Source organism: Nelumbo lutea, chromosome 1, assembly GCF_056320005.1.
Source record: "Nelumbo lutea isolate HS-2025 chromosome 1, American lotus-T2T, whole genome shotgun sequence".
NCBI classification, from domain to species: domain Eukaryota; kingdom Viridiplantae; phylum Streptophyta; class Magnoliopsida; order Proteales; family Nelumbonaceae; genus Nelumbo; species Nelumbo lutea.
In genome coordinates, this window is record NC_142684.1 from 90381377 (window position 1) to 90453465 (window position 72089).

General features: G+C 39.0%; 4 long non-coding RNA genes and 2 pseudogenes across 7 annotated transcripts in view; 4 read left to right on the top strand and 2 right to left on the bottom strand.

The window, feature by feature from the left end:
- The window catches only part of LOC148876069 (uncharacterized), a 15616-nt gene extending 7018 nt beyond the window's left edge, over window positions 1-8598 (top strand). The window contains exon 2 of the long non-coding RNA XR_016104982.1: window positions 8192-8598. This is a non-coding gene — a long non-coding RNA (uncharacterized LOC148876069). The remainder of the gene's footprint in view (window positions 1-8191) is intronic.
- Window positions 8599-11812: 3214 nt separating this feature from the next.
- Window positions 11813-12861, bottom strand: LOC148876070 (uncharacterized; annotated as a pseudogene).
- A 14869-nt stretch (window positions 12862-27730) lies between these two features.
- Window positions 27731-29467, top strand: LOC148876071 (uncharacterized). 2 transcript variants are annotated; one of them, XR_016098408.1, is made up of 3 exons: window positions 27731-27819; window positions 28025-28095; window positions 29063-29467. It is a non-coding gene; the product is annotated as an uncharacterized LOC148876071 (long non-coding RNA). The 2 variants fall into 2 exon arrangements; XR_016098409.1 differs by having other exon boundaries at window positions 27748-27819; window positions 29024-29467.
- Window positions 29468-30849: 1382 nt separating this feature from the next.
- On the top strand, window positions 30850-31950 carry LOC148876072 (uncharacterized). Its single transcript, XR_016098411.1, has 2 exons — window positions 30850-31015; window positions 31139-31950. It is a non-coding gene; the product is annotated as an uncharacterized LOC148876072 (long non-coding RNA).
- A 15407-nt stretch (window positions 31951-47357) lies between these two features.
- Window positions 47358-57243, top strand: LOC148876073 (uncharacterized). Of its 2 annotated transcripts, XR_016112935.1 has the most exons (6): window positions 47358-47920; window positions 50385-50494; window positions 53603-53673; window positions 53779-54070; window positions 55958-56364; window positions 56437-57243. It is a non-coding gene; the product is annotated as an uncharacterized LOC148876073 (long non-coding RNA). The 2 variants fall into 2 exon arrangements; XR_016112934.1 differs by lacking the exons at window positions 55958-56364; window positions 56437-57243 and having other exon boundaries at window positions 53779-54185.
- A 3657-nt stretch (window positions 57244-60900) lies between these two features.
- LOC148876074 (calcium-binding protein CP1 pseudogene) lies at window positions 60901-61686 on the bottom strand (annotated as a pseudogene). Its single transcript, XR_016105735.1, has one exon. The product of XR_016105735.1 is annotated as a calcium-binding protein CP1 pseudogene (transcript).
- Window positions 61687-72089: the final 10403 nt, after the last annotated feature.

The window sequence follows — 72089 nt, forward strand, 5'->3', positions numbered from 1 at the left end:
TCTACCAATGAGAGTATTGGTTCTACGTGGCCAGGGCCAACGCCACAGGAAATGTTCTTGCACTTCCTGAAGTGGTAGATGGGGAGGTGGTCGAGGGACTTACGATCGAGGAGAGGGCCGAGGCCAAGCACCAAGGAGTGACGCTGGGGTGTTATCCCCGCTATAACCTAGATAGCATTGTCGCCAAGAATCAAATTAAGGGTTTGGTTGAGAAGTACTACATTTTGGGGGATTATAGGGCTACAGTCCCCTGTGTTGGTGGCCAGTCGTGGCTCTTCCTCTCGAAGGGGAGCCTGAAAAGTGTGTGTCCACGAGCATTACCTTCACTTTGGGTTGCATTTTCCCCTACACCCCCTAATCCCCAAAATTCTGAACCACTAAATCTCACCCTTAGCCAACTCGCTCCAATGCCATTGGGATGATAGTGGTTATGTTGGTGATGGCCCATCTCCAAGATGTGTGTATGACTCTGAACATATTTCAGAGTTTGTTCGCATTGAGAAAGCATCCCGACTGGGAAGGTTTGTGGTATTTCCAAGGCAGACGGAGAAAGGAGGTGGAAAACTCGTTGTCCATCAGTAATTAGAAGAAGAAATTCTTCTTTGTTAGATTCCCCCAATGCTGGTCCTTTCGATTCGATTATGGGAACCCAAATATGATGGCTGAGAGGATTGCACCATGCAGCAGCGATGAGAAGAAGGCCATGATGAATCAATTTCAGCTAGGAAGGATGATTCAGACAAGATCCTTGATGAAGGAGGAAGCCTTGGTGATGGCCGGCCTTAGTCTTACCCCCCTTGGTATGGACACTTCCGCCGTTTGCAAATTGTGACATTACTTGAATTTCATTGCCACTTTTCTGACTTGCTTGTTTCTCTTTTTGGTAGAAATGGATGGCAGTAGAAAGGCAAAGTTGTTGGAGGCTACGACGTCCAAAAGAGCTATCCAGAAAGGAGCTACCAAGAACATGCCTCGACATCAGTAAGTGGAGGAGGCCGCCAAACAATGGGTCGAGGCAGAGGTGGCCCAGAAGAAGACGATAGCGCAGAAGAACCCTACAGAAGCGGCCTAAGACCCTCAAGCAAAGAAATTTCAGCTGCACAAGTAGAGCTAGTCCAAGGGGGCCTCGGGCGGGTCTCACCCAAGGGCACCTCAATCCTCCGATCCCCGGTAGGACGAGATGCTCATCAATCATCACATCTTTCGACTGTAGTGGAACGTGCGAGAAGGGGACTCCTTGTCAGTGGTTGGCTTTAGCCAACAACTAGTGATCGACATGGTCCTTCCCAATGACTGCCAATCTTGTACACAACACACTATGGATTCGGTCCAAGACACGCTTTTGGACAAGGCCACTGAGGTATGCACATACTTCCCTGAGTTCATTATGTCGTCGAGGTCATCTTGGTAGAATGTGACTGACAGGTTTTTCTTTCTTTGTGCAGATGGCCTCCTGCTCGGTCGGCCTCCACAACAAGGTGGAGTTGTTGATTCAACAAGTTCGATAGGTGCAAGAGGAGATTGAGCACCTAAAGCAGTAGTCGACCAAGGCCAAAAGGTGAGCCCGCGATGAGCACGAACATTGTAAGAAGGACGAGGCTGAGGTTGCCACCAAAAGGGAGCTCGTGAAGGAGCTTAAGTCTTCCCTAGTGTCGATGGAGTGACAGTTAGAGGAGATGGCTGCGAAGGCGGTAAAAAATTATAGGGCCTCGAAGGAACACGAGGCAGACCTAACTTCCTTTTCCTCCCAGGCTTACCTAGAGGGCTTCGGCGATTGCAAGGCCCAAGTGTTGAAGATTCTTCTGAGCTTCAACGTCGGCCAACCTGACCTGTTCCCTACTGAAGTTCAACAATTGGTGGATATATTGGGGACAGGCAAAAACCCAACCGCCGATGCCACTTCCCAGGCCACCGCTCAGACCAGAGGGGGCCAATAGATAGTTTTCTTTTGTTTGGGCTTGTGTGCCCCTAAAACTTGTATAATTTTTCTTCCTTCTCTTTTTTTTTTTTTTTTTTTTTTTGTAAGGGGCCAATGTCTCCTCCATAAGAGGCCTTTTTTGTAAAGACACTTGAGTTTCTTATCAAAAGATTATTTTCTTCTCTTCTTCTCTTTCTTCTTTTGTGCAAGGAGCCAATGCCTCCCCCCAAAGAGGCATTTTTGTAAAGAAACTTGCAATTCTTTAATAAAGTACCTCTTTTTTTGCAAAAGAGATCTTTACTTAGTCTTTTGTGAAGGCATTCCGTCTTAGAGTCTCTTAGGCCGAAGCCGATATCATAAGTCGCTTGATAACAGTTGCCGAGGTCTTGGAATTTTTTACCTTAGTGAAAAAATTCCCTTTGCTTAGTACGTCATTCCACGAGGGTTTTGCGGTCGAGGTTGCGAGCACTTGCCCTAGTGGAGAAGAGTTGTTTACTTAGTGTATTGTTCATCGTGTTTTTTATTAAGTAATTGGTCAACGTCGGCTCTTTGACCTTCATAAAGACTCACTTATTTAAGGGTCTTTGAGGCTGAGGTTGGGGTCATGGGCCACTTATCAACAATTGCCAAGGTCCTGGAAGCTCTTGCCTTAGTCAAAGAAGGTCAAAAGGCAACTAGGCGTATGACTCGCAAAGTGTCATTTTCCTTGGATCGGCATATGGTCCGAACATATAACCTTAAGGAATGTCATATGCTGTGATCGGTCAGCTGAGGGTGCTGACGTCTGGTTCGAGTGTATAACCTTAAGAAAGGTTGTATGTTATAGTCGGTCAGTCGAGGGGTCCTAGCGGTTGGTGGGGACAAGAACATTTACACAAAGAAAGATTTAAAGAGAGAGGAACTTGCACTTTTCATTTACAATTTTCCACTAAGGTATTTACAATTCTATTGGTAGTACATCCGGAGATTTTCAGAGTTCCAAGTACGAGGCATTGGTCTTCCACCCATATATTCTAGCCAAAAGGTGCCAGACCCTACTACTTGCTTGATTCTATAGGGCCTTTCTCAATTTGGGCCAAGGTTTTTGTCACCAGGCTCCAGAACCGTGACCTTTCTAAGGACGAGGTCACCTTCCTTGAAGTGATGCTCTCTAACTTGGGAGTTATAATATCTTGCAACTCTTTGATGGTAGGCCACAACCCTAATTTGAGCTTGCTCTCGGACCCTTTCCAATAGGTCAAGGTTGTTCCTTAACTCTTCATTGTTCTCAACATCCTAGTATGCCTCGGTTCAAAGTGTCGACTGGTCGATCTTTGTTGGGACGACAACCTCTGTCCTATATGTCAAATTGAAGGGAGTTTCACCCGTGGCAGTCCAAGGTGTCATTCGGTACACCCATAGAATGTTGTACAGCTCATCCACCCAAAGCCATTTGGCTCTGTTCAACCTTGCCTTCAATCCGTCTAGCATCGTCCTATTAGTGACCTTAGCTAGCCCATTAGTTTGAGGGTATCCGACTGAGGTGTATTGTTTCCTTATTCCTAAACTTCCACACCATTCTCTGAACTTGGAGTCGTCGAACTATCGACCGTTATCGGTGATGAGCATGTTTGGGATGCCAAATCAGCAAATGATATTCTTCTAGAAGAAGCTCTGAATCGTCTTGGCCGTAATGGTTGCTAGGGCCTCGACTTCAACCCATTTAGTGAAATAGTCTACTACCACGACGAGGTGTCTCCTGTTCCCCGTGGCTAGGGGGAAAGGTCCAAGGACGTTCATTCCCCACTGAGGGCCAAGAGGGTCGTCATAAGCCGATGGAGGATGTTGGAGTGCCTTTGGCATTTGTCTCACTTCTGTACCAACTCTATAGCATCATTCTAGATGGTTAGCCAGATATATCCTTACATTTGCAAAGTTTCGATACAAAGTTCATCTTCTTTCGTTGAATTGGACTATAGCTCAGGTTCACACTCAACCAATTCAGAAAGTGTGTCCTGGAAGGCTCGACACATGAGGTTGTTAGAGTATCCGTGTAGGAGCACGAGGGCTCAAAATCTTTCTAGGTGGTCCTTGAGGTCTATACTCCCATAATAGGTCTCTAGCGTTGAGGCCTTGAAACTCGACAGAAGGGGCTTGGAGATGATGGAATCCATGAAGGCCTCCATCTGGCTGAATGAGGCATGGAAATTGGTGAAGGTGTCACCTCAGCCATCCTTTACTTGCCAAAGCTTATCCTAAATGGCACCAATCTATGCATGAATATCTTCAAGGCACTGGTTTACGTATGGCATTGTTGCTTTGGCCTGGTCCTAGTTCTCTCTCGGGCAAGACGGGCTGGCCCTATTCCCCAAGTGCTCGAGCATCAACACGTCTTAAGCCATGTGGGCACGACAATTGTTGAGGAGGTCACAGAGGTCAGAAACTGGCAGGAGAGAGGCGTGGCATTGGTCTCCCACCCCTGGAGTGGGATTGTAGTGTCCCAAGCGCCCGCCGTCATCTCTACTGGTCACCGCGCGATGGTGTTGATGGTCGTGGTTCTTGCACTCAGCATGGGACCCCACAGGGTTGCCCCCTCAACTAGGGAGTCGAGGGGTCTTAGAACTGGGCTTGCTAGCCCGTCAGTTGCTGATATTGAATTCCAAGGGGTTGGCCTCCTTTGAGCTACCCAAGCTCTAGCTTAGTGGGGTATGGGCGGATTACTCATCGTGTTGTCTGTGACTTCTGACGGGGCAGCAACCTTGTGGTTGGCCTCCCGTCGGATGCCCTATATTGTCCAACCACTAGGCTAGGTTGTCTAGCCTATTCAAGACTAGCTCGAATTGGTATATCTTGACTAAGTTTTGAATGTTAGGAATGGTGTCTTGCTTGTCAGCCATTTCAGAAACACTAGTTGATTAGGTTATATTTGTTTTCTTAGGAGAAAGTCTTGAAGACGTTTCCCATAAATGGCGCCAATTGTTGTTGCCAAATATGGAGCCGAGGGCAACAACATAATTTCTGGTGTCCAAGGCCGATGAGTCCAACCTGCTGAGACAAAGAAGATGTTAGAGGCCTCGGGAGTTCTCCCAAGGGCGAAGTTAGCCAAGGGCTATGAGGGGTCGGACCAAGCAAGTGAGGAAACATAAAGCTTAAGTATGTGCTTTTACCTCAATGTGGGAGACCCTTTTATAGTCGGAGTTGACTTAGAAGAGGAGCAGTTGAGAGTAGTTGATAGTAGTTGATGATGCATGGACAACTAGGATGCATCCGACTAATGCCACGTATCAAGATCTGTAGGTCGACCAGATATTCCTACATTAAAAAGCAAGACCTTTTAATATTTTATTTTATACTAATGACTCAGGCCCACAGATCGTTCTCTTTTCTCAACCCATAAATGTGATAGAATCATGGGTCAAATGGTCCATTCAGTTTTGGTTGTTGCTTTCATGTACAACTAGAGTCTAAATAAGTTTCTTGAAAATAGAATGGTTATGGTTCATTTAGGTTGGGTTCGGATTGACCTGATTCTGATTTGTCTACTTTCGTTTCTACCAAATGTTCTTATTTCTAGAGTCGATGGTTGAGGCTAATTCAATTTTGGGATGAGTGGACTGCAATCCACCTCAGAAATCTGAAATTCCAGCCCCTCCTAGTCTACTAGTACTCCCCCCTTATAAACCGCATCCTGCCCATGGATTTGACATCAATCCGCGGTTAGGATTCAGTCCACCCCTAGAAATTTTAGCTCCACCCTAGGGGTGGACTGAACTATAAAATCCCCTTCAATTTTACCACTAAGGTCAATTCTTGTTTTTTAATAAGTTCTTATTTGTAGACTCTTTATATGGAGGAAAGATGGAGAACAGAAGTTCTCTAACCTCGATGCTTACACGGCCCAAGAAAAAACTCCTTTGGCCATATATAACGAAGCAGAGATGGACCTTGACTTGGACCTGAGTTGGATTGGTTTACTTGCTAGTTGGCCCAAGATAGCATTTTATGCTGTTTTGGGCTCTGGGCTCTGTCTGGCCTTCGGGTCGAGTTTGAGTTATTTTGACAAAAAGTCCAAACTGAGCTCGTCCAAGTTGCAGTACTCTAGACATAATTATCATGTTTTACAAATATTTTGCCTTTAAATTTAAAATTATTGTTTTTTATAATGCCCATAGACTAATCCATTCAATTATGCTCAGGAAAACTTTGGCTTTTTGCATAAAACAATCCAGGCTGTTTGTTTTCTCCCCAAGCATGACACGTAATTAATCCCAAACGTTCAATTAACCCAACGTTAAATTTTCAGTATACTTTTACATTTCGTCAATGAAAAACAAAATATTTTTTTTCAAAAAACCCATCACATCATAATAATTATTTTCAGTTTTTCACTCTCCAAAAACCATTCCCGCCCATCCCTCTTCTCTCCCTCTCAAGTCACATCCCCACCCATTCTATCACTGCAAACTGCACCGGTGAGAAGGATTTCTAAAGTGCAGATGCCTTCAACTGTGCATATTATCACACCTCTGAGAGCAATGTTGAAGATCTCCCAAACTGCCAACCAGAGAGAGGACTATTTCAATGGTATTAAACAATTGATCTAGTTCGGCACCTTCAACAGCATTAATTAAATGATTGCCCAAAGTAACTGAAGTGAAGAACCATTGTATTTGGCATTAGAAACAAACTCCACCAGCAGTTTGCAACGATGGAGTCAATCTCCGGCCATTGTTCTTGACCCTGACATGAACCCATGTCTTGGTTGCTTTGCTCTTGGTGAATTCCTGACTCGAAATGAGCATGGCCATCATGAGATTGCCAATCCAAAGAGATCAGTTCGTGGGGTCTTCGGATATATGGCACCGGACCATATAGAATCCAGTGAAGCAAATACCTCAGTCAATGTGTATAGCTTTGGGGTGTGGTGATGCTTGAGGTTGTGACTGGATGGATGGCAGTCTACTTCCGGTGGCCTGAGGTACACTATTGGTGAAGAAAGTTGCAAATATCAAACACGGGACAGATCATTAATGGAACTAGTAGATTGGAGGTTGGATGGAGAGTATGATCTCAGGGGGATGAGACTTGAGAGGGAGAGAAGAGGGATGGGCGGGAATGGTTTTTAGGGAGTGGAAAAACTGAAAATCGTTATTACATTTGATAGTTTTTTTTGAAAAAATAATTATATTATATCTTGGAAAATTGTCTAAAACTCACTATCACTTTTTATGAATTCTCTTAATTCACCATAACTTTTCAAAACGTCCAAAACTTTTCATATCATTAAGTTTTTATTTTGTAAAACTCACCTATTCTATCACTAAATGTTCATTGAAAAAGTTGTCCACATCAGCATAAATAACATTTTCATGACCAAACTAACCCGGACTGGCGAGTTAGGGAAAAGTATCATTTAGGGTTAGATTCTCCCGAAATTCTGTGTGTGTGTGTTGATCTCTCTCTCTCGCTCAAAGCTTTCAACCATTGCAAGTCTCTTTCACTTCAGGCCATTGCAAGTTTCTTTCTCTTCGTGCACAAATCTTCAAAAGGCAGATGCCACACCAACTAGCTCCCTCTCTCTTGGTTAACTCGCTTAGATCTACAATATGTGGATGCAGTACCATCCTCTCTTGCTTAGATCTCGATTACAAAAACCGCACCACCCTCTTGCTCAGATCTCAATTCCAGCCACCGCACCATCTTCTCTCACTCAGATCTCGATTCCGGTTGTCGCACCACCCTCTCTTGCTCAGATCTCTGTTCCAGCTGCTGCTCCACCCTCTTTGTCTCGCACTCAGATCTCAATTCTAGCTATCACACCATCTTTTCTCACTCAAATCTTGATTCCGATCGCCGCACCACCCTCTCTTGCTTAGATCTCGATTCCGGCCGTCGCCACACCACCACTATCCCTCCCTTACTCGTTCCTATATCCGGTTTGAAGTTATGAATGAATGAAGATTATGATCAGAAGTTCTAGAGATTTCTATTGTTTTGAAATAAATATGTATTATATATATTTTTTTGCAACTTGAATCTAGAATGTAAATCCCCATCGAGGGCTCTACCAATTTATGCAAAAATATTTTTGTAAATTTTTATCTAATTCTCTGAAATATTTTTTGAAAATTTCTTGCAATATTAGTTGGGTGCAATGGCTAATTTTTCTCTGATTCTTTTTTTTTTTAACCTTTTATCATTTTATTAGTTTTTCTGCAATGTTGGATGCAATGGTGACCATCGTATTTTTTTCTTACACTTGTTTTCGCTCTGACTGGTCTTGTTCTCAAATAGTGGGAGAAGCTGTGGCAATGTTTTCACATTCTGAGATAGTGGAAGAATCAGTAGCAATGGGTTTCACGTTCTCAGATGGCAAAAAAATCAATAGCAACGGTTTTCTATTTCTCAGATGGGGAAGAAGCAGTGTCAAATGGCAATGGTTTTCTCTTTCTCAAATGGTGGAAGAAGCAGCGGCAATGGCTCTCTTTTGTCCAAACTATTAGGATTTTGGATTGAAGAATGACGAGAGTAATTTTGGGTCATTGTTAAATGGGTCGAACATAAGAAAGGGTAAAATAATAAATTAGCAACATCTGTTAGCTAAGTTACTGTTATCTCATTAAAACGGGAGTTTTGGACGTTTTGAAAAGTTATGATGAATTTAAGAGAATTCATAAAAAGTGATGGTGAGTTTTAGACAATTTCTTTTATATTTTTTGTTTTTATTTATAAAATGAAAAAACAAACTGATGAACGTTTAGGATTGATTATGTATCATGCCAATACCTAGGGAGAAAACAAACAGCGTAGATGTTTTATGCAAACAGCCAAAGTCAAAAGCAGATAAAGTATCCCTTACACATAGATATCTGTATGGCCCAACCCAAAGTTAAACTGATTTATAATTTTCAACCTCAGCATGACTTTAACCCAGCCCAAGCCTAACTGGGTCCAAGTTGCAGCACTAAGGAAGTTTTGAGTCGGTTGATTAGTATATTTTCATATATTCATAATTTAATTATTTATTCATTAAACAAACATCAAATCATCCAATTCCGATCCAACCAGATGCGCAGGTGGACATGTAAAAAGTAAGAAGCAAAGAAAGAAAAGGCAATGAATAAATTACTTTATATTGACTATTTTTTTCTCACAAAAAGACCAGCCGATTGAGCCGGCAACCAAATTTTCAAACGTTACGGCTACCGATAAAACGCTTCCAAGTTCCGTCAATCCCGCGACAGTTCACTGCAGCACACGGCCGACATGCACGTCTTAGCGTGCATTGGGAATATCTCTCAAATTGTCACGAAGATGTTCTCAATGAACGGTCAGATGTATTGTGGGAGTGCGAGGGGAGCGAACGACAAATTCACAAGGCCTACAACCACGGAAGATTCACTTCTTCGACCTTTCAATCATACTCTGAAGACGGTACTCTCATCAATTTCAGCTGAGCTTCCATTCTGGGGTCTCTCTCTCTATATCTCCTCGTATCGAAATCCAAAATGACATCCACTGTTTGTTCCACAAGTTGAAGCTCCTCGCTCGTCACATTCTTATGTGCAATCCTGAAGACAGTTAGCCCATCTCCAATTGGAAGTCGGAACAAGTGCGCCCACACCCATATCACTCCTCTTGTTTCAGACTTCCCAAATCCCTTCTCTCTCTCTCTCTCTCTCCCTCTCTCTCTCTCTCATCCATGTCTTCTCTTCTTTTCGCCCTCATGTACATAGCTCTTCTCGAATTCCTCCTTTATTTAGGTCAGGTTTGGAGATGTCCACGGGGATTCAAGAATTGACACAGCCTGCGCGCCAAGGAATGTTGTGGAAGAAGCACAAAGGGCCTTTGCCGCCTCTACCTAGAAGCGGAGCAGTTAAGCGCTCGATCATAGCCTGTTCGAGAGTCTGAAGCTCATCACTTAATTCATCCTTCGTTTTCTCCTGTGCAGCTCAAAATATACTTAGCATCTTCATGTTTATGCTACTTATCTTGCTTATATTTGTCTTGTTAATGTTCTGTTCTGCTTGATTTCTTGATTGGTTTTGGATTAACTTGGTTACAGGGATATTTGGAAGTACCAAAATCTGGAAATTTTCTGCTTTAGGATTTAGGAAGTTGTTTTAGGTTATTACGGATACTTGTCATTATGTTATTATTGAAGTCAAAAGCAAGTTTATGTGTTAGAATGACTTATATAGATTAACCCCTTCATACCAGGTCTCTTAAAGCCTCGTTTCTCCCTCCCAGGTAAGGATCTTGGCATTGATTTTGTGATTCATCATTCCTTTTCAGCTGCAACAAAATTCTTACTGTTGTATCAGTTAACCTCAATCATGAGAGTTGCCCTCATGAGTTCATTTATGTAATATGCATATCCTGGCTGGATAGTTATTAAATTCTGACTATGAATGCAAAAGCAGAGAGCAAAGACAATAGAAGCAGAATAACAGATCAAGAAAAAAAAAGAAGAATAAGAAAATGGGAGGGAAAAAAAAGAAAAAAGAGAGGTAGACAATGAGGAAAAATATGAAAAAAAGGGAAAACAAAGGAAAGAAAAAAAATGAAAATTTTACAAGGAGTAAAAGAGACGGGTGTAGAGAAGAAAACAGGATGGAGGACAAAGACAGGGAAAAATAGAGAAAAGGGAGAGTGAGACTGTAAGAGTTGTTAAATAGTAATCTAGTGAGATGATTACATGAAGGACCCAGCAGCATGAATATCTGAAATATGACGTGTAAAAATCTGTATGGCAGATGGTAGCACAGCACAGCTGGTACTTTATAGAAATTTCTGTACATGGTTTGCTGGTTTTGATTTTTGTAAGCTTACTAACAAAGTTATTCAATACATTTATCTCAAGCATGACTGCTATTTTCTTTTCTTTACCACTTTTGATCTGTGTAATGGGTTTTATACACTGAAGTTTGTTCTCTGCTATCCTCCATGGGAGTCAATGAGCTACCCAATTGCCAAGATACCTACATGGCACCTATAATCATGTTCAGTGCACACTCAAATTGTAATGCATAATAATAGGGTCTAATTTGGATAATATTGATTTAAGAACTGTTAAAAATCAGGTGCAATCTCATATACCAGATTAAGTTGATTTTTATATTATAATATGTGATTATACACTCTTTAATTATATAGCAGTGAAGAAAGTAAGTTCACCTATTACCAAAAATAAAAGAAAGGTAAGTTCACCTTTTCCCATTTGTTATTTAACTATATGTGTGCTGCATAGCTTGGATTTTGATGTTTTTCCTCTAGAAATATTCTAAAATTCCATATGCTCAATTAGTACCAATTATTTGATGGGTTGGCCCTGAAGTCCTCTGTATCAGACCCAGACAAAAAGGACCTAGAATTGATGCATATAATAGGATTTCAGTCTGATTATGCATGGGGTATTCTGATTGATTTCTTGATTTTGTAGGATCCCCTACAACTTATTCACCATCGTGTTTGTTCTAGGCTTCTAGCTCAGTCTAACCTTATCAAAGTTTTGCCTGTTATTATTTAATCAATATTTGGGTATAGTGTATTTGAATTATGATTGCAATAAAAATAAGGGAAAATTCCCGATGGGTACCCTGTACTTTAGGTCGAGTGCCAATTTAGTACCCGTACTTTAAATCGTGACAATCTAGTACCCGAACTTTCAATTTGGGACAATTTGGTACCTAAACTTTCAATTTGTGACAAATTGGTATATGACGTTAGATTTCCGTCAGTTAGAAACTCACGTGTGGGTTAAAATTTTCAAAAAAACCAAAAATACCCTTTACAAAAAACCCTTTTTATTCCCTTTCCCTAATCCCCTGTTGTCTTCATTCTGGGTTGAACGAACTTAAGAGAAGAGAGTCGACTTTCCTCTTCATTCCTAGCACTTCCATTCCACCCTTCTCTTCAAAATCGGTTGGAGAAACGACAGAGAGGCCAGCGAAGAGAAGAAAGGTTGGAGAACCGACAAAGGGGGCCCCTCCCCAGTCCCAGCAATCCATCAGCCCCATGGAAGAGGCCTCTGTTCCAGTGTCCACATCTGAACATGAAATTCTCAACTTTCCGGGATTATGATTTTCCGGTTGGTGATGTCAGGTTCACTGTGAAGGTCACCAGAGCAAAATCTCCAGTCATGTTCGACTGATCACCGTACCAGTAGAAGTAGGGGCAGGACTGGTTATCGGCCTTGCAAGGTTGTGGGGGATCAGGGGAGGAGATCATCTGACAGCGAGGATCACGACAGGTGACATTCCGGAAGGACGACGATTCCTGCAGATTGTATGGGGGGCCATTCTGCTCGAAGCAGTCGTGGCAGGGAAGACATTGTATCCAGTTGAGATTGCTACCAGTATCAAGAATCAGAGAGAAATGCTTGGGAGGAGTACCCACAAAAACGTCCATGAAGTACTTGCCTGACCCGAGGCTGACACCAGATTCCAAAGTTGCCACAAGTCTTCTAGCTGATCCACTTGTGTCAAATTCCGATGCCGCTGCTGGTGCAACCACAGGCTTCAGCCCTGCCAGCTTCTTCTCTGTTAACTTTGAAACCGTGTTCTGGTTCATCCTCTCTGTAATCCTTCTGAAAAGGGTTTGGATTCTGGTCAAGTCTTTGTGGGTGGATTGATGTACTGATTCCTTTTTCCCAGCTTCATCTCCGTGAGTCATCGGTCTGTGTTTGAGGTGGAGCTCCTACTATCTTATCTCCGTCGTCATCACCATCTTCTTCCTCTGGAATGGTTGCTTCTGTTGGTTTATGCAAAGAAGTCTTTGTCTTTGTGAGACTGCACCCTGTAATTTCCGATGCTGTGACTGAATTGAAGCTTAGGTGATCAGGGAGTTCAATACTAGCAAGAATAGAAGAACCATTGGACTCTAAGTCCATGTTGGCTAGAAACGGCGACAGCGGCACTGAAGCAAATGATAATCAGGATGAAGAAAATCTTGGAAAACACCATGCTCTCTTCTTCTTCATTTACATAGCTCCTCTGAAGCAAATGATAATCAGGATGAAGAAAATCTTGGAAAACACCATGCTCTCTTCTTCTTCATTTACATAGCTCCTCTTACATGAAAAGATTCAAGGAGAAAAAAGTAGACCAGGTACTTAAAATGTAAAATTAATCGAACTCCAATTCAAAGCAGATATTTTTGCAGAGGAAGAAGAAGAACAATAGGAAGAGATGTATCCGTTTATCGAGATTCAATTAGTTTCTTGATAAAGAAACTAATACCCGTACTTTAAATTGTGTGCTTTAGGTCGTTTCCCGGTGGCGCATTCGCCTGACACCACCGGCGTGAGGGAGCTGGTTCTCGACGTCTCTGTAAGTGCAAGTATGAACAGTGGTTCCTACTTGCATTGCTCGATGGGTTATTTTAATTATTTTATTAGGTCGAAATAGCACTGGGGGTATTTAAGACCTTTTATCCTCTAACCGTCAGAAATATAACATCGGGTACCAAATTGTCCCAAATTGAAAGTTCGGGTACTAGATTGTCACAATTTAAAGTACGAGTACTAAATTGGCACTTGGCCTAAAGTACAGGGTACCTATTGGGAATTTTCCCATTTGTTCAAATATTCCAGTCATCAAGTAGTTTTCCAGATTTGGTGGCAGTCAAATTAACTGTAATAGACTAGAAACTGATGTAGGTTCCTGTGTTATTGTGTATTTACATTTCTTTGAGATTTTAAATGTGGCAAGAAAGTTTGTCTTTGCTTGTGGAGGCAACTCAAAGAACAGAACTTTCAAGGTTGGTTTTAATTTTGACAACCACAAGACCTGTATGTGTTGTCTTAGGTAGCTCCTTAAACCAGGTTTTGACTTGGAGTTCAGTATCACACTGAAGTTTTGGCACTTTTGCTTTGGGATTAATTATGTTGGCTCTAAACAATTTTGTTAATTGGAATCATTTCCAAGTTCCTATGTTAACAATGCTGGTACTTAATCTGGTAGTAAACAGAAAACTTCTATAGCTAATGTGGAACATTTGAATTTGTTTTTTAGTTCTTATCTCAAGTTGCAAACACTTGGGTTGTTTTTCCCCATTGTCTCGGTTAAACAGTTCTGTTCTGTTTATGATTTACCTGGCTGGTTTTGCAACTGTTTAATGTTGGAGTTCAGTTCTTATCTCAAGTTGTTTGCATGAAAGATGACCTTGCCACTTGGTTGGAAAGTTGAAGTTGATAGAAACATCTATAGCCACATCTATGATCTTATATTTCTTTGGTTAGTGTATTCTTGCCTGTATAAGAAGAAATACATCAACTTGGATATTTATGTATTAACTATAAACAACATAATCTTGTGAAAGTATCTTTTCATTTCATTACATTGATTCATGAAACAACAAATGTTGATATATTGTGATATTTCTAAAGCTTCACATGCTTATTAAATTATCCAGAGTTTACTTTAAATATTAAATCATTTTGGATATTTAAATGGGATGTGTGAGAGAGGTGATTCCAACTCTCCTTTTCAGCTAATGTTGCCTATGAAAAGCATTATCATCAGGCTAAATGAACCCTGTTGCATCTTAGAATTACTGATTTTCATAGGCCTCAAATCCAACACCTTGTCAATGATGAGGTGTGGATTAGGTTAGAAGATTTTCCACCTAATCTCTAGAACGCATAATCAGTTAATTACTGTTATACAGTCAACAAGGTTTTCAAGGAAAACTCAGATGCTAGGAAATCTAATTGTTCTTCCATTTCAAGCAAATGAACCTGTGCAGGCAGCATTTGTTGGATTGGGTTTGAGGAGTGAATTAGATGCTTTCCAATCTGAATCTTACTTGCATTTCTTTATTTGGCTATTTGTTATGGCTTTTATTCTATCAGTGATTGGATTAGGTTTTCTATGGTTGATATCAATTTGTATGACTTGATCCATTGATTAACTCAATTGTGATTAGTATTTAAATTCCACTTTTGGATCTGTTTATCTCAATGAATATTTTAAATATCAGTTTTTATGCTTACTTTAAAACTAGGTTGTGAATCATTGATGTTTATGATATGAAACACCTTTTACTTTTTTATGGTAATAATGTCATAGAAAAATATAGTGGCAGTTTTCTTACTCCTTGTCTTTTGGGGACTCACATCTATCATTGTGTGCAACTTAGACATGGATCTTTAGCTTAAATGGTAGAGCACTTGAGAAATGGAACATGTCTCCAATATCTCATGAGGATAGTGGTTCAAATCCACTAGGATCCGTTCCCATGTCTTCTATTTTACTTGTTTTCATCATTCACCAGTAATATCTTAGTTGATATTTCTGACTTTTTTGCCTTAACTTACTTTGTTGTACAATACAATCAAGAAATTTACATTTCCCATTTTGGTCATACTTTTAATGATTTTGTATGCTTTTGGGCTCTTGTGCCATGATCTCCATCCACCATATAAATTACTTCCATGGAGTGGCATCCTCCGCCTTAAAGCTTGGTCAAACTTAATTCTGATGGCTTCTATTTGCAGAACCCAAGGCCTTCTTGTGGAGCATGGTGTTTTTGGGGACAGAAGATTCTGTTGTCCTATTTGGGACCCATCGAGTCAGATGGTCTAATAAGAGCAGAGATGAGATCCCTACTCCAGACATTCAACTGATGGCTTCTGTAGATATTGACTAGGCAGAGGTTGCAGATTTTTCATGAGTTCTTAGATGGTTCAGAGATGAGGTTGAGATTCTTGAGAAACTGTGGACCTACTGTTATTTTATCAGGTAAGCTATATATTTGGCCTCCAGAGTGAACATCTTGTTATCAGGATTCAGAGACCTGGATTGGGATAGAGAGACCTTATATGTACTGCGAGCATCCCTCGCAGGACAGCTCACCATGCAATATCACTTCTTTTTGCTTGTTGCTCATTGTGTTCTCTGGTTGACATCTTCCTCTGGTGAGGTTGCTTGGGGTTTGGCTTTCTCTGTTGTCAGAAACTTGATGATTTTACTAATCTTTACCATTGTTGCTTTTTAACAGGTCTAGCATTTTGGTTGCCATAAAAGTAAGCTGAAGGTCATGACACCTCTTTTAGCATTTTACTTGGAACTACTAGCTTTTGCTCTGTATGTGTTTGAATGTCTTTCCTACTTTGAGTAGGAAAAGTCAAATCTTGTAATATCTTTACATCCATTTTTTTTTCTCAATTTTTTCATTTGCAAAAGACATTCCCATTGCACTGTACCATATTACAAAAATGATTCTATGCTTTGCACCTATAATGGAACAGTGTTGGGTGGAGGGACTCATTCCTTGTTACATTTTATGTGGTGGGCCAGAAATTCTTGGTCGCCACTAAACTGTTGAGAATTGAACACAGGTTTGGTGGTATTGGGATGATTGGGACTCAGGATAAGGTCCACAGCAGAAAATGACAGGCATGGCAGAACTCTTTAGAAATGAGAAATTCATATTCTCCAAATTTTTCTAGTTACTAGATCTAAAATTCTAGGACCAAGGAAGGAAATCAATGCAATAAACAATATGGAATATAGATTATGTTGTAATGAGAAATAAATATGACCATATAGCAATTCAGTCTATACTACATAGACTTGTCCAATGGATGATTGGAATTACAGTTTAGTTGCAGAATTCCACTTCTAGGACCATAACAGAAATAATGAAAGAACTCCTTAGAAATGAGAAACTCAGATTCTTATTGGCGATCCTATATCTTGTCGACAACCAGAAATGCTTCCTACATGTAATAGTAATGTCAATGTGAAATCATCACATTTCATGTTCAGTTTATAACCCTGTGTAAGGTTAAAACCCCAAGTTCTTTTTAGGTGAAGGAAATACAGAAAGAAAGCATCACCAGTGCTGGAGAAATTCATTAAATTCAATATCATGACATTAAAGTATTGCCCGGCCTTCAATGCAGTAGCAATAAGTTGACCACTTACTGGCAAGAAAAGATATCATTGTCAATGTCATAAGATCCAAATTGAACCAACCAGGAGATTTTGAATGTAAAATTCCATTTTATCCTTCTATTATTCATTTTAGTCTGAACCATAACAAAACCCATTAGTTAATGCCAAATGTTGGACTAATAGTTTAACATTAACCTCTTAACAAGGAGAAAATAAAAAAGAAATCTTTGGTTTTCAAAGGAAAATATATGCTACTATCTAACCATATGTATCTATTTATGCTATATAACAACTTAGTGATTGATTGAAAATCAATTCCCACTCGTACCCATGATTAAAACAGCTTCCTAACCCTCCCCCCCCCCCCCCCCCCACCAACTCTCTATTTCTACAGTTAATTCCTAATATCTAATTATCACTAAATAATATTTTTTGAAATATTAAATTATCATCAACCCTATAATGATTTCAGAAGTTTTTTTTCACCAAAATCCAAGTTATTTTAGAAAGTTTTAATTAATAAGATTAAGATCAATAAAAAAATGTATCTCAATAAAAAAAAAATCAAATTATCAAAAAATAAATCTTAAATGTTGTCTCTATATTCTGCCATGAGATTGATCATTGATTATGTTAAGGGACAGATCTGCTAGTAAGGATGCTTAAATGACTTATAAACAATCTTACACAACAATATGATTTGGGGCCCAAAAGGGCCCTACCCATCTTTCTCTCCATTTGTACATGGACCGTAGGAGTGAACACATGGCTGGTCCAAAGGGTTATCCATCTGATGGATGGTTTAGATAGAGGGACCAAATTGTCCCTCTACGTGGTCCAAATTACAAAGAAGTGAGCCTATCTAGAGTATAGGCAAAAGTCTAACTGTTCCCATTGGTAGGCTACATCTGTTTTTCATTATATTATGCATAATAAATTAGAGAACCATTTGGCCACTGACATGCTGAAACTGAGAAGGCTACAAGGACAAACAGGTAAAGCTTGCTGAGTTCACTTTTGAGTTGGGAATTGAGGTACATATACTACAAAAGTACTGATTCTTCAAGAGTATATCTACACAAGATTCATTATCTTACAACGCGCTTTCAAGAAGAAGAAGGGAGATTATCTCTATGTCAAAGCCAAATAGCTATAGAGAGTTTTGTCTTTATTCATTGCTCTCTAGAAGAACCAGATTCTTTCCTTTTTCCTTATCTTGGGTTTGCAAAGTGAAGCACGACGAGTCATAAGTCTAGCCATGGAAACCAATTCATGCATGTGGCTCAATCTTCATTTAATTGCATGTGTTTGTCGCTTTGTCTCTACCAAATGAGATTACATCTTCTCTTTCCAGGTGATCAGCCATTCTTGCGATGCCCATTGCTGACAAGAGCCCACAAATACACCCAAAATTAGCTGAACACGTCTCAAGCCAAAACTTTGTGGAAAAATAAGTGGGCAAACAAGTTGATGATCATTTGGCAACTTTTGCCTTGTTCCATCTGCAAAACGTCGATAAACATAGACTCCAAGCTACACTTTGTAGCTAATCGTATTTATCCATTGGTTGGAACCTGTACGATGCATGGCTTTGTTAAGTGCAAATTAAAGCAAGAGGTGCTTTGTGATATTTCAATTAAGCTAAACTAATTCAAGCCCATCTCGAACACTATTTTCAGTGTTTTAAAAATAACCTGAAAATGAAATCACTTTCGCTTCAATTATCAAATTAATCAATGATTCAACCATGCATCTAGAGCAAATAGGTCAAAATGGTTGAATATACTTTAAATTATAATTGCATATTGTATCCTAAATATTACGTTAGAATGTTAGGTTAGATTATACTAGAGAGGAGAGAGTGAGAAGGAACAAAACCATGCTGGTATTTATAAAGGTCAAGGGGAGGTTTAAGTAATTTAAAAGATTTAATTTAAAAATAACTTCTTTTTAAATGGCTGAAACCTCCTCTAAAGTTTTTGGTCGTTGTTGAAAGTTTGAAACCTCCCATGAAGTTTGGTAATTGTAGTACCTTCCCTTTGACTTTTTGACAGTTGCAAATAAACCCCCTCTGCTAGAATCCTCTAAGAGGCATGAAATTGTTCAAATATCCATGTAGTTACTTTTGACTAAAATGTTTATTTTTCATTTTTTTTTTCATATCAATTACTATCCCAAGCCTCTCCAATCTCTTTTCCAAACTTTCCCTTCATATCAATCGCTCAAAAGTAATGCTGCAATTTCAAACTCTCTTTTATTTTGTGGTTTTAAAGTTTTAATGTTTTTTTTTTTTTCTATTGAAACCAGCATCAGTAATAACTGCATGAGTATTTTGGACATTTTTATGCCCTTTTGTTAGAGGATTTTAACATAAGGAGTCTACTTGCAACTGTCAAAAAGTTCAGGAAAGGTGCTTACAATTACAAAACTTTAGGGAGGTTTCAGCAACGACCAAAAAATTTAGAGGAAGTTTCAGCAATTTATCCTATTAATTAACATTAATATCATAGATTACTCTTTATTTTAATTAATTAAAGATTACTGCTAATTATTAAATAATTAATTAACATTAGTCTTTTAATACAATAAAGGCTAATTAACAGTAGTGTGTGTCAAAGAATGTGATCTGGTTAACATTAATTAAACACATGTTTTTAAAAATTCAAGAGTCATGTGTCGAGCTGAGCTTTGACCTTGAATTAGGCAAAAAAGGGATGCAAATGGGTTGCCATTACAGGTGGAAGTACTTCTCTGTTCACGATTGTGTATGCGATAACAGGCCTGCTTCTTGCAAGTTCAAAAAGGTCAATAATTAACTGTTGGTTAATCATATCAACCCCACCATTGTTGATCGTGTACGGGATAATGTCTGTATGTAGTGATGTCTATGTATCTAGTTATCTATGGATTCGACTTGTGCTTCAATAGAACAAACAGAGCTAACTGGATAAGGATCCAATTATATAAAAGCCCACCCGTGTTGCATAACCACCTCTTTTGGTTCAACAATCAAAAACCGGCAAGGTTCAAAAGAGAAAAATTCTTGGTTTTACATGGAAAACCTATATTATCAATTACTAGTTTCAAGAAAGATTATGAGACCCCCATGGAAAAAAAAATAAGGAAAATGTACGGACAAGCCCAATTTAGAATTCTAAATTCAGTTCAGCCATAATAGAATTGAGAAAGACATATAAATCCACTTTTTGAAAAGTTAGGACTGATTTGGTGTCAGGACAACCTTCCATGTTAGTCTCTCATTTCCCCTTGAAAAGACAAATTAAAGACTAAAATTCCCTTATTACAAAACATGACTTATTCAAAGAAAATGTTCGAAGATAATGCAATCTCATCCAGGTAAATGTTTACTAGGTTGGCACATATGGTCCCATGCCAAATGACCATTAAAATTTCTGAATTCTTCAAAGTAAAACTTTATAAAACCCCCCATTTCCCTTTGAAAAGACTAAAATGCCCTTATTGCAAAACATGACTCATTCGAATCTCTCTCTCCCATCTTTTTCATTCTCTTCCTCCTTCTTTCCCACAATCATTGCATTCTCCCCCTCTTGTGTTTATGCAATGTGAGCTTTCTCTCTCCCATTTCTCTCTTGCATATTAAACTCACAAAAATCTCAACCAAATGCTCTCTCTCTCTCATCTTTCAACTTCATCTTCTTATTATTGTTAGAGACAAATTTTAGCCCTTCATTTAACCAACATCTCAACTCTCTTGTCTTTCATTCCCTTTTTGTTCATCCTTTTCATTTCACATTTACGCTAGAGTTTCCTCTAGTCATCCCACTAGATTAAAGGTAGCTCTAACATGGGCATCAAAACATTTTCATTGAATACAAGTATTAAAAGAAGAAAGAACCGAAAGGCATCTTTCTAAAGTTCTAAAGAGAAATTTTCATATTTGAATAAGGAGAATATGCATGAGAGAATTTTTGGTAATAAATCGTACCTTAGCCTCTATATGAAAAAGTATGACTAACAGGTATTTGTTAATTGTTTTGTATGAAAGTCCTTCTATTTTAGTTGAAACAGTTGAGGTTGAAACTGATTTCAATAGTGAAGTCATATTGCAACCTATCTTAGTACGCATTTACAAATATAGGTATGAGTGAGGATACATATTACCGGTATATACTAACCTATCTTAGTACACATTTACCAATTTAGCAAAATAAAAGAGATTTACTTGATTTTTCTTATAGGATGACTTCCATGTTATAAGTTGCATATTTACTTCATAACATTGGTCTTGAAGTCTTAAATGCCCAAATATCCAACCAAGTAGACATTTACAAAGATGAATATAAGATATTGGCCAAGTCCATTGGTATTAGTAATTTCTATTCTCATGTTAATTTCTTTTTTGTAATATAATGGTTTGTTTTTTATCATATAAAGTGATGGTTATTGTCTATTAACATCAGCCTTGAATGCCCCATTTGCTAATTTCTCTTTACATTCCATTTGGCAAAAAGATGCTATATTTGCTAACTCAAAACTTTACTAAATTGAAACTATGGGACTGATTAGAAGTGTGAGGACATGTGGCAATCATAACAAATTTTAATTTTGCTTAATAATAAATCAAAGATATATATTAAACATATTTGTGTTAGTTACACTTTGGTTGCACTTTCCTAATGATCATATATGAATTCAGAATTATCTTGGTAAAAATTTACTAAAATGGATTCAAGATGTTGGCTAAATTCATTGGGAAGGACATGACCATTGCCACTAAGATAGTATGTTTCATGAAAATTATTCAAGGATAATGACATAAAAATATTGATTATTGTGTGATCACTTCTCCTTAATGGTCATTTGGCAATATGGGGTCATATTAACCAACTTGATAAAAATTTGTCAAGATGGATTTAATAGGTTAATTTTAAATCTAAAGACATGCAAAAATAATTATAAATACATAATATTGTTTGATAATGAAAGAAAGATATACTAGGTAGTGTTATATTTTGGTTATCCTCCTATAATGTTATTATATGCCCTAATTGTTACTTCGGTCAAATTTTATCAAGATGGGTTTAGAGTATTGGCTAAGTTCATTGGGGAGAACATGATCATCCTCATTTTGATAATATGTTTCATTACAATCAAATCAAAGACAATGTCATAATAGCATTGGTTATTGTGTGCACCATCTTCTTAATGACCATTTGGCAATTATGAGCCATAAAATTTTACTAAGATGGGATTAAGGGGTTAGTTTCAAATTTGAGAATATGCAAAAACTATCACAAATGTGTGATATTGTTTCAGCACAATTAACTAAAGGGCAATGATATAATAGTATTGGTTATTATGTATTCACCATCTCTTTAATGGCCATTTGGAAAATATGAAACCATATGTGCCAACCTGGTAAACATTTACCAGGATGAGATTGCATTTTCTTCGAATGAGTCATATTTTGTAATAAGGGCATTTTAGTCTTTGTCTTTTCAAGGGGAAATGGGAGACTAACATGGAAGCAAGGTTGTCCAGACACCAAATTAGTCAAGAAAATAATTCCTACGTGGTGTAGGAATTTGTCCTAACTTTTCAAAAAGTGGATTTATATACTCTTTCTCGATTCTACTATGGCTGACCTGGAATTCAGAATTCTGAATTGGGCTATCCATAATTCTCCCAAAAAATAATGAATGTGTACCTTCTAGGACGTCAATCAGATAAGGTGGTTTAAACTATCCTTTCACCAAAGCAAATGGCAATAGTTGCACCCAAAATTTTCAAACAAAGATTAATGGTTATTATACTTTGTAAAAAGTTAAAAAAAAAAGAAAAATCTTGCTGGGGATTTTTTTACCAATGGAGAAGATAGCTAAAAGAGGAGTAAGATGGGTAAATAAAGGAATATAAGATGAATAAGTAGCATGTATATTGGGAGGAATAAGAAGATGAGCATGTAGCGTGTAAATTGATAATTGTGAGGGGAAGTTGCCCCCAAAGCGGTAGCATAATTGCCATTTATGTTCCTATTTTTATGTAAGTGTTTTGGGAACACACCTTTCAGATTAAGGTGTGTTCAAGGGGGTGAAGCTCCTATACGTCAAAGGCAGAGTCATCGGACTTGTCTTTTTGTTCTCTCGGTCTGGCCTACACTCATCATGGTCCCTCTTTTAGTCTCGCTACTCTTCCTCACTCCTCTACAGTTCCTGGGTTTCTTCAGTGTTTATGTACTTTTGTGCATGCTTCATGAGTGTTGTTAGGTTGGGAAGAAGATTCTTCTATAGTGAGAAGTTGAATGTAAAGGAGTGTAGGCCGCTCAAGATAGCTATCACCACTACAAACTAGTCCAGGGCTTGAACTTGTAGGGCCTCGGCGTTAAATCTCACCAAGTACTCTCCCTTCCTTTGTCGCAATTGCATGAGGCTGGCCGAAGTCTTTCAATGTCTTTGACTGGTTGTGAGTTGTGCCAAGAATTGGGTGTCCAGTTGTTCTCAAGAAGATATGGACTGTGGACGGCCTTGCACATCAGTCTTTTAGAAGAGTCGTATAGTATCATCATGGCTTTGAACCCTTCAACATGGTCATTGGGGTCTGAAGTTCCATCGTACTTCTCGAACTGTAGAGGTCGCCAAGCAGCTGGCAGGAGTTTGTCCACAATCTCTTGAATGAAGACTGGTTCCTTCACGAGCTGGCTATGGTGTCCTATGGGCCGAGCCATTGGATGAGCCGCGCTTCTATCCACTTGGCTACGTTCTAGTTTGGCTAGGCATTTCTCATTTCCTTGATCTCAACATCTCTGCCAGTTGGGGCTACACCTATGGACTTTTCTCTCTTTGGCATTGCAGGACAACCTTGGATTGAACTGGATTAGGCTACCAAAATTGGTGATTGTGGCAGATGCTAGCCAAGTTGTTCTTTTTCCGGTATCTAGGTGGAACGGTGTGACTTGTTGTAAACATCATGCTTACAGGACTGGACTAGTGAGTCTGGTCTTTTGGATGATTGTTGCCTTTCTTGGTTGAACCTAACCCTCTACTTGTTTGGGTGGTGCTTTTTGGGGTCCTTAGTGTGAGGATCAATTGTGGTAAGCACCTTCGCGGCAAGGTAGACAGTCTCGGGGGCTTGAGTTGGTTGTCTGAGTGTCTCCATCATTGCAAGAATTCGGTTGACCTTCTGTTGCATCGCCTGGAACTGTGCAAGATCGACCATGATTTGTTGTTGGGGCTCCCGAGGTGGAGAGCTGCGGTGAGAGTGGGATCCCCGAGATGGGGATCAGACTCTAGAGCAGTCAGATATGTTTCTTGGCATGGTTGTCTTGAGTGTGTGAAAAGGGGTTATTGGGAAATGGCTTCTTGTGCATTCCCACAAACGACGCCAATTTGATGTTGCTCGATCTGAGGTGTCCCGGACCAAGATCGTAGTCAGATGATCTTGCCAAGTAGGTGAGACCGAGGTGGAAGGATTAAGCCACACACTAGAATCTATAATCAAGAATGAAGGTTAGAGGCCTAAGGAGTTGTTCCCCAGGTAGTCACTCTGATGCTCAAGTCAGTTGAATGGAAGGATATGAGGCCGAGCCGAGTAGATAAGAATACTATTAGTCCGAGAAGAAGTAAAGTGGAAGTCTGAAGATCCAAAACGTCCCCTACCCTGAGCGGAGATTACCTATTTATAACTAGTCTTATTCAGATGAGGCTTCTAGGGTTGTTGGTATGAAGTTGTCCGCTAAGGTCTTCGGGATGACTCCTCTTCCTCAATGGGGTTACCCTCCTTGTTCGTGTGGGACTCTCCTTCTTGGTCGTGTTTATCTATTCCACGTGATGCCAATGTGGTTGGAATGATAGGATGGCCGTAGAGGTTACCACGTAGCCATGGCTAGCTCAACCATAACCCAAACACTTTGCACTCTTGCCTAGAGGAGCAGCAACTGCCTCATTTGCTACACCTCCATTGCTTTCATTGGTCTATAGGGGTGGATTCAAGCTAAGTCGAGCTGAATAGTATAAGGCTCGAGCACATAGAGCCACCCGGGATGTATGATGGGCGTGGAATGCCTTCTAGGATCTGTGATGAGCATAAAGGGCCATTCAATACCTACGATGAGCATAAAACATCTCTTAAGACCTGCAATGAGCAATGAGCATCGCTTGAGACTTGCAATGGATATAAAATGACATCACTAATTTAAGACAAACCTAATACACTACTAGCACCTTGTGATGGACATGAAATGATAGCCCATGTTGTAACAAACAGTGGATAGATCTCAAGGCTGGTGACACCCACCAGCCTTGGGGCCATAGGGAATCAAGCAAACACCCGAGCATGCTAGTTAGATCCAAATCTTGTCCTTAACATGTGGCCATAGGGAAACCCATAAGGGGATATAACCTACACATACCATGTGAAAATCCTCAAGAGAAAGGAAATTTTATCTTTGAAGGATCTCGTTGAACACGTGGCCCTGAATAGCCGACATAAAGATAAAGATCCCTTTCGTAATAGGAAATTTCTTCTTTTATATCCTTCTCCTTACAAGCTTTGGGGTCCTATCTATAAAAAGGGAAACAACTCTCCCCCATGTCAGACAACCATATAACCCTAACCATAGGGTTCCTTAGAGGCTCTCTCTCTCTCTCTCTCTCTCTCTCTCTCTCGCCCTTCTTTGCTCCTCTCCCTACAACCATCCCACTCTCCCTTTCTCCCTCTTCACTGCCATTCTCTTGGACCTTTGGAGCCTAACTAGGCCATGGTGATCATGGAGTCCATGGTACTTACATCTGAAACTTCTTGCATTTTTTTTGTTCTAAGATCTGTTTTGGGACGTGTTTAATGGTGAAATCCCACCATCCAGACACCGACAAATGAATGTTAGTTTGCCTAAACGAACACCCTCCATGTTTGATGTTGTGTTTTTCGCCTTTTTGAGTGAATATTTGGCTGAAATCGATTTTTTTTTTAAATTTTCATAGATGAATCTGAAATATTTATGTTAGGTTTTTTGTGCATTGTCTTGTGATGATTCCTATAGATAAGTAGGATTTTTTTTTTGTTGAAGATCAGGCAGAAAATATGCTGAAATATGTGGTTGCATAGTTTTTTCTTGATTTTTTGTATGCATAATTAGTTAATTAGTTAAATGTTTGTTAAATTCTCATTGCATAATGGTGATGCTTTATTATTATTATTATTCATTACTTTTTAACACTCAATGTGTGGGCCAACATGGGCTCTCAGGTGTCATGAGGTGGTGATGTAGCTAGTTTCATTGAAATGTATAACATAATATGTGAAAAGCATTGTTTATATGTATGGGTGAAATGAGGGCTAAAATTGCCATTTATGCTAAAATAAGCACTTGTGGGGAAAGTAACTTACCATCCCCACCCCAATAAGTACTTAAAAAACACAATAAGTAATTTGGCAACAAGTGTTTATTTTACAACCACTTAATCACCAAATATAGCCTTAATTGGATGATACAATATATTTTCATAACTATAAAATGAAAGAAAAAAATAGTTTTGCCCAACTTCCCTAGTTTTACATACCGTTTCACATGAATATAATTAAAAAAATAGCAATTTTCTTATTAAGAAATTAAATTTCCTGCCACAACATGGGAAATCATCATATTAGGAAGATAGTAATATTTCAAATATATTAATTTCAATACTCAAAATTAATACTATATAATAAGTATTTAATAAAGTAATCTCCTATAAAATTAGCAACTAAGAAGATAATAATTTTTTATGATAAAATTAAAGATAGAGAGTAAGTAAAAGAAAAAAAAGAATAAGCATGGAGCTGATGTTTTATTTAATGTAAGAAAGAGAAAATAAAAAAAAAAGGAAGATATCTCCTTTTCTCAAAATTCTTATTCTTGTATTCATAATGGAATTTGGTTCTTGTTCTAGGGCAAATCTATATTGTATGCTTCAAAATTGGGCATACAATATGCCCCTCATAAGAGGATTTATTGATTTTAGTGATAGGATAAAGAAGGAAATAAGTTGGGGAAAAGGAGGTGAGGTTGGGGTAGAGGAGTAAATGGCATTAGGGGTGTCCACGGTTCGGTTAACCGAACCATGGCCCTTTTTTGTAAATCAAACCGGTGGTATCAGTTTTTTCATTTCACCAAATCGAAACCGAACCGGTACCATTGGTTAACCGGTCCACCGGTTTCAGTTTTTGACCGGTTTGATTTGTCGGTTTTCTATATTTATAATATATATTATATAAATATATATATATAATATAATATTATAAATAATAAAGGATATATAATATATAATAAATATTTTAAAAATATATAATATTTTAAATATATTATTATAAATACAATATAAGTATATATTTATATAAAATGCATAGAAAATATGTGACATATACTGAAAATATATATAAAATATACATATAAATATATGTATTTTTAATCATTAGTTTTTTTATAGATTAATCGAAAATTGAATCAATCCTTCGGTTTTTCAAAAATTTCAAACCGAAATTAAACCAATTAGTTCGGTTAATCGCATTTTTATTTTGGTTTTTCATGGATTGATTAATGGCGGTGATTGATTAATGGCTCCACGAAAAATCAGACTTACCGTAATTGTTTTTGTGATTTTGTGAAGTCTATGAGATACGATAAATGTAGGACGATGTAAAACTAAGGAAGGTTTTTGAAATTTTTATGAAGTAGGTCTTGTTTTGAAAATTTGAAAAATAGTAAAAGAAAATTTGATATTTTATTTTTTTTTTTAAGTAGAGTTATTCAATTAGCTAAACGGGTATTTTAAGAAATTTACCCTATTTTTAAATATCTATATTTTTTATTTATTTATGAATTATGATGTCACGGGTCGAACCATCGACCCGGACGGTTGAACCGGTGACTCGAAAACCGGAGGCAATGACTCGTCTCGCTTTCAAGGCGGCAAGCAAGAAGCCGTTTCCCTTCTTTTTCGTCTTTCTCCTTCCTTGCCTCCTCTCCACACTCAAACGACTTGCCTTCCCACACAATGCCAACAGGTGAGGACTTTTCGTACATCTCTGTCTCTCTCTATGTATTTTCTGAAGTTGTTTCAAATTGCAATTGATGTTTTTCTCTCTCTCCCTCTGTTTTGGGTTTTCTGGGATAAGTCTTGTTTATGAATGGTATGTTATGCTTATGGGTTATTTAATTCGTTGATTTTGCTTGAACCCTAACTGCATTTTTTACTTCTATTGGTTCTAGGGCTGAAGAATTTGATGGGTTGGTGAGAAGTCTAGGGATTTTCATTGGAATCAGAGGTTACTAGCGTGTTTGTAAGTATAGCTTTAATTTATGTTGTTGGACGAGAAATTAATTTTCATTGTAGTTTCGGTAACAGGAAACTTGAGCAAAATATTGAGGATTAAGGTCTTCAGAATTAATAAAGAGAGGAGATTTGAAGGACAGGAAGGGAGTGCCGAGGTTTCTATTTCTAAGGTTTATTTGGTCTTTGTCTGTTATTTTTGTTTTGGGGGAGGGGTGGTTTATCACTTAGAATCATGTCTGTCACTGCTGGTGTTAGCGATACCGTGATTGCTATTAGGGGTAAACTTAGAGGTAATTCATAGTTGATTGCTTTAGATTAATTTTTTTTGACATGTTTGAACACAAGAGAAGTTAGGACAACTTGTACATGTTTGAACACAAGTTAGCCTAATTCATAGTTGATTGCTTTAGATTAATTAGCCTATGATTCTAATTAATCCTAGGTAAGGGTGTCAATAAACTAGTCCAAAATCAATTTGGACGAATTGAACGGACCATTAAGACATATTGGATTGGATTAATTTGGTCCAAAATATTTATTAGATTGGACTGGATCTGGTCCGTCTGTAACAAATTTATATTGAATTGGATTTGATTAAGTTAATACCTAATCCATTGATATAAGATAAGAATATATGTGTCAATGGACCAGGTTTGATTTGAAACCAATCTAAATCAAAATGAATTTGAACAAATTGGATGGTCCGATCCAATCATTATATTGGACTGGTCCAAATTAATCCAAAACATTCATTGGATTGGATTAGACCTGGCCCATTTATAATGAACTCACATTGGATTGGACCAAATTCAGTCCAATTGACACCCCTGGCTATAGGCTAGGCACAGTAACTCATCATGTGAGATATCAAGTTCTTATGGTTTTTATATGTATGATATATAATAATAATAGAAGTGGTCTTTTGGTATGGTCAGAGATAGTTTGGAAGCTGAATTTTAAGTCTACAATGACAGAGAATCTATCGGTCGTACCATATGAAGGGATGGAGTGCAATGAAGCCAAAGTTTTGATTCTCAATGAGTTAGGGTAACTTGCAGGTATTCAGACAACAACTGATGCCAAACATTTTGCAATTTCAGCAATGATACTCAAGTTCAGCAACAAGAATAGAGAGAATCAAGTTGAGGAGTTGCAACTTATATTATTTTGTCATTTTTATACATTTATTCTTAAAACTTGATGCAACTACAGCATCCTGGTCTTAAGATGTCAATTTTTACTTTGATCTAAATTTAGTTTAGTTTATTTTTAATTTTTCTTTTTGATGTTAATTAGGGTCTGTATGTTGGATATAAAGAGAGAGTCATGTTGATGAACAGTTAATTATATCAGAGTTTTTCTTTATTTTATTTTATTTTTTGTGAAGTTTCTACTGTATTTCTATATTTTTTTTTATATTTCTTATGCTTTTTATTAATTTTTAATGTTTTATTCAGTTTGAATTAAATTGGATTTGGTCTGTACTTAGATATGGATTGGATTGGGTCCGATCCATTTGTAAATAGACACATATAGATTGGACCAAATCTGGTTCAATTGACAACCATATACATATTTACTGCTTATGGGAAAGATTCATCAGCCAATAATGTTTAGGCTGCATTGGCATTCCTTATTTTGAGGACTCATCTCTTTTTTGTAGTTAAAATGCCTCTGAGTACTGAATTTTTAACAACAAAAATGAGATAAGTCCTTAAAATAAGGAATGCCAAATACGGCCTTAGTGAAGCTATGTGGAAAGTACTTGGCTACCTGCTATGGTATTTGGGGATATTTAGGGGCTGTTTGGCATGTCCTTTTAAGTAGATCTTTCAATAGCCGGGAAAAATGGCATACCAAGCTTTTTTGAGCTTGTCTTTCATGACCAAGATCATTGGGTAAATATCATGGTCGATCATGACCTATCAAACTATTAAATGAAAGATTTTATGTACGGAAAGACGGGTTTGAAGCTTCTTATATTTGGTCACTTTACCAAATATTGGTATTCCAAGCTTTGAAAAAAACTGAAAGAGCATGTCGAAAGACTTACCAAACATCCTATTAGAATTTTAAATTGGCCCATGGGAAGCGTACAATATGGCCCTCAATTTTAGAGAGGCATTGATCTCATCAAAGGAGATTGAAAGGTTTGAAGAGATCCATCGCTACGCCATGGAGAGTTTCGAACATCGTTGATGACTTTACAAAAAAAAGAAAAAAGAAAAAACCATGAGTACCCTTTATCCAACACAAGACAACCCATTTAAATCCATCTGTTTCACAGATGGATCGACTTGGCCAGAAAGCCCAACCTTTTCATCCTTGGTCAGGTCAATATCGCTGGGCTAAAAACCCTAAACCGGCCCGTAACCCAATAATCAACCAAATCCAATTCAGCCCTATTTTTACAGGTTAATTTGGATTGGACTCAGGTTGGCCCAAACCCAATCCAAGATGCACCCGTGACGTGAGAGGGAGCTTTTGTGACCTCACGGATACACAAGTAACACAAATTTAATTACTTCATAACATGACACCATTCCACTAGTGAAAATTGTACTCTTTAATCATATCTGATTGAATTTTTAGCTTTGTCCAAGAGCACTGATCACTTGATGAACACCAAATGGAAGCATAATCAATTTTTTTAACGAAGAAAGAAAACCAGCACTACCAGCTTTGACAATTTTCATAATTAACCCTAACCAATAATTTCTCAGTGGCTATATCCCCAGGACATAGGGCTAAATGAAAAAGTGGTTCCCCACTCTGTGTAGTCTCTGTTCCTACAGTTTGCTGCTGCTAACCCACCTTAATTAGCAGAACAAGAAACCTCTATAAATGGTCCTCATGGGCACTCTTCAAATTTGATTTTGTCTGGCTGATCATCTGAACAACCAAAGAATTAGGAAATCGAAATTCAGGTAAGTTCATAACATAAAACTTGTTTACTTCATCACTCAGCTTATATATGGTTGCAGTAGTAGCTGTATGTTATGTAGTGAGAACTGAAGCATTTCTAATTAATTTCTTGATACAATTTACAGCTAAATCATGAAGGCCTTACTTATACTTTTCATTACTGTGGGGTGGATATGCTTGGCAACTCAACGAATTGATGCAAGGACTACTGAAGCACACGAAGAGGTCACTTCATCAAAGCTGCTTGCTGTGGCGGAGCACAAGAACAGTTATCAGCTTCCACTGGATAGCCTAAAATACGAAGTAAAACTGGGACGCAAGGTAGAGGTGGGGAGCACTACTGGTGCCAAGAATGTGAAGATAAACAATCTCACAGGAAAGAATAAGAGAGATCCTGCGGTTGGTTCTGCAGCAGAAGGAGATTCCAATGAAGCAACCAATAAGATGGGCAATGGCATAATGAGTTATGATGATGACAACGAGAGCTTTGGTAGCTATGGCCATCCTTCAGGATCATTTACTAACACCCACCATGTTTATCCAGATTATAAGCGACCTCCCCATTGAGATGAGCTTGTTATACAACTGAAGTTACTGCTGTAAATTAATTATAGAGTTTGGCGTGATAATGTGGAGAACTGGAGCTAGCATGTTAATTAGCAGCCATGAACATGGCTAGCTACGTACTCATGCATGTTGACTCCAAACAGAGATATAATAAGCATTAGGTTGCATGTGTGTGCTTTGGACCTTTGGTCATGTTATATGATATCTGTAGTCTCTGCTGTAGGTCTTCTGTGTTTCCTTTTCTGTAACTATATATGCTGAAGTAAGAAACCATGAAAAATGGATATATATAAGTATGTATGTGTGATTATTATGAATGTTTTATCTCAAATATATATATATATATATATATATATCGCTGGTTATTATATATACTTATCTTCTCTCATCCTTGGTTTTTTTTTCTTCTCCCTGATGAGAGCTGATGGGTGCATGAAACTATATTTATCTTGTATTCATATAACCACATCTAACTGAGAAGCATGACTACTTGATTCAATTGATTAAACATTATTTGCAATTTGATCATAGATTTCTGGACCAAACAAACATTAATTTTTAACTAATTTTTCACATTTAATTGACAATGAATCCACTTTCAATGAATTGTGAACCCATTAATTGAACACCATTCATGACTCATGAGATTATTCTGGAAATCTGAGTTTTTAATTTTTGCACTGAAATTGGAAAAGGTTTAATTCCCTGATCCGTATGGAACTACTACTAAACCTCCAGCCATGCATTTGAGTTCTCTCTCATGAAGGATTATTTGGAATTACTGGATTCGATGGTGTAGGCATTGGGCAGTGCTGTGATGAAGAAGAGATATTATTAACACATCCCGGAGAACTCTGCCAGATTCACAGCCAGTCGTTATGCCTTGTTATCTAGCAATTGAATCAACGGGAAAATGAGTTCATATGAATGTATATTCTCTTCTCTATATATGAGAATTAACTTCAAACCTCTGCAGAAGTACCGGATTAATCATTTTAGAATCAAATAATTGCTAATTAATTAAGTACCCTGTATTTGTTCAATCCACTGATTGCTGAACAGAAGGAATTAGAAATGCGCGTAGTACCTGCACACTAAGAACCTAACTTGACAACTTGTGAACTTAAACCTTCCAAAAGTTGAAACTTTTCCCAAGAAATTCTCTTTTTTTCCTTGTAGGTGGGTTAGAGAGAGAGAGAGAGAGCTTGACGTCGAATCAAATTACAGTAATTGGATTCGACTGTGTCGACAAAACATGAATTGAATTCTCTTTGTTTCGTTGTACATGGGTTGGAGAGAAAGAGAGCAACGTTGCGTCAAATTACAGTAATTGGATTCGACTGTGACAAAACATGAATTGAATAGAACAAAGATTGAAGCTATGGGTAAGACAAAAAGAAATTCTGAATTCATCCACTTGTCAAGGAAAACATTAATATTATATATACAGCAATAAGAAAAGAAAAGATACACTTGAATCGTTATTTCACCCCTGAGATTATGAATTATAATAGGGTTTGACATACTCATTAAAAAGGTGTAGTCATATGGGCATGGTTAGTTACTTCATCCGAACCATTCAATCAGAGGATCAACCCTAGCTACTAGGATAGGTATGTTTTATAGCCATTCTACTCGGAAAATCTTGTTATTTCTGACTGAGACCAAAACTTTCACAACATTTAGAGACTAAGGATGTGCTCTATAACATGTTGATGATTTTGTTTTTGAAAACAAAAACAACTGCCACGTCAGCAACTAAGAAAACAAAATTAATAACCAAAGAACCAATTGTTGTAAACAAAAGTTGAACAAGTCATTACAGTGTTATAATGCATCCACTAAATTAGTGGTGGTTCTTCCAACTTGCAAAGAAAAAAGTTGGAAATTTCAAACAATATATCCAGTCTAGAATCTTCTATTTTTGACTGGCATGGCAAAGGGGCATTGATGAAATTAAGGCTTATTTACTTCCAAAGAAACTCCCTAGTTTTGATAGTAAGGTATATAGTCTTTCTCGGATGGAAATACTTCTGAATTTCCATTCCTTTTTCTTTTCTTCCGCTTCAATGGTAATTAAAACAACGAAACTTAATATAATTGTGATAATAATCGTGTAAGGCATTTTAAAGACCTAACTTGTTAATTGATATATGAGACGATTCTTCGTGTATGAGACGAGAGACAGATTTGAACATCAAAAGAAAATGAAAAAAAAATGGAGGAATATTATAACAAAGGAAAACATGCAAATAGAAACCAATTAAAATTGATATTCCACCAAGTAATTAATAAAAGGGTTAGCACCTTAAAAATGGAGGAATATTATAACAAAGGAAAACATGCTAGGGTTAGCACCTTAAAAGTTGCAACAAATCTAAGTATACTACTACTATGTGTGTGTGTGTGCTTTTTAATTACCAAGTGTAAGAGTCTAAAGGCACCAATACTTCTTGGGTCAATGATCTTGCATGTTTTTTTTTTTTTCTTTGCTTCTAAATCTCTCTCATTTCAAATTCTATTTTACAATTATATTTGTTTTAAGTATCATTAATAATTAATTTCAATTTGAGACGATGAGACCGGTCTCCACAGGTATTGTTTTCCCTAGGGGCCTGACTTCCTCTTCGCTGAAGCCCACCAGAGGAGTGTTTGCGGGCTTCAACTCACTTCTCTGCAACTGTAGTTGGTCAAACGCCGACTTGAAGAGGATATCTGCCGAACTGCCTGAGTCCACAAGTATGCGCCAGACTTTGAAGTCATTGATCCTTAGTTTTATGACAAGCGTGTCATCATAGGGATAGTGGACACCTCGCGTGTCATCTTCCGTGAAAAAGATCGGTTCTTCTGTCTTCGGCCTCCTTGGAGGGTTCTGTTCTTCTCGAGCTGCCTCGCGAACTGATGTCCGTGCTGCTGCCAAAGTGCACCCTGCTACCACCAAACCTGCTACTATTACATGGATGGTTCCCCGAACTGGCCTCTCTTCTGGAGGAGGTCCCTGCAAGATTTTGGCTGGTCTACTGCTGGATTCGGGGGCATCCTTTCCGTGCTCCCCTTGCTGTCCTGCCTTATTATTATTATCATTATGTTGTACAAAATTTCTCAAGTATCCGCGACGGATGAGTCCCTCTATCTCGTCGCGCTCGTCGCGGAGATTATTACATTGTTCGGTACTATGATCGTGATCTCTATGAAAACTACAGTATAGGTTTTTATTTCTCTCATTTGGATTACTCTTTAAGCGTGGTGACCACTTTACGTAGGTGGCGTCCTTGATCGTCATCAAGATCTCGGTCCGTCTTGTGTTTAACAGCATGTAATCCGTCCGAACTGCTAAGGGAGCTCGGGACGGCTGGCTTGGCTTCGCCTCTCGGGCCTGTCTTCTTCTATCGCCTGGTTGGAGGGCTCACCTTCTCTTTTTCTTTTCTTGACCCCGCCTTCGGTTCTTTGGTTGATTTCTTTCTCTGTTCTAATGAACTTGTCTGCAAGCTTGAGGAAATCGGCCACGGTTGCGAGCTGGCTGGCCACCATGTGCCATTTGAACTCCTTGTGCGTTACCCCTCTCTTGACCGCCGCGAGCTGTACTACCGGGTCTAATCGCGGTATCTGCAAGCATGCTTCATTGAACTGCTTGATGTAGCCCCGGATGGATTCTCCTTCCCTCTGGACTACTCCGAAGATGTTTTCCTCAGTCATGGGGCACCGCTTGCTGGTGACAAAGTGTGCGGTGAAGACCAGCACGAACTGGGTCTAGCTTCTTATTGACCCGGGGGCTAGGTTCCGATACCAAGTGCGGGCCACCCCCTGAAGGTGGTGGTGGTGAAGGCCACGCACATGCATGACTCACTGACCCTAGCGAGGTGCATTTATGACTGGAAAGCACCGATGTGGTCGTTGGGGTCAAAGGATCCATCATACTTGTCCAAAGGTGGAAGCTTGAAGTCTCTAGGCATGGGGACTGCCAGGAGTTCTGATGCGAGGGGGAAGGAAGTGAGAGAATTGGGGCAGCTTTTACATCATCCGAGCTCGTCTCTTCCTTTCCTCTGAGCTCGGGCAGGACACGGGTGGCAGTTCGGTGACTTCGTCGGTGCCTTCGTTGAGTGGGCCTGGTACTGGCGCTGCTGGCCTCCGTGTTGCCAAGCTCGATGGGCCCGGAATGTTGGTCTGCTGCTAGGGCATTGAACCAGTTCTCCGTGAGCGGGAACTCAGGCTTGGAGCGCCGAGGTGCTGACTTTGTGGGCGAGGTTCCCGACCCACCTGCGAGCTACAAGGCAGGGGTAATTTTTTCTTCCTTTCAGCCTGGGGATGAGGCCTAACTATTAGGGGGTTCTGGAGTTGGGAAGCTTCTCCTTGGCGAGGGTGTCCACCTTGAGGGGAGGCCTTAACCGGCTTCGGAACAGCTGCTGATAATGGTGTTGGGAGAGGTGGTGTAGTACCTAGTGCTGCTGGAGTTGATGCTGTTGGAATTGTTGCATTTGGGCTTGCATTGCCCGCATGCATTGCATTAGGTCATCCAGCTGGTTCTGGCGGGTCGCCAGTGGGACAGCAGTTGGTTCAACGAAGGTTGTTTCGATATGGAGTGGAAGAGGGACGTTCAAGGCAGGAAGGTTCAAGGGCGCCACTACTTGTGGCGCATTCAAGCTGGGGATACCATCCACTGAAAGAGGGATGGTGAACTGCCCGATGCACACCACGGGAACTTGGAGTTGTTCCCCGGTGGTGTTCGTTTCTGTGCCACGTCCGATATTGTTGGAAGAAGCCATGGGTGTTGGAGTTTTTGGAAGAAGAGGAGGTTAAGAGAGTTTGAGAGGGAGGCTTTTAGAAGCGTTTCCCACAGGTGGCGCCAATTGATGGTGTGCAATCCGGCCGGTCCTAGCTGTCAACAACCTTGCCTCTGACTGGAGCAACGGGGAGCCTGAAATGGAGAAGATGAGGGAACTCCAGGGGGAACCCGGTGAGATTGCTCTGAAGCTCAAGTTAGTATTCTCTCAAAGGCAAGATAAAACCAAATGGTGCAAAGTTTGCATACTTTGTTGTTGGGGGTAAGGGGCCTTTTAGAACCACTTCGCGCACTCACTCCGAGGCTTCTGTCAGGTCGGGTATGATTACTTCTGTGTTTCTGCCAATTCGGGTGTCATCCCTTCTGCTGGGACAGAACCGCCACTACTCCTTGTCGGAGCCATCTTTGTAACTGGAAATGGCGGTGGCAGGTGGCCGTTTGAAGTGGGGCTGTCAAGCGTCAGATCCCGAGTCAGTTAGGTGTGTCGCCCCTAGATTCAAACTTCCTCGGTGTTAGGCATGGTACGGTTGTTCAGTTTGGCATCCTAGAGGCGAAGTGCTGGAGTGGTGAGCGAGGTGAAGTCTTGAGTTCGGAGGTGTGTCCCGAACTGCCATAGGGCAGGTTAGTTCGGAGAGGAGTGTCCCGAGCTGCCATAGGGCAGGCCAGTTCAGGCTACTGTCCTTTGAGTTTGGCTCGGGGCTTAAGGGAGAGGTCGGGCTCCTAGTAGGGAGTTCGGACTACTGGTAGGGAGTTCGAACCACTGGTTCCTCCCTTTGGTGCTCTCACTTAAGCGCGTCGTTGTGCCAAGCTGTTGCCTTTGCCAAGTGTTGCGTAATTACGAGGTCGAGCCAAATCTTCCTTCATCAAAAACCAACTGTTGGCACACTACTGCTTGACTACCCCTCCTGTAATAAAACAACATATCAACTTATTTATTGGAAACCAAGAACTAAAATTTTCCTTACTAAGTTAGCTTTGTAATATTAAGAGTAACACTGATAATCCATCGCAATTTTAATTGACCAGACCACCAAACTAATAAATTTGTGGGAGGGATCCAAAGTTTAATAATTGGACCTTTTTCATTCCAACCCTTACTTAGTTTGAATCCAAGTTATAATATGTCTAAGTTCTTTAACCAAATTGTTCAGGTCACGGTTAAGCTGGATTTAAGTGAGACATGGCCGCCCAATCATCGCCCAGCCATGTCAGCATGGCCCGGCCAAATTTGCAGCATACACCAACTCTGTGGCCCTAGCTACACTACTATTTTTGTAGCCCCAACCATAGCAATTGCCGAGCATGCATTCTGTAGAAAAGAAATGATTTCAGCAAAAGAGACTTCATTAAAATGATGGAGACAAGCAAACACTCTAAGGCCCTGCTTCCAGATTCCCCAGCTTCACAACTGATGGCCATGGTCAAGAGCCCGCAGAGAAGTTGCTTTGGCACTTGGGCATCTCAAGCCCGTTCTCACAATGAACCGACTACCGTGACACATGGATAGCCGAGTTGCTGCCCCCAAATTCAGTATGCGGAGGAACGACAGCCCTACGAAAGTCCTCTGGATCCACCACTACCACATCCTCATCATCATTCCCCGCTGTCGAGCCCTCTTTTCGTGTCAGGATGCCCTTTAGGAAGATCTCAAAGGGGGACCACCTCTTAGCGGACCTACGCCTGCACGCCAGCTCGGCTCTGCCTCTGTCGACTCTCTTTCATTCAACGGACAATCTCTTCCTCACTAACCATCTCCACACCTACATTGCAGAATTGTCACAGAGTAAGCACAAGATCGAAAAAAGAAAGGATTCGACAAGTAAACCAAAGCAACAAAACAAACCAGCCACCCTACGCATCAGTCTGGTGAGCATCAACATCTCAGAGCATGTGTACGCCACCACATCTATCTCATCAATCATGCTCAGGGCCGACCTATCCTCATAGGTAAGCATATGCCACTTGGGCTGCGACACCTTTGTCCTTGGGAGCTCCAAGGTGGCAAGGAAGGGTAGGTGCTCAAGACAGTGTACAAATAAGTACTCCTTCCAATGCATCACAGAGGTTGGGGCTCCGACCAACATGTTGATGTTCTTCCTAGACGAGAAGTAATAGTAGCCCTACTGGTGAAGCTTCAGCTGGAGGAGATAGCTCACCATACCTAAGGTTAACTCAATGTCACGAACTGCACAACAAGACACAAGGCCGAACAAAAATCTAAAAGAATTCGGCATCAGTTGCAATGGCAACACTCGGTACCATTCAAACACCCCGACTACCCCTTCGTTCAAAGGGAACCTTAGCCCGGCTTCTAAGTTGCTATCATACACGCACATCTTGCCTGGCCGAGCATCCATTGGCCTCTCCCCAGCTTGTGGACACCTCATCTCGAACTCCTTGGGGATGTCATACATGGCCCAAATCCGAGCCATGTCCCTAGGGGCCAAAATGCAAGGGGTGGTCCCGAATCGATGACCAGTCTCAAAGTTCTGAATCGACGACCCCACGGGAATCTCTACCTCCACTCTAGAAGGGCCAACCTTGGCCTCCTCAACCTCGGAAGTCTCAAAGTCCCCAACCTTAGACTCATAGTTGGAACCACTAGGATTGGAAGAGGAACCTGAAGAAGGGAAAGACATCTTATCGGACTTGAATCCAAAGAATCAGAGCGAAAGACGAGCAATGCTAACAACCCCTTGTCGAGCTATCTAAGCAGTTCCTCTCGCAAATGGTGAAGGAGAAATGCCCTTCCACCCCTTCTTATAACCCCTAGAAGTGCGAATCGAAGCCAAATCAATGGTGGGGATCAAGCGCTACTTTGACGAAGCTTAGAAAGACCAATCGACGCGACTGTCACCGAATGTGCGAAGCCTCGAGAACCAAAAAGACGATCTTGACAAGCAATAGTAAAGACATTAATTGCCCCGGTCTGCCCTGAAGCACCAGTCCAACCAACTCTGCGGACACCCGCAGTTCACCCAAGATCACCAATCCAACTAACCCTTTGGGTCTCCTCAAGATGCCCAACGATGAACCTTGACCAAAGGAGCCTGCACTGCACCCCAACCGAGCACTCCACTCTTCGATTGAGGAATTGGGGGAGTGGTGTTTGGATTTCCAAATTTCAAGCACAAGTTCCTCAGCTAAAGAACGAAGAGCCCTTCCGCAGTGCAACACCGCTGAGCATTAGAGAGGCCCAGACATCGAAGCCTAACTCAACTCCTCGGCGCCTATCCATACTAAATTACCGCGCAATACCTCGGTTGAGCACTCCCTCTCGCGCTACGCTATTACTGTAGGCCCCCATTTTATCTACTTAGCCACGTCAACTACACGTCATGCGGATAAGCATGACCAAGGATAGGAGGGATGAGGACAACTCCCATGGAGAATAGGACTCAATCCTAGAGACCTTGGCGATTAACCTCATCCTGGCAACCCCGGAGGCCCAATCCAACTAGGACACGGATCTCTAGCTATAAAAAGGTATCTTCTGCTCAAGGTAAGGGATTCCAACTTCTTGCACCCATACCGTTACTCTACTCAGACCAACACCCTTATTGCTTGGCCCGATCATCCACCACCCCCTACTGGCTTGAGCATCGGAGTGCCTACCCGGGATAACTTTTTGGACCTTTGACTTCCCTTTCTTGATCACAGGTCTTGAAGCACGGCCCCGCCCTTCCACCTCAGCTCTGCCTTGTTGGCAATGACTATTTGATTGCCTTCCTCGGTTCGTGAACCAGCTTGGATCAAGCAGCATCACAAACCTAAAATGAAATATAAGTGAAATCACTTGTTGTGGTTGTCCTTGCATTGTACCTATGCTTCGATGACTGCCTCTACTCTGACCCTTGCATCTTCTATGGTTGTGCCCTTCAACCCCATGAATTATACTCTTCATCTTCCTAAACCTCCTAGGCACATGGACACCATAAATAACTTCATTTGCTTCCTTCTTCCTGACCTTCTTTAGGCCTATCAGACTACTTCCTAAAGGGGCGTGGTTTGATTGGGATCCTATGATGGCCATTGAAATTCATTAGGCATGGGCAAAACATAATGACTATATTGTTTTCAAACATCTCTCATTAGTGTACAATGGATCAACATTGTCATATATGTTGCCTTGTTGTAATTGAATACATGAAACTGCATGACAATATGACAATGCTATTAATGCCCATAACCTGTAACTACAAGTCCTAGATTGAAAATTTACCACTAATCTTCTTTTTAATTGTTCATCTGTGAATTTCCCATTGCAATCATACAGAGAGAAGCCATTCTTGGCCTATATCTAGGCATTTTCCAACTTTTTCTAAATCGGTTTCATCATTTGCCTATGGATTGTATCAACTAGAGTGATTATAGGCTCGGCATTGCAATACAAGATCCACTTATTAAACAATTCATATAAATTGTTGTAGATATCATCACTTTTATCCCTGAGTCCAAATGTAGATTTGGACCATGGATTAGAAGGCACAATCCTTAATTAACCATAGGCATCTTTGTTCAGACCTTTTAACTTATCCATATACCATTGAAACTTGAGGACAGTATATGCAATTGTAACACCCTATAGACAATCTCTGAGAACCTTTTCCTTGAACTGATCCTTAAAGTTTGAATACATGTGTTTAACACAATATCTATAATTAACTCTTTGCATTAAGGTCTAGAAACATTCCACCAGTCCCTATAAGAAAATGGCCATAAAGTTAATAGTTTGATAACAACTAATAAATACAAAAACAATATAAATTTACATGTGTATAGTTCCATATACCTTTTTCCTATTATATATGTAAGTCCAATCACACTCCATACTTCCAATGTAGTCATTTAATAATCTCTAAAACTAGATCCAAGCATCATTTACCTCAGCCTCTACAATAGAAAATGCTATTGGAAAGATACCATTATTACCATCTATCCCAATACCATGTAAAATCTACCCTGAATGAGGTTTTTTCAAATGGAACCCATCCAACCCTATGATAGGGTGACAACCATCTATAAAACCATTCTTCATGACAACTAAACAAACAAAAAGTCTTTGAAACTCCCTTGTACACACTTCACCTGTACAATCTTCATGAAACCCAATTTTCATCACACTTCTAGGATTCATTTGTATAATGGCCTTATAGTAATCCCTCAGCCTATTGTATTGTTTAGCTTTTTCCCCTTCAATGTCAATGACTACCTGTCCCTTTGCTCAATAAGCTATAGACTTGAAAACCTTAACACTAAATTATCGAAGAATTATATTTTGTAGAGCACTAGCTTTCTAGTCTGGATCATCACTAAACTTGTCCTTGTATTTTTCTACCAGTCATGTAGATGTTGCTCAATAAGCTATAGACTTGAAAACCTTAACACTAAATTGTCGAAGAATTTTATTTTGTAGAGCACTAGCTTTCTACTCTGGATCATCTCTAAACATGTCTTTGTATTTTTCTACCAGTCATGTAGATGCCACCCTTGTATTTGCATATACATGAGTACATGTATGCTTACTCCTAAATGACTTTATCTGGAATGCTTCTTTTCTTTGCAACCAAGAAGCATGGACATGCCAGTTACAATTGTCTTTCTTACAAGTAGTCGTAACCCTAATACTTTCATTCTTCACATACTTGAAGTTAAACCCATTCGTAATGGCATAATTAACTAAAGATATTCCAGGGTTGGAGAATATCAAATACAACCAACTGTGGATCCTCCATCTACCTACCAACCAAAGGTTCAAATCTAGGTATGCCTTCATCATCAAACCCATGTAAGCTTTCCAAATCAACATGTTGCTCATAATTAGACAATACGTTTGACCCAGTAACATTGTCAACATTATCACCAGGAACTTGACTTTCAGTGACATCGTCACCACCAATCTCATCATTAATATACTCTTCACCATCATACTCAACCTTGGAATTATATTTAACCTCACATTCCAATTCATAATCAGGGTTACCCTCTTGTTTAGACATATAATCTATTTCATAATCATTGCCAAACTCAAAATGCTCATCAATAGCATCCACCTGATCAGTTGCAAGTGGTGATGGCTCATAACCATATGGATCAAATTGTGACAGCTCGACTTATGACAACCCAGCCTATGATAGTGACATATGAAAGCCTAGCTTGTGATAGATTCCCGTCAGCCATCTTGCACCTAGTTATATAAAACATCTCTATATAACGTCCTCACATTTCAATCTTACTAACCCATCATCTAAGTCTGCATTGGGCTTCCTATAATGCACCTCACCAAATGTAGTGTATCCAAGACCTTCCACCAATAGTTGTACTCAATGAATGATAAATTATCACCATCAACATTATGGTTTACAGGCACACCACTACCACTATATATCATTGGTGGTATGTTCGAAAAGTAACAACCATTATGTAAGTTGATAGTGTACATCTTACTTGACATTTGGATAAACAAAAATACCAATGTTAAAATTATATCCAAGAGCTCCAAACTTTAATAAACCTTTGGCTAAATTAACCCTGACAACATTCAGATTCTATAAAAGGAACTAGGGTTGACACATGAATATATAAAAATCATTTCGGATTAAACATTAAATACTAGAAGGAATTTACCACAAAACAACCCCCCCCCCTTTTGAATTTACCTCATGAACCATTCCATGATCTCATGGCTCATCACATATTATGCCATATGATTAGACACAAATACACATTCAAATCAACATTAAATATTAGAAGGAATAAATTATCAATGCTTTATCAAGCATATCCATTCCATGATACCATGACCCATCACATATTATGCATATGAATACACACAAATACACATTTTAAATCAACATTAAATAGTAGAAGAAATAAGTCATTAATGCTTCATCATGCATGATCCATTCCATATTATGTTCATTTTACTAAATTTATTGTTTGTCTTTAATGTTTCAATTAGTAGAAATGTATTAATTGAAGATGTTCTTAACAGGGAATTCATTGAGGTCCCACCTCATGTGATACTTGTAGGAGATGAGTTGAATAAATGCTAGCTTGAGTTTACCCCATCAATCTTGTGAAGCACCTTTCCTCTTTCTCTTATTATTCAATAGTTCCCCCCTTAGTTTTTTACACTTTCCATTAACCCCCCTATCATCCATTAGATACATAGTAACATGGACAAATAGACATTAAAGACCACTGGGTGTAGGTGGGTTTCCACAAGGTAGGGGACTAGTGGAAGAATAAGGGGAATAAAACAATACTCATAATCATATGGTATTCTAAAGCATTGACTTTAAGGTTTCAAGAAGAGAGTAGTCTTAAAAAAATTTGAATCTAATAATCACTAACAAAGGTATTAAAAAAATCTGAACCTAATAACCACTAACAAATAGTGTTTTAAAAACCAACCTGGAGGTCAAACCATTTTGCCTCTAGGTTGCGGGTTACCAGTTCGATTGTCTAGGTCGAATGGGTCAAACTGTGCCACATTAACATTTATATATTTTAAGTGTGTGTGTGTGTGTGTGTGTGTGTGTGTGTACAAATACATATTTTATCAATAAATAATGTATAATTATATTTTAGACATGATATATGTATTATTTTATATTTAATTTATGTTTTTAATTCAATTTTAATTTTTCATGTATAAAAATATTAAAATATGCAATTTGAGGACAAGAAAGGGTTTTCTTTCATGAAAATAGCAAGGAAAATCACCTTTATCTCCTTGGGACACATAGATCTCAAAAAGTTACCCAAAATAAAAAGGGTAAATTTCTTAAACTATCCTTATAGTTTAACTAATTGATTAAGGTGGCGTTTGATAAATCTGAAATCTGAAGTCTGAAAAGTTAAAAAGATATTAAAAGTGTCTGAAATCTGAAAAGAGGCATAGATGCTTTTCTACTTTTTAGAGGTTCTAGATTCATAAGTTTGTTTGTATTCAATCAACCATTTCCATCTAAAATTTATTGATTTTACTATTTTACCCATAGAACATACTATTTGGAAATGTTGAATTCAATTTGCATTATCTCATAAAAAATAATTTTCAACCTCAAAATAATATTAACAATACAAATAAAAAAGAATAAATTAAAAATTAAAAATTAGTAATTAGTAATTAGTAAATGAAATGATTAAAATTAAAAAAATAATTAATGACTATAAAAATATTAAAATAATTAATAATTTATAATTTATACAAATAAAACTTAAAATATTTCTTAAAAATTAATTAAAAATTACTAGTTAATAAAAATAATTAATTATTAATTATTAATTACTAATAAAAATAATTTATAATTAATAATATTATTATTATTACTACACACCAAACCGTCACTGCAAGGAGGGAGAAAGAGAGAGGGAGAGAGAGAGAGAGAGAGAGAGAAAAGAGTGGCGATGACGAGAAAGTAAGGGAGAGAGAGAGAAAGAGCGAGAGCGATAAGGACCCGCTACTTCTGCAAGTTGCAGCGGTGGTGACAGGAAGACAAAAGGGAGAGAGAGAGAGAGAGAGAGAGAGAAGGAATCATCGCCACTACAAGTTGCAGCAATGGTGGACAGGAAGGTAGGGGAGAGAGAGAGGGCAATAGTGAGCGAGAGAGAAGGAACCGTCGCCACTGCAATTTGCAACAGCGGTGATGGGAAGACAGGGGGAGAGAGAGATGGAATCACCGTCATTGCAACTTGCAGCAGCGGTGACGGGAAGGTAAGGGAGAGAGAGAGTGCGAGAGCGAGAGAGAAGGAACTATTGCTTTACAGCAGTAGAGCTTCGTTAGGTTGCAGTCTCGTAGTGAGGTTTGATTCGGCGGTGGAGCTTCGTTAGGTTGCAAACTCGCAATGAGGTTTGATTTGACTTACATAGGGCAAAACATGTAATATTAAAATTTTTAAGGGCATTTATGTCTTTTACATACCTCTTAATTATGTCTGACCCATTAAGCAACTACCTCTTAGAAATTAAGATCTGAAATCCAATTTCAAATCTCTAATAAAAGGGCATACCAAATGCTTGGTGGTGTCTGAAAAGCAACTTTTTCAGATTTAGACATTTGAAAAGTGCAATCAAACGCCACATAAGTGTATCCTTACTATTTGAAAATTGACTAACAATACCCCTACTGTTTCTGACAATTGACTAACTCTACCCCTATCGTTAGCATACGTTAATGTTCCGTCAAAATCCATACACACGTGACACCATGTGATACATAATCTTTTTAAAACCCAATACTATCCTCATCCCTCTTTAACATTCTCTTCCTTGATATCCACACCACCGATAGAAACAACAACATCACCGCTAGTTCAGCACTGAAAAGAAAACTAAAAACAGAGTAAGGTTGTTTGGTTGTTAATCACCTGCTTTGAGGCCTCTCTCCTACAATCGACACATCAACTAACACTTAAACCCTTCAAATGACCTTGTTCCAAGAACTCGAAATACGAGTTCCACTTATGGACTAACAGAAAGCTTCAATCTCATTGGTTTGAACATGTTAGTGATGATGGCATCATGGCAGTGAAAATAGAAATTGATGAACAATATAGAGAAAAGCTTCACGGGTTTGTGTTTTTTCATATATGCAATTCTTTTAAAGTTTTTTTCCTGAGAGATAGATATACCCATTTCATTGTTTCAACATTTGTTATGTTATTTATGATGGGATCTATATCACGTACCCTGATAAACTTTCTTATTGGTGGTCAGTCTTAAATTTTTCCTTATTTTATTTTGAAAATTTGAAGAAAAATAAAAGGTAAATTTGTTTTTTTTTGTCTTTCTATTAATAGGCGCTAACGGTAAGGATAGTTTTAGTCACTTTTCAAACAGTTATAAGAGTACATTTAGTCAATTGTCAAAAATAGTATGGATAGTTTTAGTCATTTTTCAAATAGTTATACGAGTACATTTAGTCAATTGTCAAAAATAGTAGGGATAGTTTTAGTCACTTTTCAAATAGTTATAACTAAACTACAAGGGTAGTTTAACAAATTTATCCAATGAAAAAAATCACATCAATCGTACATTGGAGTGCAAAGTGACTAAAACTACCCTTGTAACCTATTCACTAAGTAAGTCACTGGTTCGATGGTTCAACCATACAGGTTGATGGCTTTGTTGACTTTTGGGGCAACGTCGGATTTTGTAAGAACTAAACCCAGAAAGTTGACCAGGTTAACGACGGGTTAAAAAACATTGATAGAAAAGGTACTAATTGGCACATCTTCAAGGTGGGAAAAGCACGATAAACAACGAATATGATAAGGATATACATAACAAACTTGAACAAAATATATAAAAATATCAATTGTCTACAAGATGACAAAAAATGAGTGCTATAAAAAAAAGTAGGGTTTGTTGACAAAATGAAACCCTAAAAACATTGGCTTTCTTTGAATACTCAATAAATCAATAAATAAAAGAAACACACGGTTTGATACCCTTTCTTTTACCGTATACAAACATGTAACCTTCTTCTTCTTAGAGAATAGCGATAAAAATGCGTTGTTCTCCGGTGACGGTGAATAAAAACTCCTCCTTCTACAGTGATGACGAGGAAAAAATCCTTCACCGGATAGGACATAGGAGATTAGGAGGTAGATAAGCAGCCAATATTTCGGTTTCTTTGTTCGTAGAAACCGCTTGACAGTGACATTTCAGCAAGAACTCCGACAGAGAACAGTTCTCGTTCAGACCAGAATGATAGGTTTAGGCTAAAAATTCGCCTTTCGTTTTGAGCATTGGGTAATTGGGGCGATAGGGCCATTTTGGAAAATTGCATTGCACGGCACTGCACGTTCCCAAACTTAACGAGAGGTAATTTGTTAAAATAACACCTTTTTGTTAGCCGAGATAACGGATTACGAGATTAGGGTTGACTTCAACCCGAGATAACCCGACCCGATTTGCACCCAAAAAACATGGGTTAAGTTACTTGGGTTGGGACTGGGGAATCACTCTCTCCTTGTCAATAATAAAATGGTAGCGCATTTGCTAATTGCCAAATTGGGTACTTCGTTTGTTTGATGAAATATAGTTAGGTAGATGGACCTTTGGAATTGGAAGGCAATTCGAGATCCCTCTCAGTCTCTCTGTATTCAATGGAACCTCGCTTTGGATGATTGTAGATAAGATGGACATATAACAAGCTTCTGCGTGAATCCAACCCCATCAAATCACTGTTGCATTGCTACAATATCGTTAATTACGAATCTGGAGCCACTCAGATTATTGAAAAAGATGGTGTTAGATTCACGCACAAGCTCGCTATACGTCTTTTCTTCGCAAAAGAAAGATTTTCTCCCATGCTTTCTTTCACAGTGGATGCCTTCAATTCTTTTTGTTATTTATTTATTTATTTTTTAACTTTTACATTGTATTTCTTTGTTTTGACGGCTTCTAATTTAGAGCAAGGTTCAGGGATTCCGACTAAAGGTTACGATTCGTTCAAGCGGGCATGATGAAACCAAAGGGGCACTCCGGAAAATTTCAGGCTAGTTTGGTTCAAAGATTTCAGATTCCAGAGAACAAATGAAACTGATGGTAAGATAGAAGTACACTATTAAACCCTAACCCTAGATATTGGTTTTTGTTCTCCGTGTCTTTGTGGTTGGTAACATGTTCATATTCATCTGTTCAATAATGACTATGCTTGCAGTTTTGCAGTAAATAAAATTCAACTTCTTGCAAATAAGAGTATCTTTTTCGTCGAGATTTCTGGTTCCTAAAGAATTATTTATGCGATTTTTAAGGAGTGAAAAAAAGGAGATTCTCAGTGGCGCATGTTTGCTAGTGTGAGATTTTAGAACTTATGTGTATCCCTTATTTGGTGTTGTTCTTTAATGTTTTTCAAGTATAATTGATTTAGCAATTGATTTCTATAAAGATCAGTCGGGTTTTTTCGGTATGTTCATGATGCATTCTTAGATTTAGAAAATGTTCTATCCTTTGAAATAGTAGAAATTTGAATGTTTAATGGGCAATTTCTACGACGCCACATGGATACAATACCGGAAGAGCTTTGATCAATCAGAACCCCCCTCCCCCATGAGTTCTAATGAATACCAGTTGATTGGTTATCAGTTTGTTTAGCTATCATGTCTTTTAGGTATCATCGGCAGATTCTAATTAATCATATTAAAATAGGGAGTTAATTGAGCGTTTCTTTTAAGCAAGACCTGAATTGCTTAATGTTACCGTCTAAAGGTTAAGCAGATTGGCTTGACATGTTCCAGAAGTTCTTTAACTGTTGGAACACATCAAGCCATTAACATTAAGGTTTACGTTATGCTATGGTCTTAAAGGTTAAAGAACTTGGCATAACATGTTCTAATAGTAGTCCTAGGGTTTTTGCATTTTGGTCAAGTACATCACAATTGGTATTAGACCTATTGTGGAAAGAGCTACCCAGCATTGGAGTGAGAGCTGCTGTGAAAAGGGCTGTTGCCAAAGTGAGTTTTGCCTAGAGAGAAAGCCTCCAAGATGCTTGGTTGCAAAGTGTGCCAGTGTGGTGATATGTCACAGTCCTAAAGGTTAATGGCTTGGCTGGACATGTTCCAATTGTCCTTAGGGCTTTTGGTGTGTTGGTTAACTAAATAAGATTTTACATTTATGATTTGGTTGGATTTTAATTTGTCAATATTAGGTAGGAGTATTCACAAGCCGGGCCAGGCCGGGTTCAGGCTGGGCGTTGCTTCTATATTAACAGAATATGCTTATGCACGAGCTCAAGCCTGAGCCCGGCCTAACCATCAGGCCTAGATCTTGAGCTCGAGCCTGACCCTCATATAAAGCCTGAAGCTTGGGCCCGACCCTGACCCAAAATTTGGAAAAAAATATATTTTCCTTTTTTATTCAATTAAAAACTATTTTATTTATATTAAAAGACCTCAAAACCTAAACAAATAATGAAAGATCTCACTATTACTTGAAAAAAGAGAAGATTAGAAGAATAATAAAGAAAAAATATATTATATATGTTTTTTTATTATATAAAATATATTTTTATTATATAATACATTATTAAGTCAGGCTCGGGCTTAGTCCAAAAAAAGGTTGGGCCTGATGTTTTAGACCCGAGCCCAAGCCCGACTTAGATAGGGCCGGCCCGGCCCGGCCCATTGAGCTACCCGACCCATGAACAGGTCTAGGTAGGAGATATGTACCAAAGCCTTGTTTGTTTTACCAAGAGGCCATTTACCCAGGTAAGTGCACATACCCATGCTCATTTTTGTTAAATTTATATAGGTAAATGAGGCCTCTCAACTTTCCCATGTTCTTTTGCCTCACCCACTTTCTTGGGTAAGTGGTTAATTTTTCTATCTTTTGTCATTTTTACCCTTGGGCCCAAGCCCATGTATTTTGGATTATATTGTTATAATGGGTATTTTGGGCAGATTGTATTTTGAGCATTTACTCTCCAGGAAAGTACTTTCCCAAGTGGAGAAGGGTAACACTTCCCCGGGTAAGTGATACCTGGGGAAAACATATTTACCATGGGTCCCACCTACATTCTCAAAAAGAACGTGGGAGTAATTTACTGATAATAGTGTGGATCCACTGACAGTTTCTCTTTGTCGGATTGACTTGGATAGTACTCATTTTCTCCTGAGATTGTATCTTTGGACCCACCTCCAAAAGGTGGCAATGATAGATTGAGAAGTACATGATCCGCATTTCAAAATATTGATGAATTGTGGAACTGGCTTTCTGAACAACAACAAAGGTTTGCTAAAGGTAAGGCAGCAATTATTTTGGGCTAAATTGTAAGGCTCGGTTTGGAGATTGCGGTTGTAGTTGTTTTTGGTTATTTCTATGTGTGGGTAACTTACCTGGAGAATTGTAACCTCAAGTTTTGTAAAATGCTTAATAAAAATTTACCTTTACTGGTAAAAAATGGTTTGCTAAACAGTAAAGGGTCTTTCCTTCTATGCTCTGATTGTTGCATAGGAATATTTTGTTAACTTTTTTGTGACATTTTTTGAAATGTTGTCTTTTCTACAAACAGGTGTGCTGATCACATGGGAAAACTTCTAAAACAGTCTGTTGTGTCACAATTACCTTATGTCTATCGGTCAATTCTGAAGCAATCCATATCAAGTGAAGAGGATGACATGGGTAATATATACTTCTATGCTTTATATATTTCTATTAATTTTCAGATTACAGGTTTCTTATATTTCTCCTAACCCTGAATACATCGTCAAGGAAATGACACTTGTACAAATATGAAACACATGAATGAATGATATTAATGAGAACTAAGGACCATATGTAGCACCCCTACTCCTACCACTCTAGATTAAAATAAAGGTTGAAAAAGAAAAAAGATGAACACCCGATTTGGAGGGCTCAGTCTGTTCCTACATTATCATATTTCTTTCTTATCAATGTATAGAAATATATGGATTAATTTTTTGAGTGTCCTCAGTTTTACTACTTGCATAAGATGCATCTTATGTATTTTTTCCTTCCTATCAAGGTACAGGAAAGTTGGAGACATCAATATGACATTACTTTGTTTCCTGTAGTAAATGGTCTTGTGTGTTGGATTCATAATAAGATTCTAATTTTATGATCTCAATGACTTTGGGCCTATATTTTAAGTTTTTAACCTAAGGTGCAACCTTACCTTCAGCCAGGCAGGACTCAGGCCAGTCTGGCCCATTGTTCATCCCTTGATTTATCAGAGTCAATTTTATCATCTGAAGATTGATGACTGTAAGAAGTTGTTAGTTTGTTGACAAACATTTATGCCGGACAGATTATAAGTTAGGTGACATTTAACCCTGTTTACCAATGAAGGATTGTTATTGATGTATATCACTGGTCCATTTTTAAATCAATTCAAACAAGTGACTAAGTGCTATTTCTTTGATATGGCATGGCATTAAGTGATTAAAGTCTGTTTCTTTTAGGCAAGTGATTAAATTCTGTTCCTTTTCACTTTCTCTCAGGTACCCAAATTTGTTTTCATTTTTGTGGGTTTGTCTTGATGAATACTTATTATTGATGTTTACAAAGGGGTTCATCGGCTTTTCTACTTTAAATCTAGAGCAAATGGGCATTTCGTGTCTTCCTGTTTGTTAACTGTAATTTGACAAGAAAGTTATGGAACCTCCCTTGGTCATAAGTGGGGCTTGTTTTTATTGATTTAGGCCTAGCTATTAGGTTGCAATGAGCAACAATGGTGGGGCATGTAGAAATTGGTAACTATTTTCTTCTTATAGGACAGTCTTGGAGACTGCACTCACTTTAAGATAGATGGTACATCATGAATGTTACTCGCTTACTTCTATTCCTTTTATTTCCTATAAAAGGTAGATGTTGTGCGTATGTGGGGGTGATGTGGTGTGTGAAGTTCATGGTAATGATATTTTTTTGGGGCTTATGAAATGCTCTATTACTCCTTTTAAATCCAAAATGGACCTAAAAAAAAAATCAACGTCCATTAGCTTCAGAACTCTCTCTCAGTCTCAATTCTGACATGATCAAAGGATAATCCAGGTGGTGGAAAGAGGACATCAAGATATTTTCATGTTTTAAGAGCTCTACTGAGTTTTTTTTTTCTGTTTTTTCTTTTCCAGAATTCAGTTCTTTGTTTTTTATCTCTCCAGATGATGATCTTTTATTTTGATAGGAATCCAGTTGTTACATATGTTATCTGTTGATTGTTTGGCTACTAAACAAGGAACTTGTGCTACTGTTTTTATATTATCTAGGTACTCTAGTTTCTACCCTTAGCTGGAGTTGAACATTGATACATTTGTCCCATATGGTATTCCAAATCCCCTGAGGCCTAAACAAGACATCTAATGCAGAAAATTATAGGCCTTTTCTATCAGCTTGAGGCATTGTTTTACAAGACTTTCTACTAGGAAGCCATCAAAATTGGAGGTAATTCAAGTACCCAAAGAAGAAACCTCTGACTAGTTAACCAGTGAAAATATCATGGTATCTCATGACTCTTGCAACAAAGCAGCAAGAAGCAATCTAGAATTTGTCAATGTGGCAAGACCAGCAATGTACCATGATTAGCTCTGTTTTCTATGAGGTTTAGGAATCTGTACTCTGTAGGGAGCAGTAGTGGTCTGTGCAAGTATGAAAAACTGTTATGGTTGAAAACCAATCTGATTTTCTGATACAAGTAAAATTGCCTTGTCATGTTTGTCTTCTAGGATATAGATAATGAACCATCACGTAACCCATATTGTTATTGTCCATGGGCGGTCCATCTCATAATATCACAATCTTGAGAATCCAATAATTTGCTGTTCAATAAGAAAAAAGATGGTTGTTTGATACTTTAACCGTCATGGATAATCTATGATTTGGAGTTTCAATTCCAGGGCCTCGGTTTGGAAACATTGCAAATGTTTTATAAATTAAACTGAAAACAGAACCACTTTTCCCTCTGGGTGCTGGGTCAGCAGTTCAACCGTCCAGGTCAAACGGTTCAGCACATGAGATCATAAATGAGATAATAAAGACATAAAAAATAAAAAGTAATTACAAGGCAGAAAATACAAAATTATTTTTCTTATTCTTAGAAATTGTTTATTCAATTACTTCAACACAATTATCTCAAACCAAAGAGACCGATATGGTTTCAAATATATATCCTCAATTTGGTCCGTGGTTAACTGAACCACCAAATAGACCGATATGGTTTCAAATATATACCCTCAGTTTGGTCTGTGGTTAACTGAACCGTAAGCACCCCTATTCCTTTATCTAGGTTTGAGATCTGCAGTGCAAGAACCAGCACAATATTGGTCCAGCTATTGTTCCCTCAGGCACCAATATGAAATTATGAAATTTGGTTGAAGAGGCGGCTATCAGTGTAAATCACTACCTTAAAAATGATCCAACTGATTTGCCAAATGAAACACCATGGAGCAAGAGGCTTTGTCAACGTGAAACCGATCTCCATCCGTGGTGTGATTCATACAAAACCGGGCCCCACACAGTTATTTTGATTTGAACAATTCTTAAAAATTAAAAATCATCAGTTGCTTCTTTAATATGAAGTGGGAGCAACCAAGTGTTATGACTCCTTTTGTGAATGGCGGGGAGATTGGATTGGCACACTCTCCTCGTCTGAAGTAAAAAACAAATAAACCATTTGAGCATTCAGCAGTTCTTTGGCTGATATGGAATAGCAGAAACAATTGTTTTCTCTAATACTGACCCAGACCCATTTTCTCTGATTGTGAATGCAAATAGGTATATGAAGAACTTCCAGCAAGCAACATAGCTGGTGCTCAATTCCAGCTTGACCTCAGCTTAGAATAGAGGTAGGCGAAATACATTTTTGGATCCCACCAAAACCTGGCTTTTTAAATGCAAACACAGAAGGTGATTTTTTGACTTCAGGCTCAGCATCCTTTGGTTTTATTCAGGGACAAAAAAGGAGTCTTTTGGCAGCAAAATTTGGCAAATCAGCAGCAGTTTCTCCCAGCACTTGGAAGCTTTAGCTGTACTGGAATGCTTAAAGTTCATCAAGGAAAAGAATCTTAATAATGTCATAGTGGAAGGTGACTCAAAGCGTTTGTGTTCAAATGTTTATCGTCTTCCAACAAGGTTGCATAGAAGGAATCTTGTTTTACCATCCAAGACATTCACAAGATGGTGCAAGAATTAAATGTGTTTCAGTTCAGTGCCAGAGAAGGAAACAGGGCAGCTTGTTTATAGGTGTTCTACAACTTAAATTGTTTTTCTAGTAGCTGGTTCCAAAAACAAATAAAAAACCATCTTGTTTAAAAACAGATTGTTTCTTAAAATAGAACACAAAAAAGATGTTCTTGGTTGTCATAGGCCTCACGAAGCCCTTCTGAGATCTTCGAGCTAGATAAGTGGGAGTTCGTTCTGCTCTGATAGGGGGATGACGTGCTAGATGATAACGCTCATCGTGTCCATCCGATTTGGGTAGGATGCGGATAAGGCCTAAAGCTCCGCATCATGATCCCAGAAAGCTAGGAAACAACAACTTTCTAAAAACTGTTGCGTATTTGCATTTAACAGTTTCAACCATCCAAGGTCCTCGGAGCTCGGTGCCTTGCGAGGTTGTTAGGACTCAAGTGATTTGCCTTACCAAGGTGGGTATTCCGCTAAGTCATCGTCCAGTTGGTAGTCTATACCCATGTGTCCTCTATTTATCAGGTCAGGCCAAATCGCCCATCATCAATTGCCCCCACTCCTCGTGCATGGGTCATGACTCGGTGCGAGGAGTTTACGTCAGGCTAAGGTGGACTTGGATTCAGTCGGTCTGACGGTTCGTTCTCAGCATTCCCTCCGGTTCGATCAGGAAACCAAATCATGTATCAGGGGCGTGCAGATGTCATGCAAATTTATCAACCCCGCAGACGTCAAAACGTGCGCTCAATTGATTTCTGTCTCGATAGGAGTGCAACCGGTTTTCATGGGAGTCATCGGATTACATCGATTTTGTTCGTCGAAAATCGACTACAATGGCTATAAATAGGGGCCATGGGGTCCCAATTTTCTCTGTCGTGATCTGTGCGTTCGTGTTTTGAGCTCACGTGTCTACTTCCAGGTCGATGTCATCTATCCATGTTCTTCGAAGTCATCTCCTTTCTTCGGTTGAGGTAAGCCTCCTTCGTTTCAACTTGTTTCCCTTTTATTGTAATGTCAAGTGTTAGCACTAGTAGTCTGTTGGATGTCAGTGGCGAGTCAAGTGGAACCGAGGTGGACTCCTCGGCCCAAGCATTAGAATCCGATCCTGACAAAGTGGGCACCTCGACATGAGCTTCTGAGCCCAGCCCGCTCGAGGTGGACTCCCAAGCCGAGGAGCAAGGAGACTCCGGGAAAGAAACCTCGAGTTCCCGTAGTTCTTGGAGATTGGGGCTAGACTGCTTCTGTCCTTCCGTGATGACTGTGGAGAGTCTGCAAACACTGGCTGAATATTACAAGTTCCCCGATGACCACGGCTGGTGTATCCCTTTGGAGGGATACCATTGGGACCACGATCCTGACGAGGTTGTGGTGTTCGAGGAATAGCTGATAGCCGAGCTACGCTTCCTGCTCCACCGATTTATCATGGAAATTATTCAGTTCTTCAACATAACCATAGGTCAGCTTCACCTGAACTCAGTTCATTCCATAGTAGGTACCATTTCCTTATTCCATCACTATGATAAACCCTTGACCATGAACACCTTTAGCTCGATTTGTCTATTAAGAAAAACTCTTCTAACATTCCTTCTTCCGAACACCGTAACTACTACCTCACCCCCCGACCTGGGTACAAGATCCTGTATGGCCTCCCTAATAAAGTCCTGGCCTAGAAGAGATGTTACTTTATTGTCACTGTGGCTGGGGGATGGCCATTTCCGACGCATTGAGGGACAATAATCTGTGACCCCAACATCAAGTTAGATAAGGACGTGAGTGAACAAGTCCGTGCTTGGTCGAAGCTCAAGTTGGAAATGGACGACTTCCTAGCTAAGGAGAGGTTTGTTAGTGCAGGGTTGAGTTCGGGTAGGTCTCCATTTCGGTTTCGCACACTTGGACTTTTTCTTTCCCATTGATTTCATTGCTAAGTCTGTGTCTGTGTTGCAGGTACTATGGCGGATATCCCTATCTCCAATCTTTTTACCGACATGAAGAAGAGGAAAAAGAGAAAGGCATCTCATAGTGATCCCCAAGACGCAAAGCTCGTCACCAGTCCCACCACACCTGCACCCCCGAGGAGGAAAAAGGATGCACCCATCATCAACCTGGTTGAAGATGACCAGGGAGCCAGGTCGACAGCCCATGAGCCCGAGGTGGCCTAGGAGTTTGAGCCCCAGCCCGTCCAAGCCGAGGTCACTGCTTCTAGCGCATCCCCCGAGGAGGGACAAAGCATTTTTGATGCTCGGATTGCAACTCTCAAGAGCAAGGAGGCCGTCTTCCCTGCCAAGGTGTCGAAGTGCGTCGGGATGTCACGTTCCGAGGTCGTTGCCACTACGTGGGGTCATCTAATGGTGGTATGTCTCTAACTTCACTTCTCTGTCCTTGATGCTTTTCTTGCCTTGCTAATTGGTGTGGCTCTTTTGCAGACGGACTCTATGATTCACTCACTAGTTGAGCAGTCCAACCGTTAGATGGAGTTGTTACAAATCTCGGAGTCAAAAGCGAAAGTCTTGGAGGCTAAGGTTTTGGCTGTCAAGTCGAAAGCGGTAGAGTCCCAGTCCAAGATGATAAGGGTTGTCGAGCTAGCGATGAAGCAGGAGGTAGAGTCGAAATGAAAGGAGGAGCGTATCTGCGAGCTACAAAAGGAGATTGAGGAAAAGGAGGCTCTCCTTGCCGAACACGAGACTATCTTCTCATAGGAGTTGAAGGAAGCAGGTGATCATGCTATGCGAGCTTACAAAGCTTCTTCGGAGTTCGATAGTTTTGTGAACAAAACAGCTACTTCGGCTTTCCGCAAAGGTTTCAAGGTCTGCCACTAGTTGGCGAGATGTGCATTTCCCCAGCCCGATATTTGACTGCTCACAACAATTGGGATCTTGACAAAGACTGTGATTCAGGCGGCGGGCGAAGGTCCAGACTCCAAGGAAGACGATGATGACGAAATTGATCTAGAAGCTGGGAATAGGTTGGGGAACTCTGACGCAACGGCCGACGAGGTCATGGAGATCGATGAGGTTGCTGCTACGAAGACATCAATGGAGGTGGACCTGACCAAAGATGTCGAGATTGTGGAAGGAGGGGGCAAAGAGCCCCATGAAGACTGAGTTGTGCCTCTTTTCTTGGACCCTCTTGTATATATAGTGTGTACTGAACCTCCAAGTTTGGTAGTAGTGCTCTTCCCTGTTTTTTTGAATGTAATGAACTCCCATTTAAATGAATGAAATTTTTGGCCATTTATCTTGCATGCACAAAACTTCACTTGCCCGAAATTTTCTAAGTGTGGAATACTCCAAAGCACCGAACTGATGAAGTAAGCACAAGTATTGATAAGCTAATCTTGACGTACGCTGAAGTGGGCAGGCACTGTATGGTATATGCCTGACCTGTTTGTCCACGAGCTAATTTTTTATTTGTCCATGACGAAGCGGTTGGTTTCCGGTTGCCTATGCCGAAGCGACTAGGTCTTAGGTTGCCCTTGCCAAAGAGGCGACTGGAACTTATATCGTGTCGAGGTCTTTGTCAGCCCGGCACCATAGCCCTTAGGCTTTGGGAGTGACTCATAGTCCTCTCTCAAAATTGATGTCCTTTTTACCAACTCGGTGGCCTTGTGGACTTAGTAAATTTTTTGTTATGTTGAAGTCACGAGCTCATAAGTAATACCTCCTTAGATTGTTGATATTCAAAGCCAAAAGTACTTATCTCCCTTCCATAGTCTCGAGCTCGTAAGTACCCTCTCCGAACACTCGTCCCACCCGGTATGGACCCTCCCAATTCGGTCTGAGCTTACTTGCACCGGGCTCAGGTACCATTACTTTGCGGAGCACCAGGTCACCAACTCGAAACTATCGTTTCCTGACCCGAGCATTGTAATACCGAGCAACCCGCTGTTGGTAGGCCATAGTTCGAATATAGGCCAAGTCATGTACTTCTTCAATCAGGTCTAAGTTGGTCTAGAGCTCATCGTCATTGACCCTCTCGTCATATGCATCAAGTCGCAAGGTCGGTACCTAGATCTCGATAGGGATCACGACCTCTGTTCCATATGTCAAGTTGAAGGGTGTTTCACCAGTTGCGGTTTTGACAGTCGTCCTATAGGCCCAGAAGACACTGGGCAGCTCGTCCACCTACAAACCCTTATCTCACGCCAAACGAGTTTTCAATCCGCGGAGAATGGCCTTGTTCATTACTTCGGCTTGTCCATTCGCTTGCGGGTATGCTATCGAAGTGAAGTTTTACTGGATACCCATTTCGGTACACCAGTTCAGGAACTTAATATCCTCAAATTGCTTCCCATTATCCAATATTAGAACCTTAGATAGTCCGAACCAGCATACTATATTCCTCCAAAAGAAGTTATGCACGTTCCGGGCCGTAATTGTCACCAGGAGCTCAGCCTTTACCCACTTCGTGTAGTCCACTACCACTACTAAGAATCTTCTATGCCCGGCTGTAAGCAGGAACGGTTCAAGGATATCTATCCCCCATTGCGCAAAGGGCCACGGGCTGGTTAAGTACCTTAGATCGGCGCAGGTTGATGGAGGATGTTGGCGTGCCTCTAACAGTTATCACATTTTCTAATGAGCCCGATTGCATCTGCCTTCAAAGTAGGCCAGTAATATCCTTGCCTGAGTGCCTTGCCCCCCAAGTGTCCTCTACAAAGCCCTTAATGAATATCGTGGAATACTCTGTTTGCTTCTAAAGGCTGCAAGTAACGTAGGTAGGGGAGCGTGAAAGACCTCTTGTACAACCACCCATCTATAAGAACGTACCGGGCTAATTGATGCTCTACCCTTCGAGCTGCATTGCGTTCAGATGGTAGGGTCCCGTGGAGCAGGTAATCAATGAGTGGGTCGGTCCAGCTGGGCTCTACATTTGTGTTGCCGGCTTTGGTGTTATCGGGTATCTCTACTTTTCTTCGAATACTGGGACAAAGTGGATCAGGGGTTCTTCTTCCTACTTCTTTTTCATCGTGAGACCGGTGTTGGCTGTCATGGGGTGCCAAGGGGTCTCATCTTGGGCCTGTCCTTCGAGTTCCTTCTTTGAGAAACCGGGGAGTGGGCTGTTCATCTACTCTACCCCAAGGTGGGGTCCGACCCCTGGGAGGGACCGGTACCTACAAGGTTCTCTCACCCCGAGGGGAAGATTGACGGACGTTTTGATGAGTCCGATGCTAATTCTGATTCTGGGTTTGCCCTTAATACTGTCCTGTTGGCTAGTTCGGTTGTAATGGTGGAAACTGTTGCTGGTATTACTGGTAGAAGTAATAATGCTGGAATTGTTGAAACCGATGCATCTGCTGCACCTAGAGTTGCATTGCTTTGACACTCTAAACGAGGTCATCGAACTGAGAGCGTCTGACCCCAAGAGGGATCATTGATTTACTGAGTCATTTGAGGCACTAACAGAGTGGGGATCCCTAAAGCAGTTAGGGTAATAGTAAACTGCCCAGTAGTCACTGAGGGGCCTTGAGGGAGTGGTGTCAAGTTATCTTTGCCCCCCAGTGGCATTCATCTCAATGCTTTTACCGGTGCTGCTGGAAGATGCTATTAAAAAGTGTGGAATGGATGAAGATAGAGAAACTAGACTTTTTGTTAGTTTCCCACAGATGACGCCAATTGATTGTATGCGATCTGGATGCTCCAAGTTGGAAAATGGTCTAGACCTTAGTTGTGTGATGAGTTGAACCTAATTGCAAGATAAAGGATCAAAGAACCCGGGGTGGCTAACCCAGCAAGGTTGCTATGATGTTTAAGTCAGTATTGTATTGTGGATGCAAGTTGAATACTAAAATATTAGAGTGCTAGTGAGCAAATAATCATGCGTACCTTCTGCTAGGGGGTGAGTTCTCTTTATATAGTCAAGTTGTCGTAGGCCTCAAGAAGCCTTTCCGAGATCTTCAAACTAGATAAGTGGGATGCGGATAAGGCCTATAGCTCCACGTCGTGATCCCGGAGAGCTCGGTGCCTTATGAAGTGACTAGGACTCCGAAGTGATTTGCCTTGCTGAGGTGGGCATTCCGCTGAATCATTGTGTAGTTGGTAATCTATACCCACGTGTCCTCTATTTATCCAAATCACCCCTCATCGTTACACATGGTCTTCTTTTTCCAGGATTGGCTGTTAGCAGTGCCCCTGACTAGTTATCTTCAATTTTATTTAGTGAATCGAGTAGGTTTATCAGTGTCTTGTCTTGAGGCTGAGTCTTGTTTTTTTCTTGTAGTTTGCTAGTTGTTTGTGTTTGATTGTCTGTATCTGTGGATTGATCTTTTCTGGTTTTTGAATAAAATTTAATATTTTCCACCGAAAGTGTGAAGTCGATCAAATTTGACTTCTAAACAAGGGGTATTTTGCCGTTGGAAATGGGATAATTTTAAGTGGATGTAGATTTACATGATTTCAGAAATTGATTAAAAAAATCATTCAACATATCACCATTAAGCAGTGCTGTTTTTTTAACCTAGCATCTTATTGTTGACGTGGATGCTTTTCCTGTGTAACAACTGAGACATCAAGTCGTTATCCTTCAACTAAGCAAGATTCTTATTTGCCACAGAGAAAACTAAGGCACCAAGCAAGATTCTTATATACCACAGAGAAAACTATGGTAGTAAGCAAGATACTATTTTAAAGATGTGTCTCAAATCAAAATAAAATCGTTCGTTTCTGTGTTTTAGGCCTGAGGTCAAGATGTCAGGTACCTGATTCTGGTTCAGACACCACTAGAAATCGAATTCGTTCTTCTCACATAGCGACGAAATGGATCAAACGAAAATTTGATCTTTGTATTTTATTTGTTGGAGAAGAAAATTAACATGCATTTTTTTAATCTTGTTTGTGGTTTTTGTTATCTGAAATCTGCACAAAAACACAGGGACAGACACACGGTAGAAGTAAAATAAAATTACTTGATTCATTTCTTCATTTACTGAAATAGGTCAGAGTTACATCATCTTTTCTTTTTCATTCACAGCTCTCGATCTCGAGGATCCTGAACTACGATGAACCGGCAAAATCAACCAACGGCCAATATCTTGAGCACACCCTCGTAAGAGATGCCCTCCTTTCCATCTGCACCTCCCAATCTAATCATGGCCCAGATATCCTCATCAGTGGCGGAGATTCCAACCCAGTTCATGTAAGTCCTCAAGTCCTCGAAGCCAACTTTGCCGTCTCCATCTTTGTCTATGATCTTGAACATATCCTCCATCACCCAGTTCGCGTGGGGCGAGCTTCTCCTGCAATCGCAACCCAGAACCCGCTTAAACTCGTCGTACTCCACGAAACCATCTTTGTTGAAATCGGCCACCCATATCATCGACCCAATATCTTCATCGCTGGCATCGGAGAATCTCGCATAGAAACTCCGGAGGTCGTCGCGACTGATTTTACCGTCTCGATCTGTGTCGAGAACCTCGAATGCCTGCCTGCAGTGTGATACTGATACCCTCGTTGGTTCCTGACTCGGTGGGACTGTGTCGCCGGAGGGACACATGAGTGGTTGTTGACTTGTTGTCTTTGCCGGAGGCGACAGCTGGAGAGAGAGGCGAGGAGAAGCGTATAGGAAGAGAGGGAGAGGGCACAGGCAGGGAGAGTAAGCATATATCAGTAATATTCATAGGGAAATGATTAAAAGAGGGGAAAGTGTATGATGCGGAAAAGATATGGTGGAAAGCGCAGATCGGAAATGTGGTGGAAAGCGCACTAAGGTCGTATCGTATGCGTATAGAATGACGACATTGATGTGGTTAATCTCGAAAATCTGAATCGTGGCTGGCATTAAATGACGAGTTACATGTAATGAAAGCAATATTTTAAAAACCGACCGAAACGGAACCGGTTTTGGGGTCAGCTGTTCCACGGCCCCGTCTGAATGGATCAACCTGTGATATTATTAAATGTTTAATAAAAAAATATAATTCTTCTTAGTAAACGTGGTAATCAATTAAAGGAACCAGAAAAACACAGCAGCACAAAAGACCTACTACAAAACACCAAAAAGAAAAAACAACAGCAGAACTAGAAGGGGAGAGGACAGAGTTTTGTAAATCAATTGGCAGGAACTCAGACAACCACTCTATAGAACTGTTGACAGAAGACCCTGACTTAAAAATGCCTTGATTAGCCACTCTATGGGCAAGGGCAACCTTGCTTGCTTTCCTATTGACCCAGGTAAAGGAAACATCCAAACCTTGGCTGAGAAGCAGGATATCTCTTAAACTGAACTTTAATCCTTAATTAGGACAGCCAGCATCCTTCTTCAATTTGGGCCTTCCGAACCAATGTATGATTTTTTTTTGACAAGAAAATAAGCCGATTTAACAGTGAACTTACCTTGTGGGTGTGGGTTCCAAAAGAGCTCATCCTCCCATCTATGAGAAGTCAACTTGATACTTAGAATTTGCTTTGCAAGTTGCAACTGGGGGATGGAATTTTCCTCAATTAACCTCTTATTCCAGCCACCTTGGCTTGGATCCATTAAGTCACAGACTTTGAACAACCTGGGATTGTTTGGTTTAGGGCCATAGGTTTTGTATCCACTCAACCCTAGAACCCAATGGGAGTTCTAAATATCTATCTTTTCACCAGTTCCAACTTCCCAACAAATTCCTCCAAGATAACAGCTACCAGCTAAAAGACTTTTCCATCCCCAAGAGCCATGAGAACTTAGGTTGGATGAAGGAAAACATTTGTTTCTTAGATATTTTGCTTTAATTACTTTTGCCCACAAACTTGTAGAATCCACAGTTAACCTCCAAGCCAGTTTGCCAAGAAGAGCTCTATTAAATACTTATACGGATCTCTGAATCCCAATCCTCCACTTAGTTTGTTCTTGCTAATTTTGTTCCAATAATTAATCCAGTGAGTTTTTCTTTCATCAAAGTCAGTGATTCTCCGATCCATTCAATAGTCTTTTAGGCTGCATTTCGAAATGATGCAAATAAATGTGAATGCAAATGTGTAGAATGTAAAACAGCTCATATAAATTGTAAAGTTGGGTTAGTTTTGCAATGACAAATTTACCCTTACCAAACAGATATTTTGCTGTAATGGATATAAACATGCATTTCAATAAAGCATATGCCTTTTTTTTATTAAGAGCCCACTTGAATGTAAATTTACTTTTTTTTATTGATATACTTTTACATCATATTATCAATGTAAATATGCATTGAAAAATGTGTTTTCTGTCATTTGTCAATGCATAAATATAATATTTCCAAATACAAACAAAAATGAACCTGAACCGGGATTTACACTCCATTTGCATCATTTCCAAACGCAGCTTTAGGAAAATCTGAACTAGGTGGTAAATTGAACTACATAGATGACTGGTTCCAGGTCTGAATGATTCAACTGTTTGGATCAACAGACACATGCCACATGGGCAAAGCAAACTCCTGGACCTTAATCAGAAAAAAATCAGAATTGCTTCTCATAAAGAACGCCTAACACCAACCAATGTTAAAAAATGACCCAGAAATAAAACCATTTTTTCCTTCAGCATGAACGGATCCACATGTAACATCATAAAATATAGGTAATATAAATATTATAAATAATCATGTTCTATGAATTATTCGATATGCTTTCTATTTTTCTTTTCATGAGTGTTCTCTGTTTGATTTTGTCTTGTTCTGAAAATCTATTTCTTTCGATTTGATCGAATAGGCTCAATGAAATCATGCTTTGAAGTTTGAATAATTCAAAAAAATAAAAAAACAATTAAGGTTTTTTAAGATAGCATCTTCAAAAGCACATTCAGTGGCTGATCTTACTTTTGAAATCATGCTTCAAATCATGGTTTTAAAAAATGACCTGGAAATGGAACCATTCTGGCCACCGGTTTCTAGGTCAACAGTTTGACCATCTGGCCATTCTAACTCAGAAACGAAACCGTTCTAGCCACCGGCAAGTCCCAAAGAAGTTTTGGTCTCGTGTTGTTTTGATAGCTTCTTATCTCATCATTCCTATCCTATGTCCAAAGCAAGTTGTGTTCTCTTTGCCTCCTAAGGTTTTTTGTTAATGATACTAAACAAACAAAGTTGTGTTCTCATCAACCGAATGTCACAATGTTGTGTATGTTTTATTCATGTTAATGATACTAAGTAAACAAAGTTGGATCCAAAGGCAATCTATGGGGTGTTCTTGGTTTATCTCCTACACAAAAATGATATAAATGTCTTGATCTAGCTACTAAAATGAAGTATATCACCAAGAATGTCACCTTTTGTGAGTCACAATCCTTCTTTGATCGTCCCTATGAGACTAAAGGAGTGGAAGAGACTTCCTCAAAAGCTATCCCTTTTGTTTTATCTCCTACCTCTCCTACTTCTTCCTCAAACCCTCCTCATGTTGAACATTCTTCCTATTGTCTAGTGGATACTACAAGTAATGAAAACCCTCTTCATGGTACTACTCCTTGTCTTGAGGCAACTGGTCTTGACCATAATGATGACATTGATGATGAAAGGCAGCTAAGTGTTTATCGAAGGGAGAGAAATAGAGACCTACCAGTGAATTGATTATGGTTAATCGGGAACTTTAGATTCTGGCCAAGGTATTGCTCCTCCCATTACTTCCTCTAATCTTGATTCAGATCTTCCGCCTTGCAAAAACTAGTTCATTCATGCACTCTTCCTCCTATTAATAAATTTGTTTGATGATTTCGTCTCCTTGCTACTACTCTTTTGTGTTGATATTGTCCTCTATCTCTACCCCTTCCAAGTACTCAAAAGCTATTGTTGATCCCAAATGGAAGGAAGCTATGGATGAGAAAATGAAAGCCTTGTCGAAAACTAACACTTGGGAGCTAGTGGAACTATTGGCTGGAAAAAGCATTATAGGGTGCAACTGGTTATATACAGTCAAATACAAGGCTGATAATTCCATTGAGAGGTAAAAAGCCAAATTAATTGCAAAATGATTCACCCAAACGAAGGAATTGACTATAGGGAGATTTGTTCTAGTTACCAAATTGAATACTATATGGTACTCTCTATTGCAACAATTTTTCTTGGAACTACATCAGTTAGATGTTAAGAGTGCTTTCTTAAACTATGATCTACAAGAAGAAGTATATATAGACCCTCCTCTAGGGTATGACGTGAGAGGAAAGGCATGCAAGCTAAGGACAATCTTATATGGCCTCAAACAATCTCCAAGGGATTAGTTTGAAAGATTATGCAAGGCAATGAAAGTTGTTAGGTACAAGAAGAACAGTGTTGATCACACATTACTCTATAAAAGAAATGAAAGAAAACTAACATCATTAATTGTTTATATTGATGATATGATTGTTACAGGAGATGATTCAAATGAGATTCAAAAGTTGAAAGACTCATTAACCTTAGAATTTTAAATAAAAGATTTGAGACCTCTAAAATATTTCTTGAGAATAGAAGTGGCTACATCTAGAGAGGCAATATACATCTATCAAAGGAAGCATGCATTGGACCTTCTAAAGGAGACAGGGAAGGTAGGAGACAAACCAGTAGATACTTCTATAGAGCAAAATCATGGGTGGCAAGAAGATGATGAGGAACTGTATCCTGACAAAGAGAGATATAAGAAATTAGTTAAAAAATTGCTTTACTTATCCCTCACAAGACCTAATATTGCATATGCAGTCCATGTGATTAGCCAATTTATGCATGCTCTACGAGTTACACATATGAGGGTAGTAGAAAGGATCTTGAGATACTTGAAGACATGCCTTGGAAAGGAATTACTATTTGAGAAATGTGACAAAATAGAGATGGAAGCCTACATTAATGTCAATTAGGCATGTTCTCATGGATATAGAAGGTCGATATCTAGATATTGTTCTTTTGTAGGTGGCAATCTAGTCACTTAGAGGAGCAAGAAGCAAACTGTTGTTGTAAGATCAAGCACCGAGGCTGAATATAGGGCTATGACCCATGGTGTTGCTGAACTACTTCAGCTTTAGATTTTTCTAAAGGAGTTGGGGATAAGAGTAATTGGACCTCTAAAAATGCATTGTGATAATTGATAGACACTTTGTGTGAAAAACAATTGTTTCTAGGGACCTCTACATCCTTTATATGTCATATATAAGACAACTTGTTGACGTTTTTACCAAGGGGTTCACCAAGACAAGATTTATGAAACTGTTATTTAAGTTGGGCATGAAAGATATGTCTATGCTCAGCTTGAGAGGGAGTGTTGTGAGACCTAGTTTGTAGTCTTATCTTTAGTAGTCAACTATTATCAGCATACTATTCTTAATAGTTAACAACTATCAACATACTAATCTTAGTAGCCAACTTCTACCAACATATTATTCCTAGTAGTCGACTACTTGATGAAGAGATTTCCTAGTAGTTAATACTAGGACACTGTTGTAATTTTTTTTTATTGCCCTAGTATATAATAGAAGGGTTGGCTCCACCGGCATTACTTTTTTGCCTTTCTAACATCTTTTCTTCTTCTCTAGTTCTCCTTTTCTCTTATTTCTTCTTGTTCTTCTTAGAAAACAAATATTTAATATAAAATAATTTAAAATTTTTAAATACTACTGAAATAATAAAAAACATATTAAATAATTTAAGTGTTGAAACCTCCGACTAACAAAAAAGTATGAAATAACTTTCAAAAAAGTTTTTTACTATATATTAAAAAATATAATAATAATTACAATTATCATTTTACTAATAATAAAAACATTGTTTAAATTATACTAATTAATAATTCTAGAAAATAATAAAATCTTAAAATCTTTATCTATATATTATATATTTATATGTACTAATAAAATGAATATTTTATTGTATTATCAATAATTATTTATTGTATTTTGTGATAAATATATTTTCAATAATTATGTATATATCTATTTTCATTTTGTTATTAAATTTTCAATAATTATTGGACATTAAACTATTGTTATTTAACTTTTTGAAATTTAATTTATTGTACTTATTGGATTGATTATATTTTTTTATAAATTTATTTTTAGTAATTATGTATTTTTGTTGTAATTTATTGATTAATATTTATTAGAGATTAAACTGTTAATGGAGATTACACTATTTATTGATTATTTTAATATGTTTTCAAGATTTAGGGTCTGTTTGGTTCGAGGGAATAGAAGCCTGGAATTGGATTTGGAATAGCCCATTTCGATTCCCATCATTTGGTTGAGCGTAATGGGATTCCCATTCCCATTCTAGGTGGAATGGGATTCCCCTATATTGGGAAATGGGCATTCCCTAACCCCCCCCCCCTAGGGAATACGATTCCCATTCTGATCTAATGTATTTTTACTTTTTATGACAAAAACACCCCCTTCGAAATCACTTCCCTAATCAACTGAAGGCTCTAAGCATCTCCTTCGGCCTCCATATCTTCCTTCATCCAACTAGTTGTTGTCATCATTGTTGATCCCATCTCTGGCAAGGTAAGACCACCGCTAACCATCATCGTCATCATCATCATCATCATCATCATCATCATCTTCTTCTTCTTCTTCTTCTTCTTCTTCTTCTTTCAAATCAATCACCTTTCTTACTACCATCTTCCTCCTCTAAAGATGTTTTTTTTTATATATTTTTTATGATTTGTAACAATGAAAATTTTCTTTTGAAGTTCTTTTTACAAGGGAAATTTGTAAATTTTAGCTAATTTTTGGATTCTTATTTTTACTTGAAACAAATAGCAACAATCATAATTCAATTCCAATTCCAAACTGAACCAAATAGGCACCAAGAATAGGTGATTCTGGTTCCAATTTCTGGCCTTGCCTGCAAATCAAATGTACCCTTATTGTATTTTTGTTATAAATTTATTTTCAATAATTATGTATTTTTGCTATAATTTTTCAATAATTATTGGATATTAAACTATTATTATTTATTGGAGATTAGACTATTAATTTAGATGAAATTAATTATTATTATTATTATTTTTGTATTGTAAAAAATTATTAAAAGTGAATATAAAATATAAATAATTATTAATTATTAAAAAAATTAAAATATAAAAAAATTATTCACTCTTATGTGTTTCTATTGTTTCTATTGTATCACTTTCGTTTAACAAAACCCATCGCATGGGTCCCCACTACTAAATAAATAAAACTCTACTAACACACCCAACCCAACTTTAATACTATTTGAGCTGACCTAGTTATATTACATTGATGTTATTATCATTTAATATAGGTTAGATATGACTCCACTAGCTTTCTTGGTTACATAGAGGAGAAAGAAACTAAGAAAAACTAAGAAAAATAATTATTAGATTATTAATTAATTAATCTTATAATTGTTATTTCATTAAATAATAGAAATTTATTATGATTAAAAATTAGTTAAATGAATGGGTTTACAAATTTCAAAATGATTAATTAAATACTTAGATGATTAAATAAATAGAAAAATGTTTAAATAATCAAAAACATAAAACATTTATACAGTAAAATTTAATTAAATAGAAATTGTTATAATAATAAATGCTAATGATAAATAGCAAATAAAATGGATTTAAAGGGCAAAAGTTAATTCAATAATATAAAATGATAAAATAGTTACTAAAATACTGAAATGATTAAATTAGATAAAAAAAAACTTAGCTTATAATTAGTTAAACTCAACACTTGATTAAACTTATTTAATTAATTTTACTTAATTAACATTAACTAAAGCCAATTAGATTTGTAACATTTTCAGTTTAATTCTTTAAAATTAAATAAGGAACTCAAATCAAATGTACTAGATAAATAGTGGGTCTCAAACAAAGTGACGTGGGTCCCATTCTTATTCAAATAAAAGATTTATTAATTATAAAGACTTTTAATGGTTTGAGTTTAATTCTTTTAGGTGAAATATTTTATTAATTACAGACTTGATTTTACTATTTTTACAACTGTAATCTAATTTAGCCTTTAAAAATAAATAACTCAAAATAGATTTATCAGATAGATAGTAAATATCAAATAAAGTGGGTTATTGTTTACAAATATTTAATCTCTTAAATCAAATTAAAAACAAGTGGGTTTCAAACAAAGTAGGTCAGAATAGATTGCCAATTACAAAGATGTAAGGCTCATATTAATTTTTCTAATTTAAATTTTTATAGTTAAACAGTAAATTTCAAACTAAATAATACACAGATGTAGTTGCCCCGTACTTAATACGGGTCGTTCTCTAGTGACACATGCGTGAAAAAGCCCGATCTGCTGAAAGAAAATACCGAAAAAAAAAGATCTGCTGAAAGTAGTTGAAGGGGCCCATCTTAAATTCATGGGAATAGACATGTAATATTCCAAATGTATGGTTTAAGATGCACTTGCAAGTCAAAAAAAGGAACCTAAACAAGTGGGCTTGGGTTGATAGTTTGTTAAAATTGAAGGGCCCATCTTAAGGCCAAGCCCAAATGTTGTCGAAAACAACATATCAACATATCACCAGATTTTCTCCTCCTCCACTATCGACTGAGCTCGAGAAGGAAACAATGGATGCTGATTGTGTAACATGCGTAACATATCTGGCAACTGCGCCAAACAATGGCATTGAACAACCGAGATGAGATCAGCGCCCCAAATGCACATCTCAGTGTACATTGACAATATCTTCCGTATTTGTCATTGGGAGATATCCCAACGGTTGGGATGTGGTGTGAAGCGCTGTGGGGCGCTGATGTGAACTCTGAACAACCACCAAGGGTTTTTGGTTTCTGGTACGAGAGGAAGAAGTGGAGAAAGAATTAAGAGCCAAATCTCCGTTGAACTACTCCAGACATGAATCATCACGCCCTTCTTTTTCTTTTCTTTCTGCGAATAACGTTTAGTACAAGCAAAATTACTTAGGTCAGCGGTTTGGTGACCGCCGGCATCCTTTAAACTGCCGGCTAGACATGAGTTGACACTTTGACAGTTCAGTGGCCATTATCTATGTTTGTGTTGCCCTAGGTTATGAGCGTCATCCTAGAAGACAAGCCGCTGCCTTAGGGATCCGGTTCAACCATTCCCAAGCCAATGGTTTTTCGGTTAACCGCCAGTTTAGGCAAATGACAGAAAAAGGTGATTTATAAAAAACGGCCGGCTCAGATAATGTTGGATTTTAATCTCATAAGAGATTAAATTCAATGGGTTTGATTGGTCAATTACATGAGAAATTGCACCTGCACACTTGGTTGAAAAATCAATTTTTCTCTTACAAAAAAAAAAAAAAAAAACCTAGTTTTGAACTTGTCCCACATTGGATAAATACAATGTTTGTTTTCAATATTTCAACAGGAGTTGATTTACATTCCTTAGAATTAGTAGAGGAGAGTATGGGGATTTGATACCGCGCAACGCGCAATGAGGCGCTTTAGAAGCACACTTTGCTCGCACTTTGCACGCACCCGCGTGGCTCGCGATGGGTGGCTTTGGTTTTGGTGCGTTGATGACCGTTGATCACCGTTGATGAGATCAACGGTCACGATTCAATCGGGTGTGATCAAGAGGCACAATTCAAAGTTAACAGTCGCCAACTGTTTACAACTTTTTAAATAGTCACAATGTTTGAAATTATGACTGTTCAAGGTGCCTTCTCTAAACCAGCACCTACCTTTTCCTCATGCATTTTCACAAATTATTTAAGGAGCATGAATCAGACTCCAAAACACACAATTTCAAAATTCACTATCTCTCTCTCTCTCTCAGTCCGGTCTGCTACAGTCTCACAGAAGGTTTCTTTGGAGACTCTTCAACTTTGCTGGTTGCAGATTCTCGCCCAAGGCTCTGTTGTATTTTGGGAACGAATTTACCTATAACCCAACAGCAAACTCAATAAAACTGAGTGGGGGCAAATAACGTTCTAAAGACAGTGTCTTCAGACGCGCCTCAGAGCTTCTTCTCCAAAGTTACAGTGACCCCATCTTTCCCAACAGATAATGTAAGACAACGGTCAAAATCGCCGAGCTAGAATACTGTTGTTAAGTTAAACAACAATTACTTTCTAACCACTGACACAAATTTGAATATTTGATAATGGTGGCGGTCCTGACTACTGATACTGATTATGGTAGAAGATGTTTTTTTTTTTCTTGACCGTCGCCTTAGCACCATTAAGGACAGGAGTTAACACCACCGATATTGATGTCATATAATTCCATTTTTCAACCAAAAGCGGCGGTCAAGACCATCGGCTTAGATCTATTTGTCATTTTAATAAACCAACGCCTTAGCTAAAGTATGTAATCGAATCCGATGGTTTGAACCACCAGCTTAGACTGAATTGTTATCTATCTAATCTGTTGCCATAAATGTCTTATTTTATCAAAGGTGGTCGTTACGATTGCCGGCATAGATGCATTATAAAACTCCAGCTTAGGTACATTGAACCTAAAGTATAAAATTATTAAATCAAATGCATGGTGGCATATTGAAAATTTCCTACTAAAAAAATATGTCATTAATTATAGATGAATCGATTTTTGGTTAAGTATCGATTTTTTGGCTAAGTACCTCATCATTTGGTCTGCTTCCAAGTGGCCGATGACTCAGGCCGAAGTGGAGAACTTTGGCTGCTGAGCGGAATCGAGCTAGGCAGGCTAGGTGGTGAGCTTCTTGTGAGGTGCTGGGCTGACCAGGTGTCGAGTTGCCTATGAGGTGCCGGATTGACCAAGTGCCGAGCTACTTGTTGGCGAGCTGAATTGATGAGCTTCGTTGCTCTTTAGAGACTTGCAAGGGACCAAATGTCAGAGGACTCGGGGTGGCTAACCCGACGTGGTCGCTCCGATGCTTAAGTCAGTACTCTCATAGTAAACTGTGAGCTAAAAATCACACAGAATGAGAGCTAACCCGACGTGGTCGGGGTGGCTAACCCGACGTGGTCGCTCCGATGCTTAAGTCAGTACTCTCATATCTGGGCCTTGCTTGCTCACTTGCCCCTTGTCATTGGGATTGGTGCCTTTATATAGGCCTTGCTCATGTACCGCCCCCAAGATCTCTGAGAGGTCGTGTCTAATTGGTCCAAGATTCCTAGAGGTAACTGTCATGCACGTTGACCACCCTCCAGATCGTTCGGCACGTGGGCCAACTTCTAAGGATCGTGGGAGTGTTTGGATATGCATGC